Here is a 56,443-nt window from a genome sequence, read left to right as displayed (position 1 = left end):
CGCTTGCTAGCGTCAAGATGATTTGCTATTCACCAAACTTTTGATAATATTTTACTGTGTATTGAAGCGCTTATCTTAGATGAAATATAATATTTGATGCATAAATAAAATGCAATAAGCTTCTTTGTTTTAAAAAAACTTGTATTTTCAAAAGTCATCTTAATTTTTATTTTTAATATATATTTTATTCAATTATTTTATATGCCAGGAGCAACATAGTTTTAAAAATACTTTAGCTTGTGGAAAAAATATTTATCAATTTTTTCATAATTAATAATAACATTATTTTCAATACTTATTTTTGTTAGAGAAAAAATATTATTATACATTAACAACAATTTTATACTATTATGCGACTGCTTCGTCGGAACTTGTTGTTCCTAGGATTGTTAATGTGGTTGCCTTCTGCAGTGGGTCAGATAGTTTGGTTCGTGGATTCATGATTATTCGGGCTTTTATGGTTTTACTACCATCCTCAACGCATAGCTTCATGGTATTTTACATGGAATGAACCTTGCTTGGAGTTTAAACTTACGCAACCTGATTATTGAATCAGATTCTAAAGTGGCTTTGACTCTTATATCCAAGGGAGTTCCTCCTTTTTACCCACTTGCTTCTCTGATCTCCAATATTAGTCTTTTTGCAAATAATTGGATAATCTCAGTTTTGCATATACTACGAGAAGCAAAATGCTTATGTTGATTGGCTAAGAAAGGATATGTATTTATCAACATTTGGAGTTGTCTCAGGTGACCGTGGACGTGGTTAAGGTGAACTTTAAGATTTTACACGTCAAAAGAATAATCTTTGTTAAAAGAATAAAAAGAAAACCCGCAAAACAAATAAGTATGTGATTTATGAGAATATGAGTGAGTGAAAATAATGAGATGGAACTTAATACTTATAGAATTGAGTGGGAGCTGCATGTTCTGGTTTGTAAGGACTAATCCTTACTTATTAACTTATAGATAATAACTTTAAGATAATTGTGGTTTATAGATAATTAGGCACTTGACATAAGATAAAATATAGTAATTTATTCAAATAGTAAGTGGTTATAGATAACTTATCAGTTGAGAGTCCGCCAATTAAGGATTTAACTTCAGTGTTCTTATATAACGTGTGTCTGAGTGTCACCTAGCTGGACACACATATTTTGTAGTTTCGGATCAATACAACATTGAGTCCAAACTCAAGCTTCTAGTTTGTTATTTCATCTCTATCCTTCTAACTTAAAAAACCTTATACTGATTGACGCTTCAAGAGTTTTACACCGGACTTTACTATTCTTTGTTGTTTTGTTTTACTTTTCCATTAATAAAAAAACACATCAAGTCACAAATAACTTTTAAGATAATTATTCTAAAAGTCAACAAATTTACTATATGACGAATTGTGATTGAATGATAATGTAAAAATATTTTATAAGGATGTTTATGAGTCTGAATTAATCCATGATCCAACCCTGCTCAATATAGATCCAATTATATTCGGATTGGATAATGGGTTGTAAATTGTCAACTTGTAATCCAATCCGACCCGGTCATATAATAAAAAATATTAATATTATTAATAAGAATATAATAAAGACTAAATTATAATTTTGATTTTTTTAATTTTTTAAATTTATGATTTTGGTCTCCCTAATTTTAATTGTAGCATTTGATCTATTATTTTTATAAATTAACGATTTTGGTCCCCTTAATAGATTATTAACAAATAATCTTGATTAATAGAGTTGTAAAGTTAATTATAAATTAAATAAAAACTATTAATTATCATTAAAAACTTTAATAAAAAAAATTATGAAGTTTAATTTTTCACAATATTGTGCTCATACTCTTTTCCATAAACACCTCTTTCTCCTCTACCGTCCCATGCAACTCCATTGACAACAACACCATATTAGAATTCATAAGCTTTTATTAAAGTTTTTAAATGATAAATAATTTTTATTTAATTTATAATTAATTTAATAACTTTATTAATCATAATTAGTTAATAATATACCAGAAAATCAAAATTGTCAATTTATATAGTTAGGAGATCAAATGTTATAATTAAAAATTAAAGAAACTAAAATTACAATTTAACCTATAATAAAATACAAAAATAAAAATAATGAAAATTTGAAAAAAATTTATGCAACAAATTTACATATTCTATGTAATTATATTCTACATTTTAAAGAAAATTATTTTTAAAAAATTGTTTAAAATTTTTAAATTTTATAACCCAATAAACCTAACTTGATTACTACTGAGTTGAGTTTGATAGAAAAATCACTAAAACCGATTCAATCTAATTCTATATATTTTTAATTGAGTTATGTGATGAGTGTCTCTAAATTGGACCCAAGACAAAGTGTGTACACTCATACTATTTTATAGTTAATGTATATTCATTAATATTTTTTTGTTGATTACCATTAAACTTTTTTTATTACACGAGTTATTGAAATCAAACTATACTTCTAATTACAAAAATGATTACTAAAAATAGTTAAAGGCAATGTTACATGATACTACATCTAAGTTTGTCTTATAATTTTTTTATAAATATTTTCTTATCGTTTGAAATTTAGTAAAAAGAAAAATACACATTCATTCTGACAAATCTTCAGTATTTTTTTTTATAAATTGTAATTTTAATTATAAATTATCGTTACACAAAATATTATCATTAGAACACAAGTAATAATGTGTGATTAAACTAATCTTATATTTTATAATTTAAATCTGAAGATACCATATTCATCCAAATCTAGTAGTATTTGTTTTCCATTTTACACAACACAACCCACACTCCTGTCTCTTCAATCGTTTGAGTTTGAGTTTGAATTTGATTTGGACGAGGTTGGAGGTTTGCAATTTCCTTCGGTTGTGACCTGTGAATCCGATTGTATTCTGAATTAGGGTTTAAGCTTTACACACAGAGATGGGTAGCCCCTCGAAGAAGAACGAAAGTAAGGGGTTTTTCGCCGCCGTGTCTTCCATGTTCACCAGCGCTGTCAACCGATCGGTCAACGGGTACTTCATTTTCACAATCCCTTTCTTAAATTTACCTCAAATAATCAAAATTCTATGTGCCCAATTGTTTCAACTTTCAACTGTCGTTTCATGATTGGATTCCTAGTTTGAAAATGTTCCCTTTTTTATCATGTAATTGCAATGCTTACACCGAAACATTGTTGCTTTGCACAATTGTGTGCATCATCCTGGATAATACTTTACTTTCATAGTTTCATTAGATGGGGAGAAGACATGGCATGTTGCTTAAAATTTGATGTTCCTAATCAAAAGAAATATCAACTAGTCAAACACATTTCATAGAAAGAACAAAAACACTATTTGGAGGAATAATAAAATAACTAATAAATCTAAGAATTTCAGTCAATTCTAGCAGCTTCCGAAATGCCTGTCAGTTTCCTTACTAAGATTTGCAATGATTTGGAGAGGAATTTAAGCTAATGATATGTTTTTGTTTTGTTTCTAGGCTTAGTGTAGAAGTCATAAATCCAGAGGGAGGTAAAGAAGATTCGGAGGAGGAAGCTCAGAGAGGAAGATGGAAACAGGAGGTGTTTATTTAATTTTGTTCATTTTTTGTGAAGTTTTTTTAATTTCAGGCTTTTTCTATTATTACTTTATCTCCAACTCCTTGTTTGCACAATTAAAATGCTCTCGGAAGTTACCACCCCCTTAAGTTAAATTGTTTGTGTTGTTTTTCAGTTTTATTGACTGTTAATGATAAGGATGCTGACATATTTTTTGGTTTTTTTTTATGATTTCCCTTTTCTCTTCCTTGGCATATGCCTCATTCATACGTGCTCATATTCTGAACATTATTATCTCTTTTTTCTCCCTTTGGCTCTTGTATATAAAGGAAAGAGATGGTTACTGGAAGATGATGCAGAAGTATATTGGCTCGGATGTAACATCAATGGTGACACTACCAGTTATTATATTTGAACCAATGACTATGATTCAGAAAATTGCTGAGGTATGCTAACTTTTAGTTTTGCCATTGTTGATGATACCTGAATTTGTAGTGTCAATTGATTGAATTTGAAATTGCTTGAAATAGTTGATGGAGTACTCCTACTTGTTAGATCAAGCAGATGAATCAGAGGATCCATACATGCAGTTAGTTTATGCAAGTGAGTTATTTTTTCCCTTTTTATTTTCTCTTTTAACTCTTTTCCCAGTCGAATTGAAAAGTCATCCTGAGGATATAGTTTTAGATAAGAATGAATGGCAAACCAGAAGCATTCTAACTAGTTTTGATCAAGGATTTGTTTACTGACCTCGAATATCTCCACTTGTTGGAGTTCTTGTTCTTCAATCTTCCTGTTGCATTGAAGTAACTATAGGCATGCGTATTTATTCAGTGATGTACTTTATGTAATCATCACAGCATCATGGGCCATATCGGTGTACTTTGCGTACCAACGAACCTGGAAGCCTTTTAATCCTATCCTTGGAGAGACTTATGAAATGGTTAACCATGGTGGAATTACATTTCTTGCTGAACAGGTATCTTTTCAGTATGTGATTCTCATGGAAACTCTCTGGTGCATGATTTCTACTCACTTTCTCTCCTCTGCGTGTCTTTGAAATATTCTGTTCTCTCTTGTGTAATATACTAGCATTTGGAAGAAATATTAATTTCTTCTCCTTTCTTATTTTGTAAGGTGACTTGGGACTTAGCTCACAACAAAGTATATGGGTTTTGTTACTTTTCTCTCTCTGTGTATATAAATAAAATATTTTAAATTTCAGGTGAGTCATCATCCCCCAATGAGTGCTGCGCATGCCGAGAATGAGCATTTTACATATGATGTGACTTCAAAGTTGAAAACTAAGTTTTTGGGAAATTCTGTTGATGTTTACCCTGTTGGAAGGTGACAAATATATTGCATTTGTTTAGTAGATTTCCTCTGTTATATCGTCTTATTCTTCTTGTTACTGATGTTGTTTGTATTATTTCAAGTTCCAACTCTGGTTGCTGCATTCAACTATGACACTCTTACTGAAAGAGTTTTCATGTCATCTCTATTATCTTAAGAGATTTTAAAGTATTTTCAAGCAGGGTAGAGACATTTATGGTGGGTATTTGATGAATATGTGGCATATTTGTTCTAAGCTAATTATAATGCTTTCTTAGTCCCTATGAGTTTGCCAATGTAGGTTCCATAAAGAATCTTGATAAACTGTGGCATTAGTCTATTAGATTCAATCTTATGGTAGTGCATTATATGGTTATGCAACAAAACAATTCTTGATTTAATCCTAGTTGTTCTGATCTGAATTATCCTGTTTTGTTGTTATTTGCTATTTAAAAAGGACTTGTATGTTTGCAGAACTCGTGTGACCCTTAAGAGAGATGGTGTTGTCTTAGATTTGGTGCCACCTCCTACAAAGGTTAACAACCTCATATTTGGCCGAACTTGGATTGATTCACCTGGGGAAATGATAATGACAAATTTGACAACTGGAGACAAAGCTGTACTATATTTTCAACCATGTGGATGGTTTGGGTCTGTATCATTTCTGTTTCTGCTTTGTTAAAAAGAAATTAATACCTTTTAACTAGTTTGTACCAGTTCTATAATTCTATTTCTATATTGGATTTAGATTTCAACATTTGAGCAATTTTATTAGTCTATTACATGTTTGACTTCAATGTATAATGAAATTGAAATGATTTTCTGGGTAATATGGCGATAAAAATGTTCATGTTTCACCTGACTTTGATTTGATTGACCACTATTTGCTTAGCAATTTGTGCCTGTTAAAACTGAGTTATTTGAAAATAATTGAGTGGACCTGAATTTTGTTTCCGTTTCTGCCTTCATTTAGGATTTCTATATTTTACTTCATTTTTCTCCCCTTTATCCATTCAGCTTTTTAGATATCTTACTATTGTCAATATATCTAACCTTTAATTAGGACCTATTTATTTCCTGATCTGTTGTAGTGCTGGTCGATATGAAGTGGATGGATATATTTATAATTCTTCCGAGGAGCCTAAAATATTAATGACAGGGAAGTGGAATGAGTCAATGAGTTATCAGCCCTGTGATTCAGAAGGAGAGCCTCTTCCAAACACAGAATTGAAAGAGGTGATGTTTTAATAAAAAATCTTCAGAATGAACTTGAGAATTATTTGCAATTAAAATTCATGTTTCATAGGCATCTTGTTATTTTCTTGGTCTTATTGTTTGATGACAAATAGCACCTTTGAAACTTCGGTTTTTAATGCAGCCGAGTGACATTATGTTATCCATGTAGTGACCTGACCTAGTGGGATGAGACTTTGTTGTTGTACTATGTGAAGATAAAATCATTGCCTATCTTGTCATGCTTGGTAGGTTAGAGTTGAAGGACCCAGCAACTCTACATGTTCCCCCAGCCCCTCAAAAGAAGAAAAGAACAACTTTTCTCTTTTCTCCTCCTCCTACCAAGCCTGGAAGTGGTGACATTGGACTCACAAACTTTCCAAATATTTCTATTAGTTTAATTTTTTTTCTAGTATAGCAAATAATGTTTTCTAATTAATCTATGGTTGTTCCCTTTTCCTTTTTAAAAATCCGGAGTTTTTACTGGTGATTTTGAATTTATCTTTAAAATGCTAATAGTTTGAACAAACTTCATGATGTGATGCAAGAAGACACTGATATATTCAAGTATCTTTTGTCAGTTTCTTACACATATCTATTGACAACATGCATAATCCCTTACAATCCAATTTTTTAGTGTTTTTTGTGAATTCATTGATTAGAAGTTATAACCATTGCAATCAATAGTCTGCCATGTCACTTGGGATAAAGAAGTAATTTTTCTTATACTTTGCTGATATATTAACTGGTGACAACACTAGTACCTTAAAGTTCCTTATCATTGTCATTTCCTCTGATTTTATTCTGCAGGTTTGGCATGTTGCTGATGTTCCCCAGAATGACAAATTTCAGTATACACATTTTGCTCATAAAATAAACAGCTTTGACACTGCCCCTAAAAAGTTGTTGGCGTCAGATTCTCGTCTACGCCCAGATAGATATGCACTCGAGATGGGCGATCTGTCAAAATCTGGGGCAGAAAAGAGCAGGTTACTGACCCTTTCTTTTGTTTCTCCTGTCCCCTTGTGCCCAAAAATTTAGCATAGCATTTTAGAAGCACTAATACTAATGTAAAATTGAGTAACAGACAACAGCTCAACATGATCTATATCATCTTTATTTATTCATGATATCCATTTAAATAATTTTGCTGGGGTGGATGGAAATTCCTCTTGAGTAGGTCGGGGTTCGGTTTTGAATGACCATGCTGTTGCCTTCTGTATTGATATGATGATCTCTCTCTCTCTCTCTCTCATGCTCAAGGGAGTGGCAGTGACTAGAAATTAGAACCATTTTATATACTACTGAGATTTTGTTAGTCTTCTCTGCCTCTGTTAACCCCTCTCTCAAATAGAAATGGGCTTAAGTTTCAACAATCATCAGAGAGATGCTGTTAGGTTGTTTCCCAGGGTATTTATCTTTGTTTTGTTTCCTTTCAGTTTGGAGGAGAGGCAGCGTGCTGAAAAGAGAAGCCGAGAGGAGAAAGGGCATAGCTTCACACCAAGATGGTTTGATTTAACTGAAGAAGTGACACCAACTCCTTGGGGTGATTTGGAAATCTATCAATATAATGGTAAATACACTGAACATCGGGCTGCTGCAGATAACTCGGGAAGCATTGATGATGTTGATGTTAAATCAATTGAATTTAATCCATGGCAGTATGGTAATTTGGTCACGGAATGAACTAGTTTCAATTTGCTTTTGGTTTTTGGATGCTACAGCTAGTTCATGTAACTTTTTTATTGATACATAGAATAAATCTTTTTTTTGTGTGTGGTTTTGTTTGCTTGTGTACGTTGTAATATCTGCAGTTCTCTTTCTGCCTAGGTTAGTATTTTGATTCCATCACGCAGAATGTTCTTTTGTTTTGAATGGATGGAAAACGTAAGAGTTACCTTGAACTTGTATATATCCGTTGCTGTCTTGTGAATTTTTTTAGGCAGTATTAAACATGCAAAATATTGAAGGGTTCTCTCAATAATTTGCCTGGTGCAAAACAGTTGAGCTACCATATAAACAGGAGTAATTATTCATGGACACCTGAATGATTCCAAGGGAGAGAAAGAGAGACAAATATAGATATGGTAGGTTATATGATATTATAGAAAGACAGATATAAAGAAAAATCATATGTGCTGATGAAGTATTGGATATACATGACCTTGAAAGCAAAGAAAGGGTAAGATGCGCAATTCTAAAAGTTAAAATAGGCATACGAGTATAGAACAGGAAAGCTCATGAGTCTTCATATCCCAAGATAAATAATGAGCAGGTTTGATACTTATGAAGCCTGTGGCAGGCCATGTACCCAACCCTCAGTTAAAACTTGAAAGCTTGAGACCAATACGTATATCACCTGAGTGCCTTGCGGGACTCTTAGTCCAATGATTAATATACCTTTAGCCACTTTTTTGGTTTGATGAGAGAGAAAGATTGTTTAATCAACAACAGATTTGATTACCCAACCCACCTTTAGCCGTCTGAGCAGATTGTTTTGATGAGCGTTTATTTTATCAATGAGAAACGAATTGTCAAAAAGTTTATAATAACTTAGGGACATTCTTAACAATTGAGTTAGACGACCATGGGAATGTGTAGTTATCCTTTGAAAAATTGCACCTTAGGGGGAAAAAATGGGAAAATTGAAGGTAATTTCTTTACGTTAATTTAAAGGTTTAGGCTTTATTGTAACAGAAAAAATTTAATATACATATATTCACACCCCAAATATAAACCAATACCTCCTCCCCTCTGTCCTTAGTTTTCACTTTTCTTGCCATGTTTGTTTAACTTTTAGCAAACAAGGCACAATCCACTCTGCGCAAATCTGATAGCTATAAATAAATAAATCACCGACCTGTTTTCAGGTTAGGTTCAGATCAAGAGTGGAAGTGCCCTTTCTTGTTTTTAGGTTTGAGAATTTATAATTGTAAATTAATTTTGTATTTTTTTAGAAATTAGTGAGAAATAGGAAAACAATAAAGATAAATATGTCATAAGATGGATGTGAGAAAGAGATAAAATAATGAATTATAAAAAAATGTACAGATTACAGATATTATAACTCTTTAATGTCAGCCTTTTCTTTTCTGGTTATATAAGGTAAATAATCCACCTCCCACTTCTTAATTACCTTTATCAGTAGCTGAGTGCAACTAACATCAACTTAAATTACTACGATGGATCATAACCCTTGATTGGTTTGACTAAATAAATGCAATATTTTCAACCCTACATTAAGAGCATCTTTTAAGATCATAAATTAATTAATCACATGAATTTGTAACAATGTGTTTGTTCAATCGGTCCCCACCTTTTTCCTTTCCTGACACCATTACCTTGTCTGATTTGAATGGTAGGTTGTACTTGTACATAACATGATCCCAAAAGGGTGCACTCCCCTGAACTTCAAGGCACTTGTATTTTGTATACTACTATTACTAACCACTTCATTCTCAACTTTTCTTCTTTCTCCTTTTTTTCCCATTGGATATATGTGATTGAGATCTGAATGTGACTTCTACGTCAAGTAAATTATATTCAAGTTACGTGACCTTCAATCTCCCTCCAACTCTACACTTGATGCCTAGCTCCCATTTCCAAACTCCTTCCCATCATATTATTATGTAGAATTTTTTTCCTTTCTCTAGCTCACCTGATTTTACTCCAGCTTAATGTCAGTTCATAGGTCACAGTCACACTTTTGATTGACCTAGGTCCTAGGTTGGTGTATTTATTTTTCGTGACTTCTTTGAAATTAATAAAATTTATATTGAACTGCCATTCTTACCTGTCTCGGTATTTATTATCGGAATATGGTATTACATAAAATATATATTTCTAAGTGGTGCGGAGAATCCAACAAAGGTAAGAATTTTGAAGAGGATTGGGTTGTATACGAATATGTAATGACAGCAATTTTTTCATGCAATATATGATGAAATGGTCTTGACTTTTATGTATTCTCTTAATATTAATTAGTGTTTACAATCAGCTTCAGATTTTATTCAATAAGTTTTCTTTAATCTTTATTGCTTGTTTTCTCTAGCCTCTAGGGGATGAATTATTTGGATCCAAAATTCACGGGGGTTGATAACATTTGCCGTGAGCTGAACCCAGATCTGTATCTAATGATTCCACCATGGCATATTCTTTATTTTATTTTTAAATATTTTTTTATCTAACCATGACATCATTTTTAAATAAGACAAAAGGTAATAATGAAGTAACATCTCATATTTAAGTGGTTTAAGTCTTGTGAAAAAATAATTGAGAGGAGAGAACCCAATTAGAGATCCATAAATCTATGAGTATTTCATATTAATAATATAATAAAATAAAATAAAAAAATACAAAAAGCTATTCCAGCTTTCTTGGGGAAGGAATATGGATTCCTTTGCCTTCAAATTAATACGAAGTGGCCTAACACGCTATCTCTTTCGTGGGCCAGCTTGCATTTCCTCCTAATCACGTGCCACAGCCCTTTCCCAACCAAATTGAATTGGTAAAGGACAAATGCTTTTCAGTTTTTTCCCTGTTTTTTTGTAACACAGTTTTAAAGTCCAAGATAATGTTTGTAATAATTTTATATATTTAGAATTGGTTGAAAAAAAAATAAAATAAAGTATAATATATATATTTTGGAAATAAACAATGCCACTTAAAACTTATCAAAACTTAATAGAGAGTTGTATATAGCTACATAGCGACGACTACAAAGTTATCACAAAATGAATTCTGATGCACACATTTAATGTGTAATTGACTAAGAATAACTGATTGTGTTATATTGTAAGACGGCAACATGTTTTACGTTCCAAGGTTGCCTGTTTGGTTGAACTAACTTTCTCCAAAGTGATGATCAAAATTTAGTTTCTTTGGTTTGTGGTTTGTGAATGAACTGAACTAACTCTTATGTAACAGATCAAACTATCTCCCACTTGTGCGCTGATTTATATAAACATTTTTATTAAATCCTTCTAATGATCATTTGACCATCCCATTCTTTTATATATAAAAAACTCCTGTGAGTCAGTAAGTCTGTCTTTAAATACGTAAGTAAAATTTATTTCTAGATTTAAATTTTAGAAAGTAAAGATCATAATGCGAAATAAATTATACATAGCTTTACTTACTTTAAAATGTCTTTAATAAAAAGAGTTCTGATACTATTTCTTTGAATAAATGCGTAAAATGATATATGCAAGGAATATATACAAGTAAAAGTGTATTAAATATAAAAGATATAGTTAATATCATCTAAGTTGAATAAATACTTTATATGTATGCATATTTTTTCATTAAAAAACAACTTGTTATATTTTCGTAAAATTTTTTTATTTTGATTCTATGTAATTAAGTTTAGTATTTTCACAATTTTTTTTTTTTGAAAATGTTTACAATAGTACGTACTACATTTTTTTAATAAAAAAATCAACACTTAAAATGAAAGTGGGTAATAATGTTCTAAAATATATCATTTCCATTCTTATCTATAACACCAAAATATTTATTACATCGAAATAATTAATTTAATTGATAATTATAAATTTATTTTTTTCATTAATATTTCTCTCTTTTTAAAATTATCTTTGTGATTGATATTTATTATTTTTTAAAACTATTTATTAATGTATTCATTCTCTTTTTTAATTAGGATTTATTTTAATATAAAAAAGATTATTTGAAATTGAAGTGTGATAAATAGTAACGGAGGCGGAGTGTATGACTTTTTAAACTGTGGATAAAATCAAAGAGACGCATTCCCAAACAAGTGTGTCCATTTGAAAATGACGTCACATTATCTCTACATTAAATAACTAGAGGATTGGATTACATGAAGCACTTTTGGCTAAAATGAAACAAAGGACGTGGTTCAACCACTCTCACACCGCCACGTGTAAGGATAAACCCAAGTCCTTCTCTCTTGAGACCGACACATGTCCACATGCCGCATTATATTCAATTTTTCTGACTACCATTGTTGCCTACGCGCTAGAGAGGGAGCGTGAGAGATGAAAGAAAGAATATAATGGATATTTAAGATTTAAAAAGAAAAATTGGGGTGTGTTTATCAAAAAGATGGGTGTAATTAGCAATTTTCTCTGATAAGACTAAATTAACCCATCTTAAGCAGCTGTTAGTAAATAAATGAGACTATTGAGATAATTTTCTGTGTATATCAGTAAATAAAGGAGGCTATTGCGATAATTTTCTGCGTATATAGTAGATGATAGTAACAAAATAAACGGAGGATTACACTGTAATGACGTATTGAAGGAGATTCCCCAAACGCCGTTATGTTGAACAATTCCCTCTCATTGGTCTTGAAATTTTTGTAAACGCCAAATTGACAATGATACGTGATAATGAGTGGCGATTATAAATTAAAGTAACAATGCTTCACCACACGTATGCTATAGGCTTTGCCGTTGAATTGGATTGCATGTCATCTACAATCATCACACAGATTCCTATCTATTAAGTTTAGATTAGTTTTTTTAGCAGTGAATTAAGTACAAGCAATAATGATTTTACATATACTTGAAAATGCACATAACCGGATCTCTAAGACTCTAATTATAAACAAACTACACTTCATACAGTTGCTTATTCAACCACTTAATTAAACAAACAATTAAGTTTTGCTTTCAATATTTTATCATGCAGAAAACTAGTTTAAACGTGGGAGATATAGATTATACATTTATATATAGGAGATAACTATAATAGTTAAAAGTAGTTATTTATGAATATGGTGATGATTAAATTAGCAAGTCTCTCCTTCATTTATAAGTAGGGTTCTATCATGTTTCTCGATACTAAACTCATTCTCTCTATTCAGTAGTAATTATATTTTTGTGTTACATAAAAGTTTAGAAAAGTTGGATTGCAGGAGCAAACCGGTACATTAGTAGTAATTATATATCTATATATTTTTATACTTCATTTACTTTATGAAAAGAAAACACTTGAAAATGTTTACTCTTTGATAGATCTAGTAACCTCGAAAAAAGTTGTAAAATTTAAACTAGTAAATATTGAAAATTTTTCATTTAGAAATATATTATAAAGTGTGACAACAATTTATTTAGTATAAAAATTTGTGTTTAATTTTTTTTTTAAAATCAATAATAGTGTTACATCACAAACGAAATTAATTTCTGATGCAATAAAATACTCATAATTTTTAAATCAAGAAAAAAAAACTTTTATGAATTATAATACAAGTACAGTATTTTTTTTTTTTTGGTGCATACAAATATTATCCTTAACTCATAAAACCAGGTGGTAATACATGACTAAAATCTAAAAGCATCACGCATTGACGCTTCCCCCACCCACCCCCACCGGCTTTGGCTCGATGTCATGATGCCACCTAAAATACCCCATATTATTATTATAGAAATCAAATTCAAAATAAATAAAAAAAAATGGCCATAGAACGGAAAATAAAATGAAAATAAATAAATAAACGAATTTTGCAGTTACCTACTTAGTACTTACCCAACGTTTTTCACTTTGAACCTGCTATATCCGGTGAACTCAAGTGTAATAACCGGTAGGACCGGTGGGCAGGGGTGGTGGTCATATAATGCGTTGGGGTTTAAGCAAAGGATGGGTTATGGGTAGTTTCTCAGAGGGTTTTGGAGATTCAAAGCAACAAATTGTTTTCCTTTTCTCTTCAATTCATTTTCCTAAGAGAAAAAAACAAACCGAAATTTCGAGCAAAATGAGAGAAATTGTTTCTGTCATGGAAAACTAGTTTTTTTTTTTTTTTTGTTAGTTCACTTCGGATTCTCCGACAATTCGCCGATCTTACATTCGCCGGAATTTCGCTTCGTCTGGTTAAAATCGCGACCTCTGAACAGCAGGTGAGGATTTTTTTTCCGACAACGCATGTAAAGTTTTTATTTTTTCTATGACTGTGATTTTGATTGCTACCGGATAAAAAATTAAAAATATTGGAGATTGTGTCGTACGGTTATTTTGCGACTTCAGAATTTTCCGTTTACTTTTTTTTTTCTTCAGTTGGGTCTTCGATTGTCTTTGGGATTTGGATTTGGATTTTGTCGGGTAATTTTGCTTTTGGTTATTTTCTGAGATCGGTCTTCTTCCGTTGTTTCATAGACCCCTTCTATGATTTACGTTTGAATTTTGTTTACTTTTCTCATGAACGTTCTCAAATCTCGGTTATGAGGGTTTTTTTTTTTTTTTTCTGAATTGTTTTGTAAAGTTTCCTATCTGAATCTGAATCTGTTTTCGTTGTGTAATCCTGTGTTCTGAACGTGATTTTCTCGTCGCCTTTGTCATCAACGTGCCTGGATCCGGTGGAAGTTACTCAATTAGCTTCCTCTGAATTAAGAGGCTTAAGGATATGGTTGGAGTAATTTTCAACTCTCAAAGATTGCGTTGCAAGTAATGGTGTTTCTACCGAATCTGGTTCTGATACTGCAAAAATGCACTTGCTTTCTTTATAAATATTGATATCTACAAAAATGCTTGAAATCATAGGGATGAAAACATGCACTTTTTTTTATTGTTTTTTTTATGGCTAAGGTCTTTTAAGGTTTTTTTTTAGATGCCCTACCAGGTGAACCCAATTGCTGTAAGGGAAGGGTGGGATTATGCAAATTTTAGTCTTTCTCTAAGATGCTTACTTTGTCATTTTAAACGAAATTCAGTAATGTAAATTGTAAAACATTGTAAAATACTTAATATTTATTTGTACGGGTACGCTGTAATGTATCTGAGCTTTTACTTTGGTTGTTTACTCTCAGGCTTTCAAATTGAGTGCTCATTTATCTGATCACGGGTCTTGGATTGCTGGTTTTTTGTGTTTGATCCATCTATTTTGGCATGGTTCCTAAGATATGGTATTGCAGAAAAGGTTAGAGTACGGATTTAATGGCTATCAGGCTCCGGCCATGCCGCGAGCTTCCCGATCAACTAGGGTAAATATCAATATGTTCTGCTTCTCATGTGTGGCTGGTTATTAATTACTATCAATTTGCTTAGAGATTTCATGAAAACAATTTGTATAATTATTTTGTTAAAATGTTTCCTAGAGGAGGGCTAAATTTCGAAGAGCAGAAGACAATCAAAAGTGTGCATTTGACTTATTGGCCACCGTAGCTGGTAAACTATTGCAAGAGAGAGAGAATCCAACCATGTCTAGTGATACATCATTAGAAAAGGATCAGTGTGGATTTGTCAAAGAGTGCCAAGATGCAAATAAACCATCCAAATCTGAGATTTCTGATGAAGGAAGTTGTGACAACAGTGGTTTCTCTCGTCTTTCTTCACAAACAAACAAAAAAAATTGCGGTTTGAAAGAATTCACACATCTTGCAATTGATGGTGATGTAGGGATTGCTTCTATAGTGACAAGTTCTAGTTGCTTAGAGAGGTTCATTGCAGAGAAAATGGTGGATAGCAATAGCCATTTCAAAGTGGAAAATGTTACTAGCAAAGTTAATTTAGATTTTTCTGATTATCCAAAGGATAGTGATTTCAAGTTAGATGGCGATACCAGTAAAGGAAAGGATGAGTTGCATAAATTTGAGAAGGTGCCAATTGGTAGTGGGATTGACATGTGTAATTTTGAGGACCCTTTGGATGTAAATCCTCCTGCATTGATCAGTTTAGGTGGCAATGCCAAATTGTCTGGGTATAATGATAGGATTCCCTGTAGCTTGTTGTCCAAAAGTCGTGACAATGTACCAGTAGTTAGTAGAGATGATGATGAAAACTCTTCTGGGTGTACTCACCCTATAAATACTGAAACCAAGTCCTTTAGGCCAAAGACTTGTATAGGTAAAAGAATGGCTTCTAACTTTCAGAAAGTTGCTGAAAAAACAAAGAATTATGCACTTTCTAACAATGGTGAGTCTATTCTTATGATGAGATTACTGGCCCTCTCGTAGTCTTATTTCTTTAACCCTCATGCTTAGCTTGTTCACTGATATTTTAAAATTGGAAACATGGTAATTTTAGATGGAGATTGGAAGCGAACTTACCTCAGCAAGAGGAACTGCAATAAACACCAAAGTTCTCAGATGAATATTCCTTTCAAAAAGAGGAAGCTTTTTAATTATCGCTCTGTTGCAAACTCTAATGGATTGATCAGGAGAGGTGGCATTTATTATTCACCTGAGAATTGTATGAATCAGGATGGATGTGATTCACCACCTGGGATGCACAAAGGTATCCTTCCATATGGCTTCCTTCTTATACGGCTTCCTTTGTTTCAGTTTGATTTTTGTTTAACCTCTGAACTTACGGATCTCTGGAATCTTTTTGTTAAATAAAGTCCAAATCTTTCATGCAGACCCTGGAATGTCATCTTTGGAAGCATGCCAACATCAGACGTTACGAAGCATAGGTTCTCATGGTATGAGAAGATTGAGGGAGCAATTCTTTATGTATTCTTTGACTTGATCGATATCTTCAAAGGGGTTCTTACATGTAAATGTCTTTCTTTTAACCAGTGAATCTTAGGATCAAGTCATTTAGAGTGCCAGAGCTTTTTATAGAGGTTCCAGAAACTGCAACAATTGGGTCCTTGAAGGTATAATAGTTTTATATTTTGCCATTCACATACCATCTTCTTACTATTTTTAGATGTTCACGAGGAATGTCATTTGTGTAATTTATAAGTTGCATTTACATTTCAATAATCCATTGCATTTGCATGTATCTTCTACTCAAGTTCAGTTGGGCTGTATTTTTTACAACATTTTGGTCTGCAGAGGACAGTGATGGATGCAGTGACTGCTGTGCTTGGAGGTGAATTGCACATTGGTGTTTTTCTCCAGGGAAAACAAGTTAAGGATGACAGTAAAACTCTACTTCAAACTGGAATTTCTCATCATAACGAGTTGGATGCTTTGGGTTTCACCCTGGAGCCTAATTCTTCACAAAGCCTACCGATTGTATGTGCTTCACATTCTCCTCGTCCTAAAGCTGACATAACTGAGCCTGTAATAAGGTAATGCTTAACCTCCAAATGAAGCTAGATGGTAGGAACTGGGGTTGTCAGTTAGTGTTGCTGTTTCTTTGTACTTGAACAGGCTTAATCATTCCTGTTTCTATCATCATTGGCATATTTTTGTATAAATTATTTCAGATTTATATCTCATAAAATATTATTTATTTATTTAACTTTTGTATCTAAAAATCATTATTCAGGTATCCCTCCAGTCCAGCTGTAATTCATCAGAGGATTCAAGGCAACTCTGACATGTTACCTGAGCATCAAGTAACCAGTTTAGGTAGACATTTTGAAAGTGACCATGATTCAGCACCTTCTCCTGTCAATGTGTCTGTTGACAAAAATATGAAAGATTCCAAAGAACTGGTTACTGTTCCTGAAATGGATGAGGAACTAGCTATGGTACCTGTACACCAGAAGCCAAAGCGATCTGAGATCGTCCAGCGTCGAATACGCAGGCCTTTTTCTGTAGATGAAGTAGAAGCACTGGTTCAAGCAGTTGAAAAACTAGGAACTGGAAGGTAAGATTTACATTAGACTTGGTTTGGCTTGACAATTATATTTAATGGGTTGTGTGTGTACTCTATCTTGTTGCTAGTATGTGGGTGGTAGATAATTGTCTGTCTGCTGTTTTTTCAATGAGTAGATGCCGGGAGAGATTCCCTCTAACAATCCCTTTACATCTTGTTTTTATTTTCTTAAAAAATAAAATCAGGTGGCGTGATGTTAAGCTTTGTGCTTTTGATAATGCAAATCATCGGACATATGTGGATTTGAAGGTAAAAACCTTTGTGACCCTTGTGCAAGGCAACGGCAATATATTTTACTTTATATGTTATGCTTAAATGACTCTTCAACTATGGTAACCAGATATTACTTGCTTGCCTAGGATGCTCTTTCGGTCTTTTCGGTTAGCATGTCTAATCTTTTACAAAAATGAAAATAGAATTTTATGTATAAAAGCTTAAGGTTTTAAATAATATTTTGGTCCCTATAATTTCTACCCATTCAGATTTTGGTCCCTAATCAATCAATCCCCATATTGATCTTTATTTTGATGAAGTACTAGTCCCCTATAGTTTCCATTTATTAGGGAGCAAGACACACAAAAATGAAAATATAGCCCCATTGATATTCAAAAAAAGTGAATCATAGAAATCAAAACCTAAATGAGTACAAACTATAATGTCCAAAACCCTTTTCAAACCAAAACATAGTTATCCTGCTGTTTCTTCTTTTCTGTAAAATCTACTGCAAGTTTGCAAGATAGTGATAGAATCTAAAAGAAAAGAGGAGGACCACTTAGATGATCATAATTTTGGTCTCCTTACCTAACTCACAATCACACGGCAGAGAAATGTTTTACATGTGATTTGATTTTTGGGGTTGTGCACAGGATAAATGGAAAACACTGGTGCACACGGCAAGAATATCCCCTCAGCAAAGGAGGGGTGAACCTGTTCCCCAAGAACTTTTGGACAGGGTTCTAGTGGCCCACGCATATTGGTCCCAGCAACAGACTAAGTCACAGCACAAGCACCATCCAGAAACTGAAACTGTCTTCTCCTTTTAATAATAATAAGGGCCAGGGTCAGGGGTTGTCAGCAGCAAGTGGCCATGTGGATGATGAGGGTGCCTTGGTTTCTGACTTTTGTTATTAGTGTCTTTTCCTTTTTTGCTTTCAATAAAACATTTATGAAGCCTCTCTGTTTATCAACCATGTAAAAAGTGATGATGACATGCAAAATGTAAAAATTATCTTTGCTCATGATGTGGATGCTTCCCTGTGTGGAGAGGCTGCTGCTTCTTGTAAATTGATTGATGTAATAAAGTGCTCGCTAACACAATTCTTTTGCTTGTAAATATTTGAAATTGTTCTGTATAAAATTGTTATGGTTTTTTATTGCTTGATAGTTGAAATTCACATTTACAACTGACCTATTTAATTTCTGAGGATATTTGTCACCAATGGAAGACGATGAAGTTGTACACAGCCAATTAACGTGGACCTGTTTTGGAAAGCAACTGAAGTTTATCGGAAAATTCAATCATACAAATTTGTACTTGTAAATATTTTGATGGCATAACCGAATTCTTTCTAGAATTTTGAATTTGGATAAAAGGTACGAAATTATTATTATAAAGTACAAATTCGTGTGAATTTTCAACAAATATTTTATAAGGAAAAAAAATGAAAAGATGAAATGAATTAAATTTTTTTTGAGGTTAAAGGCTATATTTGGATAAAAGTTGAAAAAATATTTTTAGAATTCCAATACACATTCTTGAATTCTAAACACAAAATGAAAAAAGAAAAAGATGAATTTGTCAGTTCAGGAATGGAAATACTTTTGAACTCCTTCAATTGACATTCAGACATGCACTAAATCATCATCGTATGTATTTTAATTTGGAAAAATCTAATTCATTCAAACATACAAAGTTACTTTGTTGTTTTTTTTTTTTTTTTTAAGTTTCCTTTTCTTTCGAAAGGAAGACAATCAGAAAACTATACATCCACACAAATATTATCCATCCAAGTCACTTATTTCCACTGCTAAAGCAATATCAATTATCAAACAAGGAAGGTATACTTCATGATTCATCCCCAATTCCTTTTTTTTTCTTTCACTGCTAAAGTACTATCAAACAAGAGGTATTTTTATCACACAAACAAGATTCTTGTACATGTTTGCCATATTTATTTATTTTTATGGCTACATAATTAAATCAGATCTGATAGGTAACCTTTTTTTTTTCGAATATCTCTTTAAAAAAGAGGATCCTTTGACGGGATATTTACGATAAAGTTCATGAAGAGAATTAATGTTAGATTGCAATAATGGAGAAACATGTCATTGCAATATTAGATATTGTTGGTTTACCTATCAACATTTTTTAATTTCTAGTCAAAGGTGCACACAAAAATCTATTCTAGAAAATAGAAAAGAGCAATCTATCTTATATCCATCTCTCTGTTATCTCTTTATAAATGAATGCAGCTATCGTTTTCCCTAACATTGACAAGGAATAGTTGTATTGAGCAATGGTGAAGATTGTGACTGAGGCAGTTAATATCCATTAATTCAATGAGTGGCTTATAGAATTTCAACATATTCCAAATTTTTTAGCTATGGAATATTCCATTTTAAAGTAATCCTCATTCCTAATGTCATATTCAATTAAAAAAAAAAAACAAAACGAAGGATGGGCTTGTCAGGCCCACCTCAGTGAGGAATATAATAAAATTTTGATGATAATATTTATACATTTGTATAATTTTTTTACTGCTCTTTCATGAAGTATTTTAAAAAAACAATTGGGGATGAAGCAAGAAGTACCTTCGTTAAATTAACTACAAAGGCATGCAGCAGTAATGTTTTTTTGTTTAGTGGCGGCTAATTCCATAAGTACAGGAAAAAAATTAAATGAAACTTAACTACAAAGGCATGCACTTATGCAGCAATCAAAAAAAAAAAAAAAAAACTACAAAGGGATGCATCTTAATATCTTATATAGGGTCGGATCTCAAATATTCTATACTTAATTTAATGAATCTCTTATTTGAGACTTACACTTTGTGAGAGGTGGTTGAGAGAAAGTGGCTCAATTAAAGTCAATGTACATGTAACCCACCTTCACTTGAATCATATAAATAAGACGTTCGTAACTCATTTAATTATTATGATTTTTCTTCTTAATTACCTACCGATATAAACCTTAACTTAAGCATTGAAATACTTTTGTAAGTATCTATCTCGCATTAATTCCACCGCTTGGAGCTACTGAGGAGTAGCAACACCGCCACGAGGAGGAATTATTTGCTGAAGGGATCCACATGACCAATGCTACACCCATCTAGCTAGCTATTGCTAATGATCATTGTCATGCATGACAAGGGTGAGAATACGTCGAGTTGCTTGTATTCATTTAAGATTTGATTCGGTCGATTTATTTAATAAAAATGTCTAATTCAAGTTTTTTTTTTGTTTTTTTTAATTAAATAGACTAGGTTATAGATCTTAAAAAAAGTCTATTAAATTTAATGAACTCACCCATTTAACAATAATATTTTTAATATGATATATTATATTATAAATAATTTATTTAAATTACAAAATAACTCATTTTTTATGTTACTTCTAATCCGATAGTTATTACTAATTCTTTTTTTTACACATCCTAATTGTCTGAGTTTAATGGTATGTATTGATTGTGTAAGATAGTTTTATATTATTATTTAATTATAAATAATTATTGATATAAATTTTAAATAATTATCACAAAAATCAATAATTTTATCATACATAATGAATTACGATTAAATGAAAACATAAAATTATTTAAATGATTAGTCTATAACTTTTTCTCATTCCCTATTCCCTAATCTGACTCACTAAAAATCTAAAAGAGACTAAATAGAATTAGAATCCCTTAATTCCTCTTCCTCTGTGCAGCTAGTGTTCACGCTTCATTCAAGTTGGGTTTCTCATTCCACGTTTCATCCCCGTTAGACACGTTTTGGTTGGGGTTATGATGTATTTGGATTATGAGTAATGTTATATTTTTTTGCTGTTACGGTGTTATATTTATGATGTTACAGGGTTATGGTACTAACTGGATTTGTTGATGTAGTTTTTTTACTAATAGATAATATAAAATGGGCCTCTTAAAAGTTGGTAGGTCAAGTCAAACTTATATAACAGATGATAATAACAGATCATAATAGATCAAACTTAAATAAGATATGATTTAGTTCAATTCATTTCTATCCTAATGGTCAGTGATCAATTGCTGAAATTAATATCAAATACTATTAATTAATGAATATAAATCAGCATGTTGGCTTGGATCATGAACAGCTATATATATATATATAATACTTGAAAATATATATGGGGCCTACAACATTACGAGGATTGATATCAAGTTTAAAATTCAATGGATTGGAGAAGGTTTTCCTCATCGCTATGAAAACTAGGAGATTGTTGGAAACTGGAATATAGTTCAAAATATGATTAGATTCAGATCTAAACTTCGTAGGTACTCGAACGAAGTAACGAACCATTAAGAATCATAATTTTTAAGTCACCATTGCCTGCAATAAGGGTCTCGCAATTTAGGTATAAACCTTTGGAATTTTTATTTTCTTTGTCGCTTAGCTTATTCAGATTGTCCACAACGTCAAAGTGGACCATATTATTTCAGAACCTGAAAAAATATTTGTCTTTATCATCGTATTACCACCAACCTTGGTGCAACTGTACAAGAAATAATTTGAATTAATTAAGAAGCTTCGCGGGTCAAATTTAGTATCTCACCAATGTCACGCGATAGCTGCTGGTTCGATTCTGTAATTCACAAAGCTGGTCCCATTATAAGAAACTAGTAATTTAAGTTCGCAACAAGAAGAAGGGATTTATTATTATTATTAGGGGGACCGTTCCTCTTTATATATTTTTAAATAAAAATAAAAAAGAAAAAGAAAAAGAAATTAGAAGTTAAAATAAAATAACTGATAACATGAGTAATGGATAGTTATTAGGGGAGACCGACTCTCGAAATGAGCAAAGTCAAATTTTACTAGGTTTGAACTCAATTTGAGTTGAATATGGAAGATTTGAATTTGGCTCAGTCATAGATTTTTTTAGAGGCTCCACTTACATACATAACAGTCTGACTTGGCCTACGAACTTATTTAAAAGCATGTTTAAAGACGTCTTTTGACCAATTAATTATTTTAAAACCTAGTGAAATACTAACTAAAAAAAGAAACTTATAAAATTTCGTATAAGTAATGTACAAATCCAAAAATAATTGATAAATAAAATCATATTGAATTCAAGTTCTTAAAACACAAAGTATATCAAAAGAAAATGAAAAAAAGAGAGCATAATATTAAAAAATATATGAATTAGCGATGATTTATACTAATATAACCAAATAAAAATATTTAAATTGTCTGAAAAATATCTTTACAAAATATTCTTTTCTTTGGAAGTATTAATCTAGTTGCATTATCCTTTTAACTTAAGTCTTTTTCTTTTTGAGAATACTCCACCTGTAAGTAAACTCTCTACGCACTTCATGTCATTTCATCCTGTCATTCATAACTATTATTATTATTATTTAAACAAACCGACTTGTCAAACTTAACAAACTTTTTTTATAGTTTGACTTTGACTTTTTTATTTAAAAAAACTTTTTAAAAAGCTTGAACTTGACCTTTATAGTAAACAAGTCATGTCGAGCCGAGCCTTAAATAGGTCGAGCCGAAGACCCTTAACTAACGGCTCGACTCATTTCCATCCCTAAGTGAAAGTGGTGAAAGTTTAAAAATTAATAAATGATGAAATTATCTAAAACTTGTGGACATATTTCATTTATTAATAATATAAATTATTATTATTATTGTGAATGAGTAACTATGTATGTATAAGAGAAAAATATGATTATTACATCAAACAATGGTAGGCTAGGCTGTATGAATTGTGATTTGAAGTGAATTTTATTTGTTATGTCAAAGATTAGAATTTTCAAATTATTAAGAATGATTTTACTTGATCACCCGGGTTCGAGGGCTATATAGTCACACAATTAAAATGACACATTTTTAAAAAAGTAAAATGTAGTATTTAAAAAAATATGATAATTTAAAAGAACAATAGTGACTCTCATATTTTAAAATATCAGCTATACCCATGTGACTTTTAAATTTACATTTTAAATGAATAGTACTGTATCGGGTTAAATTACCACTTTGATGAAACAATATGTTTTACCGAATCAACCTGCAGGATGCAGCAGCAACACTTTTTATTTTTTAATATAAACAAAAAAATTAAGGTAAATAATCTATTTAGTCCTTATTTTTGCTGACAATTTAGTTTATGAATTATGTATCAGCTGACAATTTAATTTTTATATTTTTAAAAATAATTAATTTAGTACATAAATATACAAATGTTATAATAAATTAATTCAACTATTAAGTATGCGTTATTTCCTTTAATATTGATGGTGAGGTGGTACTTCATCATCATTCATCAATGACATGACAAATTCACGTAACAAATGTGAGTTTCACGCATTTTAGCTAGGTCAAAGTAGGTCAAAGTAATAGTTTGTCAATGGGATTTTTTCTTTTTTGAGTGTTTTGTACGCGTTGTCGTTTCTTATTCTTCTCCTTCTTGTCCTTTGCATTGGCAGTAGCTAACGATGCGACATGTTGACGAATGGTGGCGGTTTGTTTTTGGCTACCGTTTGAAAATGATTGTTAACAACTTGTTGAAGATGAACGACGATTGGTTAAACGTATTTCATTTCATTGTATTTTTTTCTACACCTACGCTTTGATGATGTTGTGTTTGAATCCTTTTACTCTCTGTTTGTGACAACTTAAATGGGTTGCTAATAAACTAGCTGAGTAGTTAAGAGTACAGAAGCAATGAAAGCATTAAGTCCAAATTGAGGAACATGTGTGCCGTGGACTAATATATTAGTAAGTAGTATAGCTTAAGTATTACTTTGTTGCAATAAATGATAAATAATACTATTTATCGACAAATTAAGAAAGAGAATCAAAAGAGAGAATTACATCAATAGTATTGTAAAAAGGTATTAATTCAGGTTAACTTTGTGAAAAGAAAAAATGAAATGTGTTGGTAATAACATCATACACTTGTAGACGTATTTTAAAACAAGAACCAGTCACTAAAGACAATGGTACACGTCAGTAGGAAGGAAGAAGTTTCTGTTGCAGAACAGCAGCAGCCACCTTAGCCTTCAAAGGTGCAGAGGCCAAGCTCTCTCATGTTGGAACTGCTTTTGCTTGAAGACGGGGTTTTGTTTTGGGTCTCAACATTCTATGAATCTGTCTCAGTTATTATGACTCTTGTCTTCGCCCACCAACGCAAACATATTCCCAATTCTCACTCACACTCACAGGTTGCTTCTCTCTCTCTCTTCTCTTTTATTTGTTATTTTTCACATCATTATTATTACTTAACAAACCATCTTTCTCTTTTTCTTACCTCTCTTCCTTCTTATGTCCATCACTTGTGGAAACTCACCTGTTTAACATAAATTACCTCCAAATCACTCATTCCTAGGGTTACTAATGTTCCCTCAAGCTTCCTTAACACATGCTACCAATTATAACTTTTTGATTCTTTGCACATGATTAAATCCTTGTTTTCAAAGTTTTATTTGTTTCACCGCTTCTGTCTCTTCCACTTTTCATGTCTAATTACAAAATGATGTCAATTGTATGGTTCTGATTTCATGGGGTTAAGGTTAACAAACTAATTTCTTTAATCCACAGTGTTGATTGATAGAAGGGGTGAATTGAATTTTGTCACCTTGATGGATCCTCATTTGAAGTCCAATTTCATCAATGGTGTTAAACCCAGCCAAGTGCCCAACACTGTCGATGTAGAGGATCACTCCTTTGACCCTGTTAATGGGATGATGAAACCCTTTGATTTTGGATTCATGGATAACCGGTTTCTTATTTCGCCTGATCCAAATGCTGCTCAAAATCCCTTTTCCTCGTCCACTGATGAAGACTATCCATTGGATGAGATTGATTTTTCTGCCACTGTCCTACGCTACATAAACCAAATGCTTATGGAAGAGGACTTGGAGGCAAAGCCGTGTATGTTCCATGATACCTTGGCTCTCCAAGCTGCTGAGAAATCATTCTATGAGGTCATTGGTGAGACATACCATTCTTCTTCCATCCAAAACTATCACAACATGGACAGCCCCGATGAGAGTAGCTTCAGTGGTGCAACAACTAGCACTAGTAACTCGTTTGAGTCGCAATGGAATAATGTTGATCTTGCTGACTATAAGCCTTCCATACTGCAAACCACTTTTCCTGCTGACTTTGTTTTCCAGGCCAGTTCGATCCAATCTTCAATGAATACCACAAGCAACTTTGCTGTAACCAATAGTCAATTCTTGGCAAGTTCCGTGGCTGGATTTTTGGATCCAGGTTCAACAAACTTGTTTAGCAAGAGTGAGTCTGTACTGCAATTTGAGAGGGGTGTGGAGGAAGCCAATAAGTTCCTGCCTAAATGGAATCCTTTGGTTTTTGACTTGGAGAACCCATCTTTTAGAATGGTTCCCCCTCAGCAGGTGAAAATTAAGGCGGAGACAGAGAGAGATGAAATTTCTGCTGAGTCAAGAGGAAGGAAGAATCATGAGCGGGAAGATGAAGAAGCAGATTTACAAGATGGGAGAAGCAACAAGCAGTCAGCTGTGTACATTGATGACAGTGAGATATCAGAATTGCTTGATAAGGTCCTGCTGGGCACAGGGTGCAGAAATGAGCAAGCTCCTTCGTGTATTGGTCACGCAGACCTTCCTAATGGGCCATCCTTGGGTAAATTAGAAGAAACAAACAAGTCTGGTGGTGGGAAGAGCCATGTTAAGAAACAAGGCAGCAAGAAGGAAATTGTGGATCTGAGGACATTGTTGATTCTATGCGCACAAGCTGTTTCTTCTGATGATCGCATGTCTGCTAATGAGTTATTGAAGCAGATAAAGCAACATGCTTCTCCACTGGGGGATGGGACTCAGAGGCTGGCCCAATGCTTTGCAAGTGCCCTTGAAGCACGCTTGGTTGGCACCGGAACTCAGATTTATACTGCTTTATCTCACAAAAGAACCTCTGCTGCAGACATGGTGAAAGCTTACCAAATGTATATTTCAGCCTGTCCATTCAAGAAGCTTTCAATGATTTTTGCAAACCATACAATTTTGCATTTAGCCAAGGAAGTTGAAACTCTTCATATTATAGATTTTGGCATCCGTTATGGCTTCCAGTGGCCAGCTCTTATTTATCGTCTATCAAAACAACCCGGTGGGCCTCCCAAGCTGCGCATTACAGGGATAGAGCTCCCACAACCTGGTTTCAGGCCAGCAGAGAGAGTCCAGGAGACGGGGCTTCGACTTACAAGGTATTGTGATCGCTTTAATGTTCCATTTGAGTTCAATGCCATTGCACAGAAATGGGAAACTATCAAAATTGAGGACTTGAAGATAAAGGAAAATGAACTTCTTGTTGCGAATGCTATGTTTCGATTTCAAAATCTACTTGATGAGACAGTTGTGGTGAATAGTCCCCGGGATGCTGTTTTAAAGTTAATAAGGAAGGCAAATCCTGCTATCTTTTTACATGCTAATGTCAATGGGAGCTATAATGCTCCATTCTTTGTGACACGGTTCCGGGAGGCCCTTTTCCATTATTCTACTTTGTTTGATGTGCTTGATACCAATGTTGCTTGTGAAGATCCAATGAGGTTGATGTTTGAGAGAGAGTTCTTTGGGCGGCAGGTAATGAATATTGTAGCTTGTGAGGGTTGTGAGAGGGTTGAGAGGCCTGAGACATACAAGCAATGGCAGGTTAGGAACATGAGAGCTGGATTTAAACAATTGCCCTTGGATAAACATCTCATTAACAAATTAAGATGCAAGTTGAAAGATGCGTACCACAGTGATTTCATGCTTCTTGAAGATGACAACTACATGCTGCAAGGTTGGAAGGGCCGAGTAGTTTATGCTTCCTCCTGTTGGGTGCCTGCATAGGCCTTGACAATGTTCTTCCCAAGGTAGTTAATTAGGAGAAGCGTTTCATGAGTTGTAGGGGAGACATGGACTTCCAAAATTCTTGTGGTTGACATATTCTAGAAGCTGATCCCTGCTAATGTAATGACATAGCATAGTTCAATTTCAGTTCTCAGAATATTTTTAAATTGGTCAAGTCATAAGTGTGTGTATAATATAACTGATAACTGGTGCTATGTGAATGACATATTTCAATGTTGAACAATTCCTTCTTGAGTTCTTCTGATAGGCACTCATGAGCAGCAGAATCCTGAGATTGTGAGATTTTAGGTCTAAAATTTGAACTGGTTTCTAAGTTTGTATATTAAGTTAATATTTTATTCTGTTCAATTAATTATTTAGTTAAAGGGAATTTTACTTTTTCAATTTCCTTACACATGCCGTTGTAAAAAATAGTTGTTCTCTTTATTTTTCACAATTTGTTTAATGATAACGTTTTATTTTCAATCATTAATAATCTGTGAAGTGTCAATATTTTGTCTTTAAAAATTAATTAATACCTAAGCTGTAGTCATTCAACGGAGAAAAGAAAAGAAAAGAAAGCAAGTCTGAAAAGTCTACAAAGAGAAAACTAGTTCTTCACAATCATCTACTGGCGTTGGACGGAAGAAGAGAGTCTTGGCTTGACAACCAAGTAACGTCATCCCATAGGTTGTGCAGGTATCCAGTAAACAACCACTATTTTTTTTTTTTGTTTAAATAATAATAACAATAATAATTTAATCTTTGTAATAACAACAACACCCTCCTTGGAACTCTGAAGTTTGACGAACTCATAATAGTCAAACGGGCTGCCGTTGCAACTGCATCTCACGGGATTCATTCCTCCTTCTCTTGTCTCTTTTTCCAAACCATATATCATTTCATTTCTCACCCTTCATGCTTTGTCTTTCTCAACACAATCATAACCTATTTCAGTGTTGTTGTTGAGTGCTACCATGGAGTCCAACTTTACCGGTGCCGATGACCTGTTTGCTGAAGACAAGGGTATGCCGTATCTCTCAGACTCGCTTGGTTTTGCAACCATGGATCCTTCACCTGAAGACAACAACGACTTCTTAGAAACTGCCAACTTCATAAGCCACATACTGACGGAAGAGAACGTTGAACAGAGGCCATTCTATGACTCACTCACCTTGAACAGAAATCCTTCTACAATGCTCTCGCCAGCAACCTACCTCTTTCACCCATTCAACACCCTCTCGTTCTCAGTCCTGAAGATGAAACCACCACCAGCAGTAGCAACGACAGCAACAACAATTTTTCAGATGAAAATTCTCGTGAGTTGAGGCTCCCTTCTCCGGATTCTCTTTTTGTTTCTGCTTTTCAGTTCAACCCCAACACCCTTTCTCAACCACCGCCTTCAGTTACTGTTAGTGACGGAGTCTCAGATTTGGACTCTTCTATTGCAAACCTCTTAGCACATAATATTTTCAATCATGTTGATTCTGTTTCCCAGTTTAGAAGAGGGTTGGAGGAAGCTAGCAAATTTCTTCCTCCGGGGCCTAACCTTGTAACTGATCTGGATTCATACGGAGAACAAATAATCAAATTCTTTTGGAGAGAATTCCTATGGGTTGAAGGGTAGAAAGAATCATGAGCACGAAGAGATAGACACTAGAGAAGAAGGAAGGAGAAGTAACAAGCAATCAGCACTTTCCCTTGTTGATGAGACTGACCTGTCAGATGCTTTTGATCGGGTGTTGATTCATGAGGGAAAACAGTGTGACAAACACAATTGTTTGCAGGGTGGATCAGTTAACGTTGAGGAACGAGATAGAGGTAAGGTTCGTTCAAAGAATCAAGAAGGGAGGAAGAAGGAAACAGTGGATTTAAGGAATCTTCTGTTGATGTGTGCACAGTCTGTGTATGCCAATGACAGCAGGACTGCCAATGAATTACTAAAGCAGATTAGGCAACACTCTTCTGCCATTGGGGATGCATCACAGAGGTTGGTTCATTACTTCGCCAATGGTCTCAAGACTTGCTTGATTGGGGACGGTACAGGTGCACAAGGAATGTATTTTTTTCTGACCTCTAAGAAGATCACTGCTGCTGAGTTTCTCACGACATACCTTGTTTTCCTTTCCGCCAGCCCTTTCAAGAAGTTTATACATTTCTTTGCAAATAAAATGATTATGAAAGCAGCTGCCAAGGCAGAAACCGTTCATGTTATTGATTTTGGCATCCTATATGGTTTCCAGTGTCCAAGTCTTATTAAGTTTTTGTCTAATAGGGAGAGTGGACCTCCCAAGCTTAGGATCACAGGGATAGAGTTTCCCCAACCTGGCTTTCGCCCCACAGAAAGAATTGAGGAAACAGGTCACTGTCTGGCTAACTATTGTAAGCATTACAATGTTCCCTTTGAGTACAATGCCATAGCATCGAAGAACCGGGAAAGCATTCAGGTTGAAGCCCTCAAAATTCAGAGCAACGAGCTAGTTGCTGTCAATTGTCACTTGAGGTTTGAGAATTTACTGAATGAATCTATTGAAGTGAACAGTCCTAGAAATGCAGTCCTTCATTTGATCAGGAAAATAAATCAGGATATTTTTACTCAGTCCATCACTAATGGATCTTATAATGCTCCTTTCTTTGCCACGCGGTTTAGGGAGGCTCTCTTTCATTATTCTGCTACTTATGAATTGATTGACACAGTCATACCTCGTGAAAACGAATGGAGGTTGATGATCGAGAGAGAGCTTTTGGGCCGGGAGATTATGAATGTTATAGCATGTGAAGGTTCTCAGAGGATTGAGAGGCCTGAGACATACAAACAGTGGCAGGTTAGGAATACGAGGGCTGGTTTCAAGAAGCTCCCTCTGAATGAGGAATTAATGGCCAAATTGAGGACTGCGTTAAAGGAATGGTACCACAGATTTTGTCTTGGATGAAGATAACAACTGGTTGCTTCAAGGTTGGAAGGGCCACATTTTGTATGCTTCCACTTGTTGGGTGCCAGCATAATGAGATGCTACTGGACTGGGTTCAGAACTCATACTATACTGAAGGTATGATTCTAAGAATCACTCATTGTCTTTCACTCTATCGACATCTTATTTTCCCTGTAAAAGCTTCGAGTTATAGTTGAACTAGCACTTGCTGATTACTTAAGTCTTGAGATATTTCAGCATGTTGCGAAGACGCTTACTTTGCTGGTTACATTGTTTCAGGTTTTGGTATCCTTGGTTTGGCTACCTCTACTTGCTTAACCTTCAGGTGCTGTGATGAAGATTGCAACAAGCTTTGCACGAAGTTACTTGGTAAAACTATGGCACAAGTTTTCGGGTAGAATTGAGACTTGTGAATGTAATGCAATTTCTGTAATGATATTGATAAGTAGGGCCTATTAGAGTAGGAAGGCCATTATAGCATGTTTGCCCGAGTACCAGTATATTGAGTTATTTTCTCTAACCAACATGTATTAGGCATTTTGTTAGGATGGACCCAAAGAGGTCCAAAAGAAGGATGTTTAAGTGGCTCAAAGATTATAAAAGATAATGTTTTTTATTTATAAATTATAGTTTTTTATTTAATTTATATTAAAATAACATGATGTTGAGACTTGGATAATTATTATCCATTGATTAAATGTCCCTTAGATTATATATGTATATTCATCTTTACCTATTATCATTTATTAATGAAATATCAAGTTTATCTTATTCTCTTTATAGCTTTATGGTGGCTTTTAGGATATTTTCAGTAGGAGTAAAAATAGCTTTGTAACACATTTCACATCCTTCTATATAATTTTGTAAGTTGTTTTTGCAAGATAAGTTGTCTCTTGAGCCAAATTAGTTGACAAGATATGAATATTGTAGCTTGTGAGAGGAGGCCCGAGACATACAAGCAATGGCAGGTTAGGAACATGAGGGCTGGATTTAAGCAATTGCCCTTGGATGAGCATCTCATTAACAAATTAAGATGCAAGTTGAAAGATGTGTACCACAGTGATTTAGTGCTTCTTGAAGATGGCAACTACATGCTGCAAGTTTGGAAGGGCCGAGTAGTTTATGCTTCCTCCTGTTGGGTGCCTGCATAGGCCTTGACAATTTTCTTCCCGAGGTAGTTAATTAGGAGAAGCATTTCATGAGTTGTAGAGGAGACATGGACTTCCAAAATTCTTGTGGTTGACATATTCTAGAAGCTGATCTCTGCTAATATAATGGAAGAGCATAGTTCAGTTTCAGTTCTCATAATATTTTTAATTGGTCCAGTCATTAGTCTGTGACTGTGTATAATATAACAGTATAACTGATAACTGGTGCTATGTGAATGGCGTTTAAATGTTGAAGTCTTCCTTCCGGAGTTCTTCTGATAGGCACTCATAAGCAGCAGAATCCTGAGATATTTTTAGGTCTAAAAATTGAACTAGTTTGTATATTAAATTAATATTTTATTCTCTTTAAGATTTAATCAACTCTTACACGTGCCGTTGTAACAAATAGTTGTTCTCTTTATTTTTCATAATTTGTTTGATGATAACGTTTTATTTTCGATCATTAATAATCTGGCAACATTTGTCTTTAAAAATTATTAAATAAACTGTAGTCATTCAACGGAGAAAACAAACCTAGCCTGAAAAGTCTAAAAACTAAAAAGAGAAGACTCGTTCACAATCGTCTTACTTGACAACCAAGTAACGCCATCATAACTTTATTAGGCTGTGCATGCAGTAAAACGAATAATTTCATCATCCCACATTAAATTGTTTGTCTCAAGTCAAAATCAAGATAGGTAATTGGATTAAGTATAATAACTTTATTATTCTATTAAACTTATTTAAAACTTGATTTTACTTCTCTATATATAAAAAAACAAATAATTTCTCAAATATATTATAATCCTAACAATACAACGCACACTCAGTGTACTTTTGAAGTTAGGAAACTAATTTGTGTTATTAGCCTTGCATATTTCCTTGTCTGTGTGTTTTTTTTTGGAAAAACATTCTTTATTTGACTTTTAATATCTTTACCACATTTTGTACTTAAAATGTAGTAATATGATATTTTTTTGTCCTGGGGTTAGAGATATAGGTGTTTTCAACCTATTGATAAAAAAATAATTTTATTTATGATTTATGTTATATCTAAAAAAAAATTATATACGATGAGAATTGAATATTTTTCTTACTAAATAAATAATATTTAACGTGAAGAAGGCAAGGGACTTTATGTGAGCATCTAGTATTGACATCTTAGATGTCACTATTTTTTGAGAAAATAACAGCCTCCTTGGAACAGCGAAGATTCGCGGCACTATCCCTATGCTCATATCGAGGGCTGCTCCTTCTCTTGTCTCTTTTTCCGAACCCCCAATACAATACCTTGGCTTCATTGTTTTCATGCTTTGTCTTCCTGAACAAAATAAAAACCTATTTCAGTGTTGTTGAGTGTTATGGACTCCAACTTCCCCGGTGCTTCGGAAGACCAGGGCACACCGTATCTCTCAGACTCGCTTGGTTTTGCAACCATGGAAGACAACGACTTCTCAGAAACTGCAAAGTTCATTAGCCAGATCCTCATGGAAGAAAACGTTGACCAGAAGCCATTCTATGACTCACTCACCTTGCAAGTTACCGAGAAATCCTTCTACGATGCTCTCGCCGGCAACCTACCTCTTTCTCCCGATCAACACCCCGTTCTTCTCAGTCCCGAAGCTGAAACCACCACCACCACCACCACCAGCAGCAGCAGCAGCAGTAGCAACAACAATTTTTCAGATGAATATTCTCGTGAGTTGAAGCTCCGTTCTCCGGATTCTATTTCTGTTTCTGCTTTTCAGTTTAAATCTCAACCACCGCCTTCAGTTACTGTTAGTGACGCAGTCTCAGATTTGGATTCTTCTATTGCCAAACTCTTAGCCCACAATATTTTCAATCATGTTGATTCTGTTTCCCAGTTTAGAAGAGGCTTCGAGGAAGCTAGTAAATTTCTTCCTCCGGGGCCTAACCTTGTAACTGCTCTACATTCAAAGAGAGAAGAACCAATCAATTCTTTTGGAGACAATTCCTATGGGTTGTTGAAGGGTAGAAAGAATCACCAGCGCCAAGAGATAGAAACTAGAGAAGAAGGAGAAGGAGAGAGAAGTAACAAGCAATCAGCACTTTCCCTTGTTGATGAGAGTGACCTGTCAGATGCTTTTGATCGGCTGTTGCTTCATGAAGGAAACCTGTGTGACGAACACATTCGTTTGACGAGTGGATCAGTGAACGTTGAGGAACGAGATGGAGGTAAGGGTCGTTCAAAGAAACAAGGGAGGAGGAAGAAGGAAACGGTGGATTTGAGGAATCTTCTATTGATGTGTTCACAATCTGTGTATGCCAATGACAACAGGACTGCCAATGAATTGCTAAAACAGATTAGGCAACACTCTTCTCCCGTTGGGGATGCATCACAGAGGTTGGCTCATTACTTCACCAATGGCCTCGAAGCACGCTTGGTTGGGGATGGCACAAGTGCACAAGGAATGTATACTTTTCTGAGCTCTAAGAACATCACTGTTGCTGAGTTTCTCAAGGCATACCAGGTTTTCACTTCCTCCAGCCCTTTCAAGAAGTTTATACATTTCTTTGCAAATAAAATGATTATGAAAGCAGCTGCAAAGGCAGAAACCGTTCATATTATTGATTTTGGGATCCTATACGGTTTCCAGTGGCCAATACTCATTAAGTTTTTCTCAAATAGGGAGGGTGGACCTCCCAAGCTTAGGATCACAGGGATAGAGTTTCCCCAACCTGGCTTTCGCCCCGCAGAAAGAATTGAGGAAACAGGTCACCGTCTGGCTAACTATTGTAAGCGTTACAATGTTCCCTTTGAGTACAATGCCATAGCATCGAAGAACTGGGAAAACATTCAGGTTGAAGCCCTCAAAATTCAGAGCAACGAGCTAGTTGCTGTCAATTGTCACTTGAGGTTTGAGAATTTACTGGATGAGTCTATTGAAGTGAACAGTCCTAGAAATGGAGTCCTTCATTTGATCAGGAAGATAAATCCGGATATTTTTACTCAGTCCATCACTAATGGATCATATAATGCCCCTTTCTTTGCCACGCGGTTTAGGGAGGCTCTCTTTCATTATTCTGCTATTTATGATTTGATTGACACAGTCATACCTCGTGAAAACGAATGGAGGTTGATGCTTGAGAGAGAGCTTTTGGGCAGAGAGATTATGAATGTTATAGCATGTGAAGGTTCTGAGAGGATTGAGAGGCCTGAGACATACAAACAGTGGTATGTTAGGAATACGAGGGCTGGTTTCAAGCAGCTCCCGCTAAATGAGGAATTAATGGCCAAATTCAGGACTAAGTTAAAGGAATGGTACCACAGAGATTTTGTCTTCGATGAAGATAACAAGTGGATGCTTCAAGGTTGGAAGGGCCGCATTTTGTATGCTTCCACTTGTTGGGTGCCAGCATAATGAGATGCTACTGGACTTGGCTTATAACTAATATTAGACTAAAGGTATGATTCTAAGAATCAGTTATTTGCTTTTACTCTTTCCAGTTCTTATTTTCCCTGTTAGAGCTTCGAGTTATACTCCTACTGGCGCACTTGCTGATTACTTGAGTCTTGAGATATTTCAGCTTGTTGCAATGGTGAAGCTCATTTTGCTGGTTACATTGTTTCAGGTTCTGGTATCCTGTGTTTGGCTACCTACTTGCTTAACTTTCGGGCTGTGATAAAAGATTGTACCAAGTTTTGCACGAAGTCACTTGGTAAAATTATGGCACAAAATTTTGGGTAGAATTGAGACCTGTGAATGTAATGCGATTTCTGTAATGATATTGATATGTAGGGAATATTAGAGTAGGAGGGCCGTTATAGCATGTTTGCCTGAGTACTTGTAATCATAATATTGAGTTATTTTCTTTCTAACCAACATGTATTAGACATTTCACACCCTTCTATATAATTTTGTAATTTGTTTTAGCAGGATAAGTTGTCTCTTTAGCCAAATTAGTTGACAGGATATGATTAATTTGAAACAGATGACTATGTTCAGTTTGTTTTTTTTCCGGTAATATTCTTACATGCAATTTTGTTTTGTTGCAGCAACTTCTGTGAAACTCATGATTTCCCCTCAGCATCTCTAGAATTTTCTGGTAGTTTTTTCCACCGATCAAAGAACTTCATATTTATTATCTGTTGCTGCTACATATATATAAAGTATAAACTATAATGGTCAGATACGCATGCTGGCAAATGCCAGATTCTCCTAGCCTTCTCTCTCTGCCTTAATTGCACCCCTAAAAAACTAAGTTTGAAAGATATAACTTCTTTAGATCTTATAAATTGCATGTTTGGTTGCACAATTTTTATTTATTTTTCGATTAACAATGGGCAAAATGGCTTTCGATGCAGGTAGCTAAGATGCTTTCTTATTTTAAGTACCATTACCAAGTTGATATGGCCTATTCACATAACCTGATAATGTGTTGGTCCTGAAAGCTTTTCCCCGTGATTGTTTGCATGCTTGCTGAGTAATCTGTTGGATGTGGCTCGTATTGCGAAATATGCATGACATGAATTGCTTAAATGGAGCTGGCAATTTCTTTCAATGCTTGTAGTCTATGAAAAGTTAATGATAATATGAAGTTTTGTGAATATTTTTTTGCCTGACATAATCTTTCAATAACTCGAGAACTTGATAGATCAAAAGCTACTGGTTTATTATCATTGATTAATGAAATAAGCAAAGTTCACAACATGTGTGCATGTTTGTTTTCCTTGTAAAATCATTTCCTGTGTTTCAATGCAAATTCTGTAGTTGAGGTTAATTAAGACGCATTTTACTATTATATTTATTAAAATTAATTTTGTTTAACTTTAAAACAAACGGACACTTAACTATAGTTGTTATAAGTAGCTTTGTCGGAGGCAATCACTATTGGCAGTGGTATCTGGTTTGCCTAGACTAATGTGTTTTATCGGGTATCCAGATCATCTGCAGTTAAATTTTCATTGGGAAATAACTTTGACAATACAAAATTGTAAGTTATAAATATGCAACTTACATTTTTGACTGATATCATCAACTTCAAACTGATGTCAATAACATTTAACCCTATTTGGTGTCAATAACAAAACAATAAAAGCAATATAATTCTTACAATTCAGTTAAGGGTATTTGCGGATCATCTGATCCAAAGTTGAAAGAGCTTTCAATTGGGTTTGGTTTGTATGGTTTTCTAAAAATTCCAATAAAGTGTGATTTGGATTGGATGGTTTGATTTCACCAACATTTTAGGGTATGTTGGCAATTGCTTTGTACATAAAAGTGATACGTTCTAATCAATTAAGCTTATAAATCAATTATATTATAAAATAATTAATATTGTTATATATAATATTAAAATTTCTAATGTATATTTAATGCACATGTAAATTTACATAATAAATTTTATAACAATTCATTTTGATCTAATAATTAATTTTTTTACATATATAAATTTTTATGAAATCTATGATTTTTATTAAAATTTATATATGTAAAAAAATACATTATTAGATCAAAATTAATTATAACAAGGTCAAAAATTTTAATTGTAATAAGGATTGAGTACAATGCCATAGCATCAAAGAACTGGGAAACCATTCAGGTTGAAGCCCTCAAAATAGAGAGCAATGAGCTAGTTGCTGTCAACTGTCACCAGAGGTTTGAGGATTTACTAGAAATGCAGTTCTGCATTTGATCAGGAAGATAAATCCGGATATCTTTACTCAGTCCATCACTAGTGGATCATATAATGCCCCTTTCTTGTCCACGCGGTTTAGGGAGGCTCTCTTTCATTATTCTGGCATTTCTGATAAGATTGACACTGTCATACCTCGTAAAAACGATAGGAGGTTGATGGTTGAGAGAGAGCTTTTGGGCAGGGAGATTATGAATTTTATAGCATGTGAAGGTTCTGAGAGGATTGAGAGGCCTGAGACATACAAACAGTGGCAGGTTAGGAATATGAAGGCTGGTTTCAAGCAGTTACCACTGGATGAAGAATTAATGGCCAAATTCAGGAGTAAGTTAAAGGAATACCACAGAGATTTTGTCTTAGATGAAAATAACAACTGGATGCTTCAAGGTTGGAAGGGCCGCATTTTTAATGCTTCCACTTGTTGGGTTCCGGCATAATTAGATGCTACTGAACTCGGTTCAGAACTAATACTAGACCAAAGGTATGATTCCAAGAATCAGTCATTGGCTTTAACTCTATCCACTTATTTTCCCAGTTAAAGCTTTGAGTTATAGTCCTACTAACACTTGCTGATTTCTCGAATCTTGAGATATTTCAGCATGCTGCAATGGTGAAGCTTATTTTGCTGGTTACAATGTTTCAAGTTCTGATATCCTTGGTCTCTGGCTACCTACTTTCTTAACCTTCAGGTTCTGTGATGAAGATTGCACCAAACTTTGCTAAAATTAGTGCACGATTTTTCTGGTAGAAGTGAGACTTGTGAATGTAATGCCAGTTACATATATATAAACTAGAATAGTCAGATATGAGTGCTGACAAATGCCAGCTTCTCCTAGCCTTCTCCCCCTTACTTAATTGCACCTTCAAACACTTATTTGCTAATGACTGGAACTATATTTTTTTTTGTTTAGAGACTAAAAATAATTTTGTAAAAAATTTAGGGACATAAACATAAAATAAAAATTCTATATTAAGTTTTATCTCATATTAATTTATACACTAGTTAATGTTATTTAAATAGATAAAGATTTATAACTAGAATAAGAAAGTGATTACCAATAAATATCATAGTTAGTTTCTCAAAAAAAAAGAAAATCAAACTTAGTCATTCTCATGACTTAAGCTTTCAACAAACAGAAACAAATAATAGAAATCAAACTAATCATATCATAGATTCTTCCAACTTCATTCGATAAAAAAATAAATAATTGCAACTTTTTTTTTTTTTTTATCTTCAAGAGATGTTAAAAGATAGAATTTTTTTTTAGAGTGGGAGGTGGAAGAAATTTAATTCTTTGAACAAGCTCTTTAACGAATCATCATTAATCCTATAACTAATCATTTCCATGAACCAAATAAAAAAAAGAAATGGTTAGGAGGAGAAAAAAAAAGTTCAGATTTTACAAAGAAAAGAGAATAGAAAGATTAAGAATAACTTATCAACACTAAGTGTAAATTAAGCCAAAAGAAAATATAATTTTCTAGCTTTAGATGCTGGCCAGACGTGTGTTTACGAAGTTTGAAATAAGAAACTTGGTGAATAGAGGAATAAGGTTCTCGAGTTTCGGATATTTGACTAAAAGGGGATAATTTTATTTGGAATTTATTAAATGAGGGTAATTTTTAAATTAATCTCCAACTTGGGGTAAATTGTAGGAATTTTTACATTTTTGAGTATGAAGTTGTAAAAAGATTCACGATTTTGGATTTTTTTAATAGTGAAGTCATAAAAAATCTAATGCCTTTATTTTTTTTAATTATTTATATAAAGTCTTAAATTTTTTACGACTTCAAAATTGCGATTATTTTTTTTATTTTTAAATTAATTATGAATGACTTTAAAATCGTTTTAATTATAATTTTATATTTTGCTTTTTACTATTTTATTTTTAATTATGCCCTATGATAACTATTTTTACTATTATTCACACTCTCTTTTCAATTTTTGCTCACATTATAGATTTTTTTTTTCAAACTACACCTTTTCTCTCCTATCTTTTCTTAAACTACACATGTTTTTGAATTTTTTTTCAATATACACAATTTTCATGCTGCATTGGGAAGTCCAATTTGGTCACTCCGACATCCGCATGGGTTTTTTTTTATAACTAATTTGTATGTTAAGTTTTTATTTAAATTTAAATTATTAAAATAATACAAATATTATATTATATAAATATATTTTTAATTGATTTTAAAAATAATTTTTTAATAAGAAAATAATATAATTACTTATCTTGTATTATTTAATTTGTCTAAGATATTTTGTAGGTGAACATTTTTTTAAATCTAAATTTTGTCAAATAATATTTGCTTTAGTAAAAAGATTAAAACTTTTAATATTATTAAAAAATTAAAATTTTAATATTATTAAAATAATATTTTGTTATTAAAAATTAATGAGAAAATAAAAAAATGTGAAATTTATCGATAACATGGTCATAACAGAAACAATTGTCCTAATATGCCTTCATCTTCACATATGTAATTGTTTAAGTATTTTATTTATAATGTAGTCTAATGTTTTTTTATAAATAAATTGTTAAACAAGTAATAGTATCATTTTAAAAAAAATTTAATGACATAAACAAAAATTATATTTAGTAACATAATAATATTAAAAGTTTTAATCTTTTTACTAAAGCAAATATATTATTAGACAAAATTCATATTTAAAAAAATGTTCATTTTTAAAAAAATTGTTTGTTTATGTCATTAGATTTTTTAAAAAATGATACTACTATTTGTTTAACAATTTATTTATAAAAGAACATTAGACTACATTATAAATAAAATACTTAAACAATTACATTTGTGAAGATGAAGGCATATTGGGACAATTGTTTCTGTTATGGCCATGTTGTCGGTAAATTTCATATTTTTTCTATTTTTCCATTAATTTTTAATAACAAAATATTATTTTAATAATATCAAAATTTTTAATTTTTTAATAAAAAATATTATTTTAGTAATATTAAAAGTTTTAATATTTTTACTAAAGCAAATATTATTAAACAAAATTTAGATGTAAAAAAAATGTTCACCTACAAAATGTCTTATACAAATTAAATAATACAAGATAAGTAATTATATTTAATAATATTATTTTCTTATTAAAAAAATATTTTAATAAAAAAATATTTTTAAAATCAATTAAAAATATATTTATATAATATAATATTTGTATTATTTTAATAATTTAAATTAAAATAAAAATTTAAACATACAAATTAATTTAAAAAAAAAGGCCGGTACAAAGTTGGGGTTCCCAATGTAGCATGAAAATGGTGTATATCGATAAATTTTTTAAAAAAACATGTATAATTTGAAAGAAGATAAGAAAGAGAAGGTGTAATTTGGGGGAAAAAAAAACCCTAACTATACCTATTTGCATAATAATACCCAAACTACATCCCTTTTCATCCCCTTTGAGAAGTTGGAACTAATCACCCTAACTTTCGTACCATTTTTTTTTGAACATATTAATTTGGATATTATTATGCAAATAGGTGTAGTTTGAGCAAAAATTGAAATATAACATTAAAAAATCCTAACTCTCATGTATAAGTTTATTTTTTTTTCTTGTCTTTTTTTTACATTAATTTTTAATATACTTTTCAATCAATATAAAAAAATGTATTTGCACAAACAATGAATGTTGTTGCCTTTTTATATAATTTTATATTTCATGTTATGGTGTTTTTATTAGTTTTTTTTTTGTCATGCATGATAAGTGTTTGGTATAACTTTATTTTTCTCCTATTTTATTTAATATTTTCTATATTTTGTTTTATAAATTATTATTATTTGTTAAAGTTAGAAAGGAAAAGGAATCTAAAAGGTATAAATTAATAATCTAAAAATAATTTCTTATTCATTTTATCTAATTATTATTGGTTAAGTATTAGTTAAAAAAAATTAATGGTTAAGAATAAAAATTAAAAGTCGTTGGATTATAAAAGAATTAGTCATTTTAATTATAATTATTGTTTGGAATACTTTAAAGTTATAAACTATAAAAGTATTAATTATAATTATTTTTAATTCAAAAAAAAATTAAACAACTAATCATGAAATATAAAATTGTAATTAAAATAACTTTGAAGTCGTTCAAAATTAATTTTAAAAAAATTAATCACAACTTTTTGAAGTTGTGAAAATTTTACGACCTTATATGAGTAATTAAAAAAATTAAACTGGTTGAATTTTTAATGATTTCACTGTTTAGAAAAAAAAAGAGTCAAAGTAGTGAATTTTTTATGATTTTATACCCGTAAAAATTCTTACCACATAATCTCATTTGGAAATTAATTCATAAAATACCCCATTTAATAAATTTCAAATGAAGTTAATTTCTTCTGGTCAAAGTTTCTCGAATTTCACGTAGAAGTAAGGTTAAGGTTAGAAAAATTACTTGTCATGTTTTATATTTATAACTAGTAGGAATGTAGGATAATCGTGTTTTGGCATGAGTGACATTGATGTTTATGAATGTCTTAAAAGGAAGTAAATAATGAAATAGAAATTCAATTAACTAAGAATATTAATATATTATTGAGAAACTGTTAATATTTTAAAATGTATATATTAAAGAGCAATTATTATTGACATAATAGAAAAACTTTATTGAAATTACTGTTAAATGTCTGCTGCATAACCATATCAAATCATATCTCATTCTTTCTGAACAGAGTCAAAACCTATTTCAGTGTTGTTGGTTTTGGTGAAGACGATGGCATAGCGTATCTCTCAGACTCGCTTGGTTTTGCAACCATGGAAGACAACGACTTCTCAGAAACTGCAAAGTTCATTAGCCAGATCCTCATGGAAGAAAACGTTGAACTTGAACAGAGCCCATTCTACGACTCACTCACTCTGCAAGTTACTGAGAAATCCTTCTACGACGCTCTCGCCGGTAACCTACTTCTCAGTCCCCAAGCTAGCAACACCAATTTTTCAGTTGAAAATTCTCGTGAGTTGAACCTCCCTTCCCCAGATTCTCTTTCTGTTTCTGCTCTTCAGTTTAACCCCCACGCACTCTCTCAACCACCACCTTTGGTTAATGTTAGTGAAGGAGTCTCTGATTTGGACTCTTCTATTGCAAGACTCTTAGCACATAATATTTTCAATGATGTTGATTCTGTTTCCCACTTTAGGAGAGGCTTCGAGGAAGCTAGTAGATTTCTTCCTCCAGGGCCTAACCTTGTAACTGCTCTACATTCAAACGCGCAAGAACCAATCAATTCTTTTCGAGAGAATTCCTATGGGTTGTTGAAGGGTAGAAAGAATCTTGAGCGCCAAGAGATAAACACTAGAGAAGAAGAAAGAGGAGGGAGAAGTAACAAGCAATCAGCATTTTCCTTTGTTGATGAGAGTGACCTGTCAGATGCTATTGATAGGGTGTTTCTTAGTGTGGAAAACGTGTGTAGTGAACACAGTTCTTTGCAGAGTGGACCACTGAGAGCGGAGGAGCAAGATCGAGGGAAGGGTCTTTCAAAGAAACAAGAGAGGAGGAAGCAGGAAACAGTGGATTTGAGGAATCTTCTGTTGATGTGTTCACAATCTGTGTATGCCAATGACAACAGGACTGCCAATGAATTGCTAAAACAGATTAGGCAACACTCTTCTCCCGTTGGGGATGCATCACAGAGGTTGGCTCATTACTTCGCCAATGGCCTCGAGGCACGCTTGGTTGGGGATGGTACAAGTTCGCAAGGAATGTATACTTTTCTGAGCTCTAAGAACATCACTGCTGCAGAGTTTCTGAAGACACACCAAGATTTTATGTCCGCCAGCCCTTTCAAGAAGTTTACATATTTCTTTGCTAATAAAATGATTATGAAAGCAGCTGCCAAGGTAGAAACCGTCCATATTATTGATTTTGGTATCCTATATGGTTTCCAGTGGCCAATTCTTATCAAGTTTTTGTCAAATAGGGAGGGTGGACCTCCCAAGCTTAGAATAACGGGGATAGAGTTTCCCCAACCCGGCTTTCGTCCCACAGAAAAAATTGATGAGACTGGTCGCCGTCTGGCTAACTATTGTAAGCGTTATAGTGTTCCCTTTGAGTACAATGCCATAGCATCAAAGAACTGGGAAACCATTCGGATTGAAGCCCTAAAAATTGAGAGCAACGAGCTAGTTGCTGTCAACTGTCACCAGAGGTTTGAGAATTTACTGGATGACTCTATTGAAGTGAACAGTCCTAGAAATGCAGTCCTGCATTTGATCAGGAAGATAAATCCAAATATTTTTACTCAGTCCATCACTAATGGATCATATAATGCCCCGTTCTTTGCCCCGCGGTTTAGGGAGGCTCTCTTTCATTATTCTGCTATTTATGATCTGATTGACACTATCATACATCGTGAAAATGAAAGGAGATTGATGATTGAGAGAGAGCTTTTGGGCAGGGAGATTATGAATGTTATAGCATGTGAAGGTTCTGAGAGGATTGAGAGGCCTGAGACCTACAAACAGTGGCAGGTTAGGAATATGAAGGCTGGTTTCAAGCAGCTACCACTGGATGAGGAATTAATGGCCAAATTTAGGACTGAGTTAAGAAAGTGGTACCACAGAGATTTTGTCTCAGATGAAGATAGCAACTGGATGCTTCTAGGTTGGAAGGGCCGCATTTTGTTTGCTTCCACTTGTTGGGTGCCAGCATGATGAGATGCTGCAGGACTCGGTTCAAAACTCATACTATACTGAAGGTATGATTCTATGAATCACTCATTGTCTTTAACTCTATCCACTTTTTCCCTCTTAAAGATTCGAGTTATAGTCCTGCTAACACTTGCTGATTACTTGAGTCTTGAGGTATTTCAGCATATTGCAATGGTGAAGCTTAATTTGCTTGTGACATTGTTTCAGGTTCTTGTATCATTGGTCTGGCTACCTACTTTCTTAAACTTCAGGTGCTGTGGACAAGATTGTACCTAGCTTTTCTCCAAGTTACTTGATAAAATTATGGCACATGTTTTCGGGTGAATGTAATGCAATTTCTGTATTTTTATTGATCCTAAGGAGGGCATATTAGAGTAGGAGGGCCATTATAGCATGTATTAGGCATTTCACATCCTTCCGTATAAATTTGTAAAATGATTTTGCTGGATCCAAATTAGCTACTGAATTAGCAAGATGTGATGATTTGAAGCAGATGACTATGTTCAGTTTTTTTTTTTTTTCCAGTGATATCCCTACTTACAGTTTTGTTTTATTACAGGAACTAAAATTGAGACTTGTGAATGTGATGCAATTTCTGTAATGATATTGATAAGGAGGACATATTGGAGTAGGAGGGCCATCATAGCATGTTAGCCCGAGTACTTGCAATCAAAATATTGAGTTATTTTCTCTTTAACTAACATTTATTAAGCATTTCACTCAAAGCTTTTCCCTGTGATTTGCTTTCATGCTTGCCAATTAATCTGTGTTGACTGTTGTATCGTATTGTAAAATATGCATGAGATGAATTGCTTAAATGCAGATGACAATTTCTTTCAATGCTTTTAGACTCTGAAAACTTAATTGAAAAAAACAGTTGTTTTCAGGTGTCATTTTAATCTATCATTGAAGAATGCGTAATAAAAATTAAATAAGGTTTTTATTAGCCACACCTTTTGTATCAGTAATCTTATCTAGTTGTGTCGGTACTAAGCTTTAGTATAGATTACTTTAATTTAATGCATGATTTTTGTAGAGGGCCGACATTGTACGTGTTAATTTGGTTACCATAAACTTAGCCACATGATATGTTTCTTTTTGTAGAAACCTCATAAGACTTTTTTTTTTTATTTAAAAAATTATCGTCAAACAACTCTTTTTTTTGTCTTTTTTTGTTTAATTAATTATCCGCCTGATATGTACATTGTCAGGAAAAATGTTGAGGATCTTGTCTTTCTTGGTACTTTATATTCTACTTCTAGGCTTTGCAAAATTGTTTTTTAATTAGATGTTGCAAATGATGAAGTATTAGACAAGTAATCTGCTTTCAATTTTCAAATTGCATGGTATTTGTGTGGTTGCTAAAATATATATTTCCATTTTCCTGATCTGTTCTGTAATCTGAGTAAATGACAATATACATGCATATCTTCTCACCTATCGAAAATAAAACGTGTGTTTCTATTCCAATAATTAATATGGACTAATATTCTAAGATAATTATATTTATTATTTATCATTAGTGAGTTTTATTTTATGTAGTAAAATTAAGCAAGCACGTTAGACGATTAAATAAAATGATATGAAATTAAATGAAAAGATGTCAATATTGACACATTAGCGAATAATGAGAATTTTATTAAGTTAACACACTATAAAAAGATTATGGTTTCTAATATCATGTTAACCTAATAGGATTCTTATTATTTCCTAATAGGCCAAGACTGACATTTGTTAATTTAAACTCATATCATCTTATATTTAGTAGTCTAGCATACTCACTTAAATTGACCATATAAAATAAAGTCCGCTAATAACAAATAGTAGATATAATTGTCTTATAATAGTAGTTTACGTTAATTATTGGAATAGAAAATTTCAAGAATGACAAATAATTTTTGGACCCACTAATTGTTTTTGGCTTAATGTTCATAGGTTACAAGTTTTTCTTTTGCATGGTAAGATCTGATCTTGTATCTAATAGAGTAGAAATCTGTGATTTCTGGTAATAATATTATCCCTGTGTAGGTTTTGCTTTTAATTATTTCATGTCTGCAATTGTTAGCTAGTTGTTTTTTGTTTCCTGAAAATGAATAAAGAAAGCAACTAGTATAAAGTTTTTTCATACTATTTTTTTGGATTCCATTGTTGGTGGTGTTGCTAACTTTTCTGTGATTTATATCTTCTTGCTTTTTATAATTAATTTTGTGGCATGTCTCTTTCTATGTATTATCTGAAGTTTTTTCTATTGTTCTTTGTCAATTTGATATGCATTTCATGTTGGACAATTGAGAGGTATCAAACAAGGTTCAAAGTACAGAATTGAAATTGTTTTTGGACTGGTAATATTTTTATTTATGGAAGTTGTATACCATTTTCATAGCATGAAATTGTTATGCTATATGGCATTGTACTAATGGTATGATTCTAAGAATCAGTCATTGGGTTTTACTTAATCCGCTTCTTATTTTCCCTGTTAAAGCTTCGAGTTATAGTCCTACCAACACTAGTTGATCACTTGAATCTTTAGATATTTCAGCATGTTACATTATTTCAGGTTCTGGTATCCTTGGTCTGGCGCTACCTACTTGCTTAACCTCAGTGCTGTGTAGAAGATTGTACCAAGCTTTTTACTTGGTAAAATCATAACAGACTTTTCTGGTAGAATTGAGACTTGATTGTGAATGTAATGCAATTTCTGTAGTGATATTGATAAGGAGGGCATATTAGAGTAGGAGGGCCGTTGTTGCATGTTTGCCCGAGTACTTGTAATAATAATATTGAGTTATTTTCTCTTTAATCAACATGTATTAAGCATTTGTCCTCCTTCTACATAAATTTGTAGAATGTTTTTGCAGGATACTTGTCTCTAGAGCCAAATTAGCTACTGAACTGACAAGATGTGATTTATGTGAAACAGATGACTTAGTTCAGTTTGTTTTTTTACAGTGATATCCTTGCTTGCAATTTTGTTTTGTTGCAGGACTTCTGTGAAACTCATGATTTCCACTCATAGCATCTCTAAAATTGTCCGTTAATAATTATCATCTTTTGCTGCTACAGAAGTAGGATAAAATAGAATAGTAGTCAGATACTAATGCTGGCAAATGTCAGCTTCTCCTAGCCTTCTTTCCCTGTGTTAACTGCACCAACAAAAACTAAAGTTTGGGCTTCTTTTTCATAAAGTTTGGACTTCGAACATTGCTTAACAAGATATAACTTCATTGGATCTTATGAATTGCATTCTGTTTGGTTGCACAATTTTTAGTATTTTTCAATTGACAATGGCTTTTCGCATAACCACTTTGCCTGGACCTGAAAGCTTTTCCGTGTGATTTGTTTTCATGCTTGCCAATAAGTCTGTTGGCTGTAGTTCGTATTGTGAAATATAAATGATATGAATGGCATGAATGGTGCTGACAATTTCTTTCAATACTTTTAGACTTTGAAAACTTAATTGAAAAATTAATAATAATATGCAGTCTCTTGATTATTTTTTTTACTAGACATAATCTTTCAATACCTAGCTAGTGAACTTGATGGATCAAAAGTTACTCAGGTATATTATCAATGATTCATGAAATAGGCAAAGCTGCTGTTATGAACCAAGAATCAGGATTCAGGAATGGAAAAGAAAGATTTTATTGAATAGGCTGAAAACAAGGTATAGGAGAGCAATCTCTCTTCCAATTTTTCCTTTACAAAGTGTTAAGGCTCAAGTTACAAACGATAATCTAAAGAATGAAATCCTTTCCCTTTACATGCATCCTCCGATTTATTTAACACATTAACCCCGTAAATAACTAATCAATATCCTAAGGCTACCTTTTTTAGAATTAAAACTGATGTTCTAGGCATTCAAAATTTATATTAATCTCTATGAATTTTATTGGAGTTGAATACATTATGTTTTGGAAATAACTCTTTTTGGATATATTGTTATGTAAAAAATTCAATTTTTTTATTCGTAACGATGGAAAACCGTGTTAGCAGAATTTATACATTTTGTTCAACTAATTGAACTAAACTCTTGACTATATAATTTAAATTTGAAATGTTGGTTAAATAATAATAATTTTATACTTAAATCAACAATATTTTTTTAAAATGGTTAACCTTTAATATTTTGAAAATTACATATTTAACGTATCATTTAATAATTAAAGATCTTTGTCGCAAGAAAAATTAGAATTACAGTATAAAATATACAAACACATGGTACATGAATGAATTGTGTACTTTATTCTTAAAAATAATAATACATGAATCACTCTTCATTTTAAACATATCTGACACTCTTTTGTTTTTTTTTTCCATCACATAAAAAAGAATAATAATCCATAAATACCTCTTAATTTTTTTCTATCTCTCTTTTTCTAATCACATCATAAATTTTAATTTTTCTTTCTATTACTAGGTATAGGATAACACATGAGTGTCTATCGAAACATTTTTGTATTCTTAAAAATCTGGGTTGTTCCACTTCCAGCAGCAGCAGCATATACGAAATACGACATTCTGTTATGCACCTAAAATGCAGTGTCTTGTATTCAATCCGTACATACATGCTTCTCTACTTTATAGTTGACAACAATAATACTCTCCTCGAAACTCCCAAGGTTGGCGGCTGCTGTTGCAGTTTGCTGCTATATATGTGACTGTTAGCACAACCTTGGTCTTCCCGCACGGGATTCTTCCTTTTTTCTTTTTCCAAATCAGCAAAAACCATTCATGCTCATGTTCTATGAATGAATTCGCCATGCTTGTTTCTTCTTTGTCTTTCTAAACAGAACAAAAACCAATTTTACCATGGAGCCGAACATTCCCAGAGGAGCTGAAGAACAGAGCACGGCATATCTCATGGAAGATAGTGATTTTTCAGAAACTGCTAAGTTCATAAGCCAGATCCTCATGGAAGAAAACATTGACCAGAGGCCACTCTATGACACACTTACCTTGCAAGTTACAGAGAAGTCCTTCTACGACGCTCTCACTGGCAACATACCTCTTTCCCCCAACCCCAATCAACACCCCCTTCTTCTCAGTCCCCAAGCTCAAACCACCATCACCGAACATGGACTCTCAGATTTGGATTCTTCCTTGCAACAGAACCTGTTCAATGATGCTGATTCGGTTTCCCACTTTAAGAGAGGGTTAGAGGAAGCTACCAAGTTTCTTCCTCCGGTGTCTAACCTTGTAACTGGTCAATATCCAAACGGGGAACAACCAATCAATACGTTTGAAGGGAATTCCTATGGATTTCAGAGTAGGAAGAATCACGAGCGTGAAGAGATAGACACCAGAGAAGAAGAGCATGAAGGGAGAGGTCACAAGCAATCAGCACTTAGTCTTGTTGATGAGACTGACTTGTCAGATGCTATTGATCGGGTGTTTCTAAGTGTGGAAAACGTGTGTATTGAACACAGTTCTTTGCAGAATGGAGCACTGAAACCTAAGGCACCAGAGGTAGGGAAGGGTCGTTCAAAGAAACAAGGAAGGAAGAAGGAAACAGTGGATTTGAGAAATCTTCTGTTGATGTGTTCACAATCTGTGTATGCCAATGACATCAGGACTGCCAATGAATTGCTAAAGCAGATTAGGCAACACTCTTCTCCCGTTGGGGATGCATCACAGAGGTTGGCTCATTACTTCGCCAATGGCCTCGAGGCACGCTTGATTGGGGCTGGTTCAGGTGCAATAGGAACATTTTCTTTTGTGAGTTCTAAGAGGATCACTGCTGCAGAGTTCCTGAAGGCATACCAAGTTTTTCTATCTGCCACCCCTTTCAAGAAGTTTACATATTTCTTTGCAAATCAAATGATTGTGAAAGCAGCCGCAAAGGCAGAAATCATCCATATTATTGATTATGGCATCCTATATGGTTTCCAGTGGCCAATTCTTATCAAGTTTTTATCAAATAGAGAGGGGGGTCCTCCCAAGCTGAGGATCACAGGAATAGAGTTTCCCCAATCTGGCTTCCGCCCCACAGAAAGAATTGAGGAGACTGGTCACCGGCTGGCTAACTATTGCAAGCGTTACAATGTTCCCTTTGAATATCATGCTATAGCATCACGGAACTGGGAAACCATTAAGCTTGAAGCCCTTAAAATTGAGAGAAATGAGCTAGTTGCTGTAAACTGTCACATGAGATTTGAACATCTACTGGATGAGAGTACTATTGAAGTGAACAGTCCCAGAAATGCTTTCCTGCATCTGATCAGGAAGATAAATCCGGATATTTTTACTCAGATCATTATTAATGGATCATATGATGCCCCTTTCTTTGCCACACGGTTTAGGGAGGCACTCTTCCATTATTCTGCTATTTATGACATGTTTGACACTGTCATAACTAGTGAAAATGAATGGAGGATGACGATTGAGAGTGAGCTTTTGGGCCGGGAGGTTATGAATGTTATAGCATGTGAAGGTTCTGAGAGGGTTCAGAGACCTGAGACATACAAACAATGGCAGGTTAGGAATACGAGGGCTGGTTTCAAGCAGCTCCCACTGAATGAGGAATTAATGGCTAAATTCAGGAGTAAGTTAAAGGAATACCACAGAGATTTTGTCTTAGATGAAAATAACAACTGGATGCTTCAAGGTTGGAAGGGCCGCATTTTTAATGCTTCCACTTGTTGGTTTCCGGCATAATTAGATGCTACTGGACTTTTGGACTTGGTTCATAACTCATACTAGACTAAAAGGTATGATTCTAAAAATCAGTAATTGGCTTTTACTCTATCCACTTCTATACTTCACGTTTTCCCTGTTAAAGCTGAGTTATAGTCCTACTTACACTTCCTGGTTGCATGCGATATTTCAGCATGCATGTTGATGTTTCAATGGTGAAGCTTATTTTAAATGGTTTCAGGTGCTCGTATCCTTAACCTTTAGGTGCTGTGATAAAGATTGTACCAAGCTTTGCACCAAGTTACTTGGTAAAGTTATGACTCGACTTTTCTGGTAGAATTCAGACTGTGAATGTATGCAAATTCTATAATGACAAGGAGGGTTTATTAGAGTAGGATCTGGGATTGTCCTTTTACCATTTTTACCCGAGTACTTGCAATCAAAATGTTGAGTTATTTTCTCTCTAACCAACATGTGTTAGGCCTTTCACATCCTTCTAAATAAATTATTGTCTCTTTAGCCAATTTAACTACTGAATCGACAAGATGTGATTAATTTGAAACAGATGATCATGCTTAGTTTTTTTTTTCCGGTGATATTCTTGCTTGCAGTTTTGTTTTATTGCAGCAACTTCTGTGAAACTCATGATTTTCACTCCTAGCACTCTAAAATTGTCTGGTAACTTGTTCCATTCATTAAAGAGCTTTGTACTATTGCTGTTACTTAAATAGTATAAACTAGAACACTAGTCAGATACGAATGCTAACAAATGCCAACTTCTCCTAGCCTTCTCTCCCCACCTTAATTGCACCACCAAAACCTAAGTTTGAACTTCTAATAATGCTTAACAAGATAGAACCTTTTTCGATCTTATAAATTGGATAATGTAAAATCCAATAACTGATTCTTAGAAACATACCTTTTAGTCTAGTATGAGCTCTGAACAGAGTCTGGTAACATCTCCCAACAAGTGGAAGCGTACAAAATGTGGCCCTTCCAACCTTGAAGCATCCAGTTCTTATCTTCATCAAGACAAAATCACTGTGGTACCATTTCCTTAACTCCGGTCCTAAATTTGGCCATTGTTTCCTCATTCAGTAAGAGCCGCTTAAAACCAGCTCTCGTATTCCTAACCTGCCACTGTTTGTATGTCTCAGGCCTCTCAATCCTCTCAGAACCTTCGCATGCTATAGCATTCATAACATTGCTAGTGGTTTCTCCTATAGGAGTGAGAAGAAGAAGAGGGTGTTGATTGGGGAAAATAGGTATGTTTTCAGTGAGAGCTTGGTAGAAGGATTTCTCGGTAACTTGCAAGGAAAGTCAGTCATAGAATGGCCTCTCTTGAACGTTTTCTTCCATTAGTATCTGGCTTATGAACTTGGAAGTTTCAGAGAAATCATTATCTTCCAGCGAAGGGTCCCTCAATGAAGGTTCCATCGCTGCAAAACCAAGAGAATCTGAGACATACATTATGCTCTCCTCTTCGGGAAAGTTTGCCTCCATCATAACACTCAAATCGATTTTTGTTCTGCTCAGAAAGACAAAGAAGAATGTGAATTGATCTGATTTGGTTTCGCTAAAGGATTGGAACATAATTTAGCGGTAGTTGATGAGGCTGTGTTAGTTTATAATGACAATCACAAAGCAAGAAACAGCAGCAGCCCTTTTAACTATTATAAGCATAGTAACCTTCGGAGGAGGCTGCTATTGTTGTAAAAAAAAGAGGGGCATGTTCATGTAGGTATCTAATGAATGAATATCATATACCATGTTATTAGTTACGTACATGCATTTAGAAGATGCATAACGTAGTAGTGATATAAGGTTCTGCTACAACTGAAAAACGTGATGTATGAGGATAATTAAAACGAACAATTTTATATCATTTTAAAAATATTTCTAATAATCAATTCAATATCTTATAAAAATAATTATTTGAGAATATCATTGAAGTAAATGATTTGAGTTTTGCAGAATAACAATATTTTTATAACCATAAAAGAAAATTCTCCCTCATTAGATGTCATTTGGCATTTTGTATGTCCAAATATTATTTTTCCTGAAAAAATCATTTTTTTCTCGCTCAGCTGCAGTGATGTCACTGATGTGGTATGCAACTACTGAGAAAATGATGCGAGGCTAAGACTGCCTCCATAAGAAGTTCTTTTACTAACTTTTCTTATTGGTGCTTAATAAGAACTTACTACTGGAGTTGGTGCTTATTAGGCATTCCTCAGGAAGGATATGCTTAAATAAGCACCGAATCTTACCTTTTTTCTCTAAGTGTATCAGAAATTATATTGTCAAAGATTGTTTTGTTAGCCATACTATATAAGCATATTCCAAAATGGCTGCTGCTAGTGTGCTAACAGTAACGCAACCTCTCCATCCTCTTGACATTCTTTTTTGAAACCACCAATAAATTATGGTGGGTTCCATTAGTATCCTTTCCAGAACCATATCAAACATTTCATTTCTCACCCTTCCATTCGTGTTCATGTTCTATGGCTCCATTCTCAGAATAAAAAGCTCTTTGAGTGTTGTTGACCGATACGATGGAGGTCAACTTTCCCATAACTGACCTATTTGGTGAAGAAGAGGAGAGTATATTGTATGTCTCCGATTCTCTTGGTTTTGCAGCGACAGATCCTTCACTGGAAGACAATGACTTCTCTGAAACTGCCAACTTCATAAGCCAAAAATCTTGATGGAAGAGAACATTGAAGTTCTATGACTCACTCACCTTGCAAGTTACTGAGAAATCCTTCTATGACGCTCTAACTGGAAACATACCTCTTTCCCCCAATCAACATCCCCTTGCTCTCAGCGCCGAAGCTGAAACCACTCCAACCAGCAATCACAATTTTTTAGATGAAAATTCTTGTGAGTTGAAGCTTCCTTCTCCAGATTTCTGTATATGTTTCTGCTTTTCAGTTTAGCCGCAACTCCCTCTCTCAACCACCTTCACTTACTGTTAATCATGGACTCTCAAATTTGGATTCTTCCACTGCTAAACTCTTGGCAAACAATATTTTCAATGATGCTTATTCTGTTTCCCAGTTTAGGAGAGGCTTGGAGGAAGCTACCAAGTTTCTTCCACCGGGGCTTAAGTTGTAACTGGTCTGCATTCCAATGGGTTGAAGGGTAGGAAGAATCATGAGCGTGAAGATATAGACACCAGAAAAGAAGAAGAAGAAGAAGAAAGGAGAAGTAACAAGCAATCAGCACTTAACCTTGTTGATGAGAGTGACTTGTCTGATGCTTTTGATCGTATGGTTATGCTAAGTGTGGAAAACGTGTGTAATGAACACTGTAGTTTGCAGAGTGAAACAATGAAAGCTGTAGAGGCAAGTGGAGGGAAGAGTCTTCCTAAGAAACAAGGGACAAAGGACGAAACAGTAGATTTGAGGAATCCTCTAATGATGTGTTAACAATCTGTGTATGCCAATGAATTGCTAAAGCAGATTAGGCAGCACTCTTCTCCCTCTGGGGATGCATTACAGAGGTTGGCTCATTACTTTGTCAATGGCCTCGAGGCTCGCTTGGTTGGGGAAGGAATGTTTTCTTTTTTGAGCTCTAAGAGGAGCCCTGCTGCAGAGTTTCTGAAGGCACACCAAGTTTTTCTATCTGCCAGTCCTTTCAAGAAGTTAACATATTTCTTTGCAAATAAAATGATTATGAAAGCAGGTGCCAAGGCAGAAACCGTCCATATTATTGATTTGAGGCATCCAATATGGTTTTCAATGGCCAATGCTTATTAAGTTTTTATCAAATAGAGAGGGGGGTCCTCCCAAGCTGAGGATCACAGGGATAGATTTTCCCCAACCTGGTTTTCACCCCACAGAAAAAATTGAGACTGGTCGCCATCTGGCTAACTATTGTAAGCGTTACAGTGTTCCCTTTGAGTACAATGCCATAGCGTCAAGGAAATGGTAAACCATTCAGGTTGAACCCCTTAATATTGAGAGCAACGAGCTAGTTGCTGTGAACTCCTTGATGAAGTTTGAGAATTTAATGGATGAGACTATTGAAGTGGACAGTCCTATAAATGATCAGGAAGATAAATCCACATATTTTTACTGTGCATTGTTAATGGAACATATAATGCCCCTTTGTTTACCACCCGGTTTAGGGAGGCACTCTTCCATTTTTCTACTATTTATGCTGTGTGTGTGAAAACGAATGGAAGATGTTGATTGAGAGAGAGATTTTAGGCCGGGAGGCTATGAATGCTATAGCATGCGAATGTTCTGAGAGGGTTGAGACAGGTTAGGAATATGAAGGCTGGATTCAAGAAGCTACCACTGAATGAGGAATTATTGGCCAAATTTAGGAATGAGTTAAGGAAATGGTACCAGAGAGATTTTGTCTTAGATGAAGATAAGAACTGGATGCTTCAATGTTGGAAGGGCCACATTTTGTATGCTTCCACTTGTTGGGTGCCAGCATAATCAGATGCTACTGAACTCGGTTCAGAACTCATAGTAGACTAAAGGTATGATTCTAACTTCTAAGAATCAGTCATTGGATTTTTCTTATCCACTTCTTATTTTCCCTATTAATGCTTTGACCTTTTGGTTATGGCCCTAACTAACACTTGCCGGTTACTTGCGTCTCAAGATATTTCAGCTTGTATGTTTCAATGGTGAAGCTTATTTGCTCTTTAAAGGGTTTCAGGTTTTGATATCCTTGCTCTGGCAGTGGCTGCCGACTTTGCTTTACCTTCAGGTGCTATGATGAAGATTGAACCATGTTCTGCAATAAGTTAGTTGGAAAACTTTCTAGCCCGACTTTTCTGGTAGAAATTAGACTAGTGAGTGTCATGCAAAGTCTGTAATGATAAGGAGGGCGTATAAGAGTAGAGGGGCTCTTACAGCGAGAATTATTAGGTGGTTTTCAATCAGTATGGTCCCTCCTAATTTTATATTATATGACACTTAATTAAATGTTATAAATTCTTTCTCATAAATTATATAATTTGAATACGTGTTGTATAAATATTAGTTGGGATGATGGATAGGTGTAGTTGAGAACCACCTAATAATTTCGCTCTTATAGATACCTGAGTACTAATAATGCAGTAAAAAAGTTTACTTTATTTTCTCACTAACCAACATGTATTAGGCATTCAAAAATTATTTGTGGACACCCATGAACCTATTTGACCCCTAGGTGTTATAAAGTAGTAGGAAGAAAGATAGAGAGAAATAATGTGTTAATTAGGTGATATTCTTGCTTGCAATTTTGTTTTATTGCAGTAACTTATGTGGCTCGTAATTAGTTCCACTGCTTCATTTCTTTATCTATTGCTGCTACATGAATATAAACTAGAATAGTCAGATACGGATGCTAACAAATGCCAGCTTCCCCCCAAGCCTTGGTTCTCTCCTTGCCTTAATTGCACTACCAAAAACTAAGTTTGAAATTCTAACAATGCTTTACATTTTGTAACTTCTTTGGATCTTATAAATTGCATGCTGTTTTCCACAATCTTATATTTATATATTGAATTTATAAAATATTAAAGATAATTAAGGGCTGAGATTTTGTGCAATTCTGAAAAAACTTCAGAGGATCTTTTTCCTTAGTTGTATGCGCATCCACCTGCATTGTATTTGTTTGTGAATTTTTTCCAGCCTTAGGGTCCCTGACTCTGACTGTAATGAGTCCTAGTGATTGATTATGATCACAAACTGCT

At 33.7% G+C, this 56,443-nt stretch overlaps 6 protein-coding genes and 2 pseudogenes across 10 annotated transcripts; all 8 read left to right on the top strand.

Annotated features, from left to right (window-relative positions):
* The first annotated feature begins 2,719 nt into the window (after positions 1-2,719).
* Positions 2,720-8,030, top strand: LOC114376953 (oxysterol-binding protein-related protein 3C-like). Its single transcript, XM_028335293.1, has 10 exons — positions 2,720-3,029; positions 3,496-3,577; positions 3,883-3,999; positions 4,084-4,156; positions 4,414-4,532; positions 4,779-4,900; positions 5,360-5,536; positions 5,977-6,121; positions 6,929-7,107; positions 7,558-8,030. Exons 1-10 carry the CDS (start codon positions 2,938-2,940, stop codon positions 7,802-7,804), a joined length of 1,353 nt encoding a protein of 450 aa, XP_028191094.1. The 5' UTR covers positions 2,720-2,937; the 3' UTR covers positions 7,805-8,030.
* A 5,703-nt stretch (positions 8,031-13,733) lies between these two features.
* On the top strand, positions 13,734-19,023 carry LOC114374788 (telomere repeat-binding protein 5-like). 3 transcript variants are annotated; one of them, XM_028332477.1, is made up of 11 exons: positions 13,734-13,995; positions 14,459-14,539; positions 14,902-15,075; positions 15,190-16,006; positions 16,118-16,327; positions 16,434-16,514; positions 16,612-16,691; positions 16,873-17,111; positions 17,312-17,635; positions 17,830-17,893; positions 18,511-19,023. In XM_028332477.1, exons 3-11 carry the CDS (start codon positions 14,995-14,997, stop codon positions 18,685-18,687), a joined length of 2,073 nt encoding a protein of 690 aa, XP_028188278.1. In that variant the 5' UTR covers positions 13,734-13,995; positions 14,459-14,539; positions 14,902-14,994; the 3' UTR covers positions 18,688-19,023. The 3 variants fall into 3 exon arrangements, with proteins under 3 accessions (XP_028188278.1, XP_028188279.1, XP_028188277.1); XM_028332478.1 differs by lacking the exon at positions 14,459-14,539 and having other exon boundaries at positions 16,452-16,514; XM_028332476.1 differs by lacking the exon at positions 14,459-14,539.
* A 5,594-nt stretch (positions 19,024-24,617) lies between these two features.
* LOC114376161 (scarecrow-like protein 14) lies at positions 24,618-28,112 on the top strand. Its single transcript, XM_028334129.1, has 2 exons — positions 24,618-25,061; positions 25,438-28,112. The coding sequence occupies exon 2, from the start codon at positions 25,479-25,481 to the stop codon at positions 27,705-27,707; it is 2,229 nt and encodes a 742-aa protein (XP_028189930.1). The 5' UTR covers positions 24,618-25,061; positions 25,438-25,478; the 3' UTR covers positions 27,708-28,112.
* Positions 28,113-28,216: 104 nt separating this feature from the next.
* LOC114376163 lies at positions 28,217-31,382 on the top strand (annotated as a pseudogene).
* A 1,562-nt stretch (positions 31,383-32,944) lies between these two features.
* On the top strand, positions 32,945-36,461 carry LOC114377285 (scarecrow-like protein 14). 2 transcript variants are annotated; one of them, XR_003659058.1, is made up of 4 exons: positions 32,945-35,215; positions 35,383-35,469; positions 35,807-35,856; positions 36,116-36,461. XR_003659058.1 is itself a non-coding variant. In XM_028335731.1 (2 exons), exon 1 carries the CDS (start codon positions 33,150-33,152, stop codon positions 35,169-35,171), a length of 2,022 nt encoding a protein of 673 aa, XP_028191532.1. In that variant the 5' UTR covers positions 32,945-33,149; the 3' UTR covers positions 35,172-35,215; positions 35,383-35,686. The 2 variants fall into 2 exon arrangements, 1 of the variants encoding a protein (XP_028191532.1); XM_028335731.1 differs by lacking the exons at positions 35,807-35,856; positions 36,116-36,461 and having other exon boundaries at positions 35,383-35,686.
* On the top strand, positions 36,100-44,665 carry LOC114377142 (scarecrow-like protein 34). The gene is made up of 6 exons (XM_028335548.1): positions 36,100-36,115; positions 37,328-37,409; positions 37,451-37,833; positions 38,045-38,135; positions 42,063-44,159; positions 44,320-44,665. The coding sequence occupies exons 1-5, from the start codon at positions 36,100-36,102 to the stop codon at positions 44,113-44,115; spliced, it is 2,625 nt and encodes an 874-aa protein (XP_028191349.1). The 3' UTR covers positions 44,116-44,159; positions 44,320-44,665.
* A 3,896-nt stretch (positions 44,666-48,561) lies between these two features.
* Positions 48,562-56,022, top strand: LOC114374236 (scarecrow-like protein 31). Of its 2 annotated transcripts, XM_028331855.1 has the most exons (3): positions 48,562-50,819; positions 50,987-51,053; positions 53,806-56,022. In XM_028331855.1, the coding sequence occupies exon 1, from the start codon at positions 48,922-48,924 to the stop codon at positions 50,764-50,766; it is 1,845 nt and encodes a 614-aa protein (XP_028187656.1). In that variant the 5' UTR covers positions 48,562-48,921; the 3' UTR covers positions 50,767-50,819; positions 50,987-51,053; positions 53,806-56,022. The 2 variants fall into 2 exon arrangements, with proteins under 2 accessions (XP_028187656.1, XP_028187655.1); XM_028331854.1 differs by lacking the exon at positions 53,806-56,022 and having other exon boundaries at positions 50,987-51,343.
* LOC114377141 lies at positions 53,093-56,022 on the top strand (annotated as a pseudogene).
* Positions 56,023-56,443: the final 421 nt, after the last annotated feature.

Source organism: Glycine soja, chromosome 11 (assembly GCF_004193775.1).
Source record: "Glycine soja cultivar W05 chromosome 11, ASM419377v2, whole genome shotgun sequence".
NCBI classification, from domain to species: domain Eukaryota; kingdom Viridiplantae; phylum Streptophyta; class Magnoliopsida; order Fabales; family Fabaceae; genus Glycine; species Glycine soja.
This window is presented reverse-complemented; position numbering and strand designations above follow the sequence as displayed.

Excerpts from the sequence above, each read along its gene's own strand:
- LOC114376953 (XM_028335293.1), top strand. The coding sequence starts at position 2,938 with ATGGGTAGCCCCTCGAAGAAGAACGAAAGTAAGGGGTTTTTCGCCGCC. Across the intron at positions 4,533-4,778 it reads TTACATTTCTTGCTGAACAG|GTGAGTCATCATCCCCCAAT; the intron begins GTATCTTTTCAG and ends TTTAAATTTCAG. Across the intron at positions 5,537-5,976 it reads CAACCATGTGGATGGTTTGG|TGCTGGTCGATATGAAGTGG; the intron begins GTCTGTATCATT and ends GATCTGTTGTAG.
- LOC114374788 (XM_028332476.1), top strand. The coding sequence starts at position 14,995 with ATGGTATTGCAGAAAAGGTTAGAGTACGGATTTAATGGCTATCAGGCT. Across the intron at positions 16,007-16,117 it reads TTATGCACTTTCTAACAATG|ATGGAGATTGGAAGCGAACT; the intron begins GTGAGTCTATTC and ends TGGTAATTTTAG. Across the intron at positions 17,636-17,829 it reads GAAAAACTAGGAACTGGAAG|GTGGCGTGATGTTAAGCTTT; the intron begins GTAAGATTTACA and ends AAATAAAATCAG.
- LOC114376161 (XM_028334129.1), top strand. The coding sequence starts at position 25,479 with ATGGATCCTCATTTGAAGTCCAATTTCATCAATGGTGTTAAACCCAGC.
- LOC114377285 (XM_028335731.1), top strand. The coding sequence starts at position 33,150 with ATGGACTCCAACTTCCCCGGTGCTTCGGAAGACCAGGGCACACCGTAT.
- LOC114377142 (XM_028335548.1), top strand. Across the intron at positions 37,834-38,044 it reads TAACAACTGGATGCTTCAAG|CATGCTGCAATGGTGAAGCT; the intron begins GTTGGAAGGGCC and ends GAGATATTTCAG. Across the intron at positions 38,136-42,062 it reads CCTACTTTCTTAACCTTCAG|AAAAACTTTATTGAAATTAC; the intron begins GTTCTGTGATGA and ends TTGACATAATAG.
- LOC114374236 (XM_028331855.1), top strand. The coding sequence starts at position 48,922 with ATGGAGCCGAACATTCCCAGAGGAGCTGAAGAACAGAGCACGGCATAT.